The sequence below is a fragment of the Ahaetulla prasina genome, chromosome 7 (genome assembly GCF_028640845.1).
Source record: "Ahaetulla prasina isolate Xishuangbanna chromosome 7, ASM2864084v1, whole genome shotgun sequence".
NCBI lineage: Eukaryota > Metazoa > Chordata > Lepidosauria > Squamata > Colubridae > Ahaetulla > Ahaetulla prasina.
Genome location: NC_080545.1, coordinates 47,237,584 through 47,299,369, shown reverse-complemented (window position 1 = coordinate 47,299,369; position 61,786 = coordinate 47,237,584). Strand labels below are relative to the sequence as shown.

Genomic DNA, 61,786 nt, shown 5'->3' with positions numbered 1-61,786 from the left:
GAATAGAATTCTTTATTGGCCAAGTGTGATTAGACACACAAGGAATTTGTTTCCGGTGCATAAACTCTCAATGTACATACAACAATAATGATAAGCAACAAAGTTATAGTCATCAGAAAATAAGGAGATAGGGAATAGGGAAGATGAGGATAATAATGGTAATACTGCCTTTTTAGATAGTTTGACAGTGTTGTGGGAATTAGTCATTTAGCAGTGATGGGGGGGGAACTCTTCTTGTTCTGAGGTACAGTGCCCTATAGCAGGGGTCTTCAACCTTGGCAACTTTAAGCCTGGCAGACTTCAACTCCCAAAATTCCCTAGCCAGGTTTGCTTTGCTGGCTGAGGAATTCTAGGAATTGAAGTCTGCCAGGCTTAAAGTTGCCATGGTTTGAGACCCCTGCTCTATAGCATCATTTTGAGGATAGAAGTTGAAACTTTATGTCCAGGATGCGAGAGGTCTAAATATTTTCACAGCCCTCTTTCTAGCTCATGCAGTATATAGGTCCTCAAGGCAGATTGGTAGCAATTGTTTTTTCTTCAGTTCTAATTATCCGTTGAAGTCTGTGTCTGTCTTGATTGGTTGCAGTGCCAAACCAGACAGTTATGGAGGTGCAGATGACACTCAATAATTCCTCTGTAGTAGGGGTCACCAACCTTTCAGACCTCAGAGAACACTACATTCATAATTTTAAATCCCATGGACCACTAATATGATCTGCCTAATGACCGACTGGGTTGGTATGGCTAGGTGGGCATGGCCAACTCAATGTCACTCACGTCGAGGAGTGCCTTGCCAGCCTCTACTTGGCCATCCCCTCCCAGCCACTCCACCTCCCCACCCAGGCTCCTTAGGGCCCCAACAGGAAGCAGTTGCTGGAGCTAAGCAGCCATCATGAGAAAAAGTTGGCAAAACAGCTGGCTCAGTTCAAATTGGATCTGGCTGAGAAGGAGCTCAGCAGAAGCACCTCAGTGAGGAGTAGGAGCATAGGCTTTCCAAGCAGAGGGAAGACCTTGCAGGAGTGCAAGGTCAGTACCAGCGCCTGGAGGCTCAGCAGGCTGAGATGGTCAGCCAGTTCCAGGCCATGATGCAGTCTCACTGGAACAAGTTCCTCTGGCTCTTCGCCACCAGCAGCACTTCCCTCCAGCCTTCGCCAAAAGCCCCGCACCAGGAAGCCAAAGCAGACCCCAAGTTGGAATTTCTGCCCCCCTCTGATCCACACAAAAAGATCCCATAGGGAGAGACTTTCTGCAGCAACACAAACGTTCATTTCAAGTTTCTGTCCCAGGGGCCGTAGTTTAAGGACCCCTGATTTAGTGCAATATAAAAAATGCAAATAATTTTTCTGAGGACCACCAAAATTTTCTTGTGGACCACCAGTTGGTGACCACTACTCTGTAGAACTGTATCAGCAGCTCCTACTGTACACTGTTGTTCTATTTTTACATCCCACTGTTCGTGGCATCATTTTGATTTTAAAAATATGCTTGCGTTTCCACAATGAGAAACAAAGAAAAAAGCTGCACATTATAAATGGTGAAATAAGAATTAGTACAACCGCAATAATAAGAACGTAGAGGAGAAGCACGGTAGGATAAAACTATTGTAAAAATAGAAACCAGTTACCCAGCCCGAGGTCTGTAAATTTCCCCCCTCCTCCCGCCGCGCTTCCTCCACCTCCTCGGTGCTGATAGGCCGCGTTCTCCTCAAACTTCTCCAAGGGCCGCTTCTTGGCAGACCGTCGCTGCTGCCGCCTAGCGGGACTGGCTCGGCGCTTTCCCTCCCTTACTTCTCCGAAACACACGTTCCCTACTCCTAGCCCCGCTCTCACAACCGCTGCGGCTGCCAAAAGGCAAGCCCACCTCCAGCCGCCACAGAACAAGACAACAGCCGCCGCCAGCCCTCCCGCGCCGTGCAGATGTGAGACGCCGCTCTGGACGGAGGAGAAGAGCGAGCGGGAAGTAGCGGCAGGCGTGAAGGCGCTCCCTCGAGAAAGGGCGTCCTTTCTTGCGTCTCCCGTCCCCCCTGAGGAACAGATAAGTCAAGCGCGGCATGGCGCGGCGCGGAATCAGCGCCTTCTGCTCAGCGGCGCTCTGGCTTTGCGGCACCCTATGCCTCGCCAGCCTGCCGCTTTTGCGCGGCGCACAGCGCCAGGAAGACACCCTCTACATGTGGATTGACGCTCACCAAGCCCGCGTGCTGATCGGTAGGTGAGGCTGAGGCTCGGGCAAAGGAGGGCGCGCCAAAGGGGCTCGTCAGGATCTCTTTCCTCCAGTTGCCCGCCGTCTGCGCGCGCCCTCGCTCAGATTTCTCTAATCTGGGTCTGTGTCCGGACATCTATCGCAGCTCCGTTCCTAGTCATCTAGGGCCAGGCTGTTGGGTGGGAAATATGAGATTTGTTCTCAAACGTGGGAAGGGCACTGGGTTTTTACCTTTTCCCATCCTCTCTGGCGCGTGGATTCTCCACAACTTTAACCTTAAGCCTTGGTAGATACAGCGCTGGAGTAGAACTTTGGAATCGATTGCCACTAGATGTGCTTATGGCTGGCAGTTTGGACAACTCGGCAAGAATTTTCATAAAGGATAAGGCTACCAATGACTATTGGTCATGGAGAATGGCTATGCATTGCCTGAAGTATCTTTGGTGTAAGCCCGGGTGGGGATAGCTATTAAGAAAAAAATAACGGAAGGATGCAGACTTACCAAATGAAGGATTAAATCTTTGGTCTGCTGGTTCTTTCCTCCAGCCTCCACATGGAGGGAGGGAGGGAGGGAGGGAGGGAGGGAGACAGACACACACACACACAGACACACACACAGACACACACACACACACACACACACACACACACACACACACACACACACACACACACACGGCAATTATGAAAGAAAATGAAAAGTCCCTTGGGGTATTTGGCTTCCCCCAGACAAAATTCCTGAAAAAGTAGTTAAGGAGACTATTGCAAAGACTGAAAGAGAGTGCCTTCCCCCCCCCACCTTGTAATTCTAGCACTGAACAGAGAAAACTTACTTTCATGTGTTGCATACAGAATGGCAACTGTAAACATGAATAGATTAGCAGTTCTTTTCTACAAGGTTTTGTGGAAGGGTACCGATGTCTTATCAATGTGGTTGCTAAGAGTCAAAAACAACTTGATTAAACATAATCAGTCAAGTGATTTTTATACAGAATTTTTTTAATGTTTAAATTTCTACTCTATGAGTAACCTGGAGGAATGACGTGGAACAACTATTTCCAGACATTGTGGAGTTAAACCCAAAAAACATACTTAAGTAATGCATGATGATGATCCTTTTTTATATGTTATACATTCTTCACCCCCATAAGTGACTGAATAGGCATGTCTCTCAGTACATATGTATTTTTGTCGTAGTTGTGACAGAGTAACTCTCTGGCAGAGCCTGCACATTTTCCTATAAAAACCCTTCAGACTGAATGCTTGCTTTTCATCCCATGTTAGTATTTAATTTGCTGCCTGTTTCAAGTTAATTGGTTTTATTTTACAGGCTTTGAAGAGGATATTCTGATTGTTTCGGAAGAGAAGATGGCCCCATTTACTCATGATTTCAGAAAAGCTCAACAAAGAATGCCAGCTATCCCTGTCAACATTCAGTCTATGAATTTCACCTGGCAAGCAACAGGAAAGGTAGGTAGAAGGTATAGACTGGTATAACTTGGCACTGTTGGGGTGGAGGTGACAAGGAGGGGAGAAGAGAAATATTTTGAACTGAATCAATTTTTATAATAGAAAGTATTTTAGAATTACACCAAAAAGGCAATACAAAATTAAACTTTGAGTTATCTGCCAGATGAAATATGAATCAATCAAGTCTTATGATATGCAGAGGTATAAGTATACTTTCTCTGTATGTGTCTTTCTAATGAAACTCAGTTCCAGACAGAAACAGTAAAGGGCAGTCCCTCAAAATGAATATTTTGAGCCAGGGCCAATACTTAAATACATCTCTTTTAAAGCCTTAAATAAGTGTTTTGAAAGACAAAATATTGTCCAACCTAAGGTCACCATCTTGCTGTTTTAATTTTTGTGGCACAGCCCTGGGGAGTTCTGAGGGCAGCACAAGTAGGATAGGAGGCTGCATGCAACTCTTTCTTAGTCTCTACTTTGGGAGTACCAAGAGTACTCTGGGGCTACTGTTCAAAACTAAGAATAATGCTTGACCTTTAGATGGCATATTGGAGACCACATATTCCTTAGGGAATGGAACCAAAAGAAAAGCTAAATGTGATTGCATTTCATTGACATGTATATTTAATTCAAATGAAATATAGATAATATGACTACTTTAATATTTAACAATCTATCTATTCTATTCTATTCAATATTATCACTTCATTTTATCACTTCAAGAAGGCTGCATCCAAAGTTTTTAAGGACCATATAGGTCCAGCAGCCTGAGATTTTGTATCCATATACAAATATAGGTAAATTAAAATCACTTTTGGGTGAATTTGAGAACTGCCTATGCTAATGCTTTAATTAATTGATTAATTAATTAATTAATTAATTAATTAATTAATTAACATCCCACTTTTGGGATTTGATGGTGAACCTACCTAACACTCCTTCCTCTTCCTATTTTCCCCACACCAATCCTGTGAGATGAGACGGGCTAAGAGGGAGAGACCAGCCCAAAGTCACTGACCTGGTTTTCATGCCTAAAGTGGGTTTAAAACTCACAGTCTCCTGGTTTCTAGCCTGGTGCCTTAAACACTACACCAAACTGGTTCTCCTAGTTAATAGTAAGTATTTGAAGGAGATGATTGATCACTGGTAGACAAACTTTTATGAGACACAGACTTCCAAGGTAGTATCACAACTTACAAGTGTGGCTACTGTGACTCAGTTATGCTATTCCTCTCTTATCCAGTAAATAGATGCAAGCTTTGAAGTTCAAATTTGGCCAAAAACAGAATACCAATTCACTGTTTCAGTGTGCAAAAGGGATGTTTTGTTTTTGAAAAGCTTTTATAGAAAATAATAAATTCCGCAGAAAACTCTATTTACCATATGTTATGCATCTGTGGAAAGAATGGGGAAAAACATAATTTTGTAATGTAGTATATACCATGTAAATGACTGCAGTCCAGAAATGGTTTACAAGCTACCTTGTAATTCATCTTTGCTGAGCAATAAAGCCTTTTTTTCTGGCAAAAGTTTGAGAAATTTGCTGCTGTTTTCTGTCAGCAGCTATAACAGATGGCTGGCACATGACTCCCTTGCTAAATGAAGTGGGATCTCTACAGCATGATACTTTGATCTCTGGTGGCACGTCCATAACACTGAGATGCAAAATACCACAGAAGGGCAGAAGCTAAATATTAAATGTTCAGAGCTTTGCTTTTGATATGTGTATCCTTGGTTTTATTTTCTTTTTAATTTAGTCCATAAGCTTTTTTGCCTTCCATGTTTTTATCTGAAGCATGGAGCTCAAAATATATATCTGATGACAGGGAAACACAGTGAATGTGTTGTCTGGGGTGCCAGGTTATACGCAGTTGCAGTTGCTATACATTGATGACTGCATTAAGCAATCTTAATCAGCTGTTGTAAAAAATGTGGGATATAAACATAAATAGGAAGAATGACTGAATTCTAAATTGCTTTAAATATTAGGAGAAAAAGATGACAACTAGATCCGTGCAAATAAGCTTTTGTTCTACAGTGATACATTGGTATACATTCATTAGGTTTTTTTGTAATGTGGTTTTAACCAAAATCCACTGCCATGCTTTTGTTTAAATGCTACCACACTTAAATGAAGAAATGAGGAGCCTAGACTATGTACAACATAAGTCTCAGGGCTCTAAATAGTCCCTGAATTCCTTCTTGTCCCCAAACCACATCTGATTACTAAGGCTAAAAACTGATGATCCAAACATCCAGCATTGGATGCTTATATTTTTATGTTCTAAAAGGAAGTAGCAGGTGTGCTCTGCAATGGACCTAACACCATTTAAAAAGCAAATGAAATCTACAAATTTCCTCCAGGATCCAAGAAAAAAAAATCCAGGAAATCCAGAACATATCCACTTTGCATCATTATCCTAATCCTACAGACCAACTACAGCCATCAATACTCTAAAAAGGTTATACAGAGCTCAGGCAATCCGAACCTTTCAAGAAGATAATTTTTTAAATATCCATGATTTGTCTATTGTTACACTTCGTCATTTGGTTGTTTTTTATTCTATCCATAACATTGTATTTCTAGGGACACATATAACATAACATAATAACAGAGTTGGAAGGGACCTTGGAGGTCTTCTAGTCCAACCCCCTGCCCAGGCAGGAAACCCTATACCATTTCAGACAAATGGCTATCCAACATTTTCTTAAAAATTTCCAGTGTTGGAGCATTCACAACTTCTGCAGGCAAGTTGTTCCACTTATTGATTGTTCTAACTGTCAGGAAATTTCTCCTTAGTTCTAAGTTGCTTCTCTCCTTGATTAGTTTCCACCCATTGCTTCTTGTCCTGCCTTCAGGTGCTTTGGAGAATAGCTTGACTCCCTCTTCTTTGTGGCAGCCCGTGAGATATTGGAACACTGCTATCATGTCTCCCCTAGTCCTTCTTTTCATTAAACTAGTCATACCCATTTCCTGCAATCGTTCTTCCTATGTTTTAGTCTCCAGTCCCCTAATCATCTTTGTTGCTCTTCTCTGCACTCTTTCTAGAGTCTCAACATCTTTTTTACATCATGGCGACCAAAACTGAATGCAATATTCCAAGTGTGCTTGGAAAAACGCGGGCCACTTTTTCTCTCTACTCACCCTCACTCCCCCTCACAGCCAGCAGCTCCTCCCACTGGTTCTCTGAAGTGAAAATGGAACAACAAGGCAGCCTTTTTCTCTCTACTCCCCCTCACTCCCCCTCAGCACATAGTCAAAACATAGTTAACCACTTTCATATCTTGTAAAAACAAAATAAAATTAGTGTAAAACCACAGCAAAATAGAGGACTTCCCCAATCAACCTATATATTACCTATGTATTGTGATTTTTAAATAACATTTCTGAAAAATGAAAATTAAAATAACCCAGTAAGAAAACATCCAATAATTCAAAAATAATTATAATTATTAAAACAAATCAAATGTTCAATTAAAAAGTTCTATCTTGATGCACTAAATCAGAGAAAAAGAGTTAAAGTTTGTTAATTCCCAAAGCAATCTGTTTAGATTCTAAGAGAAAAGCTTTTCTGCGCTTCTGTGGATGAAGACATTAAAAGTTTCCCTTTTACAGATTTTATCAGATAGCCAGACCCCTAAACCATTTAAGGGGGTTTAAAAATTAAAATCTTGAACTGAACCTGGAAAACAACAGGCAAGCAGTGCATTCCTTAAAATAAGAGTGATGTGATCATGAGACTGTATTCCTATTGGAACATAGCAAATTATTTCATTTTACTCTAACTGGGCTTATTTATGGTTTTCAAAGAGCAAAGATTTCTGCAAAAATTGGATATGGATATAACTAAGGCTTGGGTAAGTGATGATAGGTCATTCTAAAATATTGGTTCACCTAGGAGCTGAATGGCTTTCCAGATTGAACAAAATGGTCTTCTCCAATTTGGTGCAGTCCAAGACTACAGCTACCATATCCAGTCAACATGGGTCCTGGGAGTGATAGAAATATACCACATCTGAAGGCCAGTTTAACAAAGGTTATGATAGACAGAGAGAGCATACGAGGACATGAAAACAGACTTACAAATGGTATTCAAACTATGATGCAACAATTTCCATAAAATGAATGAATGAGCCCCTGAAAAACATTTCAGCGAAAATAGGAGGAAAACAAAGCAAAATTTAAAAAATGAAAACAGCATGATGGCTTACTTTTTTTAATGCTCATGGTATGACATGTGTTTCAACTAATAATTCTTAGGTTTTGTGTTTGCGTGTGCATGCACATGCACATGCCTATGCCTTTGAGTCAGTCGTGATTCCTGGCAACTGCCTGAAGAAGGTCTCTGCAATTTTCTAGGCAAGAATTTGAAAGTGATTTGCCATTTCTTTCTTTCTGGAGCTAAGACAGAATGACTGGCCCAAATTCATCCAGCTGGCTTAGTGCTTAAAGCTTGATTTAGAGTTACCCCCAACTGTGTGTTGATGTCGCCATATAATAGGCTGTGAAGAGTTGATAGCTGCAGAGAGGCCAATGGGCACATCTCCCAAATCCCAACTGTGTATTGTGTGGAGGTGTGGGTCTTGCATAGTGATTGGTTGATGTGGCTTCCTATTCTGTGCTTTGCTGTTTGAGCATCCCCTAGCCAGAATGAACATTTGCAGATGTAAAAATGCAGCAGCTATGCAACTATCTCTGAATGACAAACACATACATTCCCTGATGTGAAATGATGAAAAAGTTTAATCTAAGTTTAAGCAAAACTAATGATTTCTTGGTGTTCTGGAACCTTAACTCTTAATTACTACTCCAGACTGGCTCTCAGGTAAAAGATTATCTACCTATTTATCTGGGAAGATATTCCATTGAAATAAAACGATCTTAAATTTTACAGAGATAGAAGAAGTATCTATCCTTGTGTTCATTGGTATTAATTTAAGATTAAACTACTCTGCATTCAAAATGCTATTAATATCATTATTACTGTTGTCTGTAAATTAAAAAAAGCTCTTTTAAAGAAAACTTGAACATGAATTTGTTTATTTTTAGACAATCTCTTAACGCCTTGCAGAGTTGCTGTAGGTTCATCACATAAGGTTCCTTTACTGAATGAAGTGCCTCATACCAGAGTGTTTATAAATGCTATTACATAAAATTTCATGGATCAATAAATGGCAGCATTCCATTTTTCTACTACAATATTGTATTTGTTATTCCATTTTACTGCCACGGCAGTCGCAAACATTTATATTCTAATAAATATTGAAGAGATTCATTTTAGTTGTGAATGGCATTTAGAACTACATGTTGAAAAGAACTGATCATTGAAATCCATGAACTAAGCGTGTATACACAATTGAAATTCTATATATCTTCCTTTGGAAGAAAGCCAGACTGAATGCAGCAGGACCTCTAAATAGGGATGCACAGCTTTGCACAGCTAGGTTGCAAAAAACCTAGAGCCTTTTTCATGTAAAGATGTTTTGCCACTGAGGTATAGTCTTATGCAGTCTTAAGAATGATTGCAGTAATTCATACAAAGTTCTTTAGAGCATACAGTCATGTACCATTCGCTATAATTTTCTTAATTTGTTCATAAAAGGATCACATAGAAGGCAACAGTGGAATAGGACTTGCATTACTTCTTTCACTCTATATGAATGTAGCTATGGAAAATATAGTATATAAGCCTTCTGAAAAATTGTAGAATTGATCTTGGGGAAGGAAGGAGCAAACTGTTAAACTGGTAGAAGAGATTACATAGTCTCAAAATAAGGGAAAATTTAAGAAAGAAATTCAGATAATTCTGCCTTGATTTTGTTTACTGTAAGATAGCACAGAGAGAAACTTGGACTTCAAGATTCTGCTATCCTACCTTACCACAATAAAAATCATTGCTGGAATCTTTGCCATGCCTATGGTGACCACATGTCCTTTATTATAAAGGACAGTCCTTTATTTTAGAAAGCTGTCTTTTAGATTTATTTAATTTAATTATTTATTTTCTTTTTTCGCTCTTGAATTTTGTTTTATGAAACAATGGTATAAATGTACACAATTAAATATTTTATTCTTAGAAAATATGCTTCTTTTTCAGGTTGTCTTTTATATTTTCTAAGAAAATATGGTTACTATAGCCATAACTGTTTCTTGACCTGGGCTATTCTGAAATGCCAACACTTTACAGCTTTTCACTGTAAACATAGATTTGTTAAAGGTAGTGAAGCAGGGTCAGGCATATCTTTCCCTTATTTTAATATACAATACATGTACTGTATAATTGCTAGGTTACACATACAAGTAGTAATAGACTTACGACTATTCATTTAGTGACCTTTCGAAGTTACAACTGCACTGAAAAAAGTGACTTATGACTGTTTTTTAGACCATTGAAGCATCCCCATGGTCACGTGATTTACATTCAGCTGCTTTGCAAATGGCATATATTTATAACAGTTGTACTTTCCAGAGGTCATGTGAACACCATTTATAACCTTCCCAGCTGGATTCCAACAAGTAAAGTCAATGGATGAAGCCAGCCATATGTAATGAATTTAAATGAGACTTGTAAAAGTTGAACTTTGTCAAATAAAAACATTTTGAAAAAGGTTAAACTGCAAGTTTTCAAAGAGCAAGACAAAGAATGTATTATTTCTATTTGGGATGAAACTAGACATGTCTACAATGAAGGACATGAAGGAGCAATTTGTTAAATAGTGCAGCTAATCCCCCAGTTACGAGCGTTCATTTAGCACATGTTCGAAGTTATGAGATAAGCGTCCCCTAGTGTTTGCCAGCAAGTCCCAAAATTATGAATGTTGTAGCACCATGGCAATTGTTCACCTTTATGAACGACTGCAGAAGTCTGCAACATTCACCATATTCCCCCCGCCCCTGCTCCCAACAATTGCTTCCCTCTCCCATCCTGCCACACCTGACTCACTTACCTTACAAGAGCTGTCTCCTCTCTGCAGTGGTTTCTTTGCTTTTAACGGAGAGGAGAGTTGATGGAAGCTCCTGAGTGCTGTAATATTGCATGAGTTCAGGCATCCATCCTCTTTTGCAGAGACTGGGTGCCTGAACTCTCACAAGATCATGGACCCCAGAAACTTTAATTCTCAGCGCGAAAAGTGTTGAGGTACCTGTCTTCTGCTCCTCCCCACAACTCCTTTCTGCCACCACTGGGGCACTTTGTGCCCAGACAGAGACCTGATGGAGACTGGAAGCTTCATCTGCATGCAAACGGGGTCTTTGAAAATGGAGGGATTTGCTCCGTTTTCAAACGCCTCATAGGCGCCTATGGGGTGTTTCATAATGAAGCAAATCCAGTGGTCACAAAAAGGAGTTGTGGGGAGGAAGAGGAGGAGACAGGTGCCGCAAACACTTTTTGTGCCCAGCAGCTTCCATTGACACTATTCTCTCTCAAAGGGAAAGAAACAGCAGCAGAGAGGAGACAGATCTTTGCATCATGAGTCTGGCACAGCAGGGAGGGGAAAGCATGAAGTATCTTACTGGGTTGGGGAGGCCTTGGAGGCCTGTTCCATCACTAGGCCCCAGGGGTGAAATCCAGCAGGTTCTGACAGGTTCTGGAGAACCCGTAGTGGGAATTTTGAGCAATTCAGAGAACCAGTAGCAGAATTTTTGAGTAGTTAGAGAACCGGCAAATACCACCACTGGCTGGATGGTATTTGGAGGGATGGGAATGGAGATTTTGCAGAATCCTTCCCCTGGAGTGGGGAGGGAATAGGATTTTACAGTATCCTTCCCTTGGAGTGGGGTGGGAATGGAAATTTTGCAGTATCCTTCCCCTGCCACGCCCACCAAGCCACACCATGCCCACCAAGCCACGCCCACAGAACCGGTAGTAAAAAAAAATGGATTTCACCACTGCTAAGTCTTCCATAGCCTTCCCCACCCTGAGATACCTCATGTGCACTTGACAAACCATGCATTCACCCATGCATTAAATTATCTAATGCATGGGCGAAAGCAAGGAGTGATATTGTTCAAGGTATGAGATACACTCCCACGAATCCTCGAGGTATGGATGGAATGGGCAGGTTCCATTACATTTGTAACTCAAGGACTACATGTATTCAAGGTTATATAATACACAGATATTTGAAGTGGAAGAGATTGAAGAGTATTTGAATATAATATACTTACGAATATACTACTACTTACAAAATATACAGATTCCAACAACAGGAAGTTTTTAATAAACTCATACCAGAAGATGAAACCATAAAAAATGGAACTGAGCAAAGCTCCAAAAACATCTCTGAAATATACTCCAAGACTTTTTAAGACATTTTGGTGAAACCACTAACTCAGGTAATAAATGAGATTCTGCACATGTCCAATATGGATGCCTGACGATGTCTCGGAGCGGGCTTGGCCGAGATGTCCCAATCACAGTAGCGGCTGCGGGTGACCTAGTCGACGTGGTTTGACTGGCCGGATGGGCGAACTGCTCAGCAACCGCGTGAGGGGTTTTTCACCCTCGTGGAGTCTGCGGTTGCTGAGTGCCGGGCCAGGAGCCGAGACGGCGGAACGGGCGACAAAATGGCGGCGGTTGGATGGGGCAGGGCGGTGAAGCTCCGGCCTATCTTCCGGCCTATTTTCCGCCCCTTTCCCAGACAGCGTTTTCTTCGGCCTATTTCCAGTGTTTTCCTGGCCCGCTTTTCGATCTTTTGTGGCGACGGTGCCGACGGTTACAGGAGCCCCGGCTTAGCTTTGATCTAAGCAACGGAAGCCCTGGCTTAGCTCTGATCCGAAGAGGAGCCCCGGCTAAGCAACAGAATGTAAGAACCCCGTTGAGGTCCCCACGGGTCCCCGCAGGGCAGAGGTCAATGTGGGGGGTGGGGGTGGCCGCAGCCGCGGCCATGGAGGCGAAGACGTCTTGTTGGGGTTGTGGATGATGCCTGAGCTATCCGTGGCAGTGATCGTAGCAGGCTCTCCCCATCTTTTTCCCTCTCTCTTTGGAACTCTATCTGGACCTGTTGGGCTATTATGGGCCGGCTATTTCTGCCTCGGTGGTCTGCGTGTGTGATTGTGTTCAATGATGGCGTTCAATGCATGGGAATCCTCCCCCCCCCCGGACTCTGGAGCTTGGATGGGGGTTTGGACTTTGGAGTTTGGACTCCCCCCTAGACTCTGGAGCTTGGATGGGGGCTTTAGGTAGTCGTGACTGCTATTCCAGGCTTGCCATAAGATCTGGCAAGAGCTTTGTGACAGCGTCTGTTTGCTGTTCGGGATTGGCCTCACTGTGCCTAATCTATGTTAAGACCTGCCAACCCTGGTTATTCCCCCCCCCCCGCACTCCCTGTTGGTGGGGAGTGGGGTGTTTCTTGAGGGGAATAGACTGGCAGCTGCATCATGTTTAACATCTTTCATGAGGATGACATGAGAGAACCTCCATCTTGTCTTCACCAGCCTGTTTTATCATCTTACCATCTGTGGACTCCACGTTATAGGCCCCTAAAAATGACTGCTATACCATCATTCTTTGGTCTGAGATGAACTCTTTTTATGCCAGATTGTCCCAACACGAGATATGAGATACTCTTCGTTGGAACTCCGTCGTCTGCGAGGTTCCCCCGCCTCGCAGAAATGGCCCTCTACGTTACTGGGGGCCTATCTCAATGATGGGTTTTGGGACCCAGAGAGATGACATGCGGCACGAAAGAACCTTTGGGGTTTTTTAGATAGATTTTTAAGGGGAGGGAGGGTGAAGTCGGGTGATGGTGGAAACCTGTCGGGGAGGGAGCCAGTCCTCGCAAATGCTCGTGGCGAGATCTTATCGGGTTCCAGAGGGATGTTCCATCAGCACAGTAAGTGGGAGGGGCAGATATGGCGGAAGTGAGGGGCCGTATCATGTTCAGGGGGCGCGCACTCGCTGTTTAAGAGCAATTGCGCGCTCCGGCCCCTCAGACTTTTCCCGTTCCCCATGAGGCCGGTATCCTCAGGGCTTGGACCTTCAGCTGATGTTGTGTAATGCATGGTCCATGGTTAATAAAGCCCCCCTAATTCGAGATCTTATATAGGGGGAGGCCGCGGACCTTATGGGCATTACGGAGACCTGGCTGGGCACGGAGGGGGGGGGTGCCCCTTGTCGAAATGTGCCCGCTGGGTTTCCGAGCATTCCATCAGCCGAGGGCCCAAGGTAGGGGTGGGTGGTGGTGGTTGTTATTAAGAAGAGTCTAGAACCGAGGGAGACCACTGTTACACAGATTGCCGGTTGTGAATCCCTTTTTGTAAAGTGGGGTCATAGGGGTCAGTTGGGCTTGTTGATCACGTACCTGGCTCATTGCTGCGTGACAACAGCCCTGCCCGAGCTGCTGGAGATGCTTGCCGGGGTGGTGGTTGAGACCCCCAGATTTATGGTCATGGGGGACTTTAACTTGCCATCGACCAGTGTGTCAGCAGCAGCAGCTCGGGAGTTCATGGCCTCCATGACGGCCTTGGACCTGACACAATGAGTCGATGGCCCTACTCACATTGGAGGAAGCACACTGGATTTGATTTTCATCTCTGGGCAGTGGTTAAATGATCTGGATTTAGGAGATTTAGTTACCGAGCCTCTGTCACGGTCAGATCATTCTCTCCTCCGTCTGGACTTTCGGACCGCCACTCAACACCGCAGGGAGACGGGACCAATACGTTGGTTCCGTCCCAGGCGCCTGATGGACCCGGAGAGATTCCTGATGAAGCTTGGGCCGTTACCTGAGGTCTGGCCCACGGCACGGCTGAAGAACTAGTTGCGGCTTGGGAACTGGCCGCGGCTGGGGCTCTAGACCGTGTCGTGCCTTTGCGGCCTCTGACCCGGCGCAGGTCTCAACCAGCTCCTTGGTTTTCCGAGGAGCTGAGGGAAATGAAACACCGGACAGTTCTTGGAGATCCAGCCGTTCGGAGGCTGACCAGACACTAGATAGGTCATATAGTAGGACCTACCTAGTGGCATTGAGGGAAGCGAGACGTCTCCACGTCTCTGCCCTCATTGCATCGGCAGATAACCACCCGGCCGCCCTGTTTCGGGTGACCCGCTCTCTCCTTCAACAGGAGGTGCGGGATGACCCATTACAGGGACGTGCCGAGGAGTTTAGTGGTTATCTATACGATAAAATCATTCAGCTTCGGGAGGGGCTGGATCAAAATTGGGTAGATCCAGGTGAGAGGTCGGAGACGCATCTTGTTGAGACTGTTTGGGATGAATTTGATCCTGTGGCTCCTGAGGGCATGGACAGGTTGTTGGGGAGGTTGAATGCCACCACATGTTTACTGGACCCGTGCCCCTCCTGGCTGGTACTGGCCACGCAGGAGGTGACACGAGGCTGGCTCCAGGGGATTACTAATGCTTCTTTGTTGGAAGGGTTTTTCCTACTGCCTTGAAAGAGGCGGTGGTGAGACCCCTCCTCAAGAAGCCTTCCCTGGACACAGCTGTTTTAGGAAATTATCGTCCAGTCTCCAACCTTCGCTTTGTGGCGAAGGTTGTAGAGAGTGTGGTGGCACGTCAATTACCCCAATACCTGGAGGAAACTGTCTATCTAGACTCGTTCCAGTCCGGCTTTCGGCCCGGATACAATATGGAGACGGCTTTGGTCGCGTTGATGGATGATCTCTGGAGGGCCAGGGATAGGGGTCACTCCTCCGCCCATGTCCTATTAGACCTCTCAGCGGCTTTTGATACCATCGACCATGGTATCCTGCTGCACCGGCTGGGGAGTTTGGGAGTGGGAGGCACCGTTTATCGGTGGTTCTCCTCCTATCTCTCTGACCGTGCAGACGGTGTTGGCAGGGGGGCAGAGATCGACCCCGAGGCGCCTCACTTGTGGGGTGCCGCAGGGGTCGATTCTCTCGCCTCTCCTGTTCATGAAGCCTACATGAAGCCGCTGGGCGAGATCATCAGTGGTTTTGGGGTGAGATACCAACTGTATGCTGATGATACGCAGCTGTACTTTTCCACCCCAGGCCACCCCAACGAAGCCGTCAAAGTACTGTCCTGGTGTCTGGAAGCCGTATGGGTCTGGATGGGGAGAAACAGGCTCAAGTTCAATCCCTCCAAGACGGAGTGGCTGTGGATGCCGGCACCCCGGTACAGTCAGCTGCGGCTGCGGCTGACTGTTGGGGGCGAGTCATTGGCCCCGGTGGAAAGGGTGCGCAACTTGGGCGTTCTCCTGGATGGGCGGTTGTCTTTGGAAGATCATGTGACGACCGTCTCCAGGAGAGCTTTTCATCAGGTTCACCTGATCCGCCAGTTGCGCCCCTTCCTCGACCGGGATGCCCTATGCACGGTCACTCATGCTCTGGTTACCTCTCGCTTGGACTACTGCAATGCTCTCTACATGGGGCTTCCTTTGAAGAGCACCCGGAGGCTCCAGCTGGTTCAGAATGCAGCTGCGCGGGTGATAGAGGGAGCCGCTCGCGGCTCCCATGTAACACCACTCCTGCGCAGGCTGCACTGGCTACCTGTGGTCTTTTGGGTGCACTTCAAGGTGCTAGTTACTACCTTTAAAGCGCTCCATGGCTTAGGGCCGGGTTATCTACGCGACCGCCTACTGCTACATCAATAATTTTCTTTGTCATATAAAAAAATCCTTTTCATCTCTCTAATCTCTAAGGAAATAAACAACCCAACTTATCCTGAGTCCAAAATTTTGTAATTTTGTAATTACAAAAAAGAAATATTGTTTAATTATATTAATTCATCCTGACTAGACTGAATTTATCCCAAAGAGATACATAAGGGACAACATCAGAAATTTATTGAATGTTGTTTAACAAGCAGATGATTATGGTCTTTTTTGGTGCAGAGAAAGCTTTTGATAGTTTGGATTGGACTTTCATACGTATGATTTGAACAATGTTAAAGAGGCTTTAACTTTTTCACATGGATACTGTAAGAGATGAGTAGGCTGAGCCCAAACATGGGATAAAACACGTCATCACTTTGGAGTTACTGCATTCCCACAAAAGACCCAAGTCCAGCTTCCATGAATTCCATTGACCCTCGTCTAACACCAATTTGACTTGACTGTTAGTAGGTCAGTTTTTTGTCCGTAGGTTGCATGTGGTAAACATTTAGTGCTTCATATTTAATTCCTGTTGTTGGTTACTTATGCCTGACAGATACAGAACATTTATAAAATTCAACCCTGAGCTAATATCTTCTATTTATAAAAAAATATGAAACAAAGGTAAATAGTACATGTCACAAAAACATACCATACTGAAGGGGACAAGAAAAGACTAGTATGCTCCCTTTATTCTTACTTATTCTTATTAGCATGTGAGTCAGTGGTAAAGAAAATATGTCAAGACAGTAAAAACTTGGGAATTAAATTAACAAATTACTCAGATAAATTACTCCTTAGAATTGATAAGGGACTACATACTGTAGCATGGTCCAGGGCCAGAATATCAGATCAATAAGGATAAAACTCCGATGTTGACAAACTAAACTGAAGAGAAAAAGCAATCTCTGTTCTAAATAACAGGATTTATTATCACTACAAAAAAAGATTAAATACCTGGGAATTTACTGGATAGAAAACAATAAAGACTAAAGATGAAATATAAAGGAAAAGAAAAATTAAAAATATTTAACTTTTAAAGATAATCATAGATTTGGAAAAATATAATGGCAGATATTTCAAGGTGGAGAAAATTACAATAGTCTTGGCTAAGAAAATTGCAGCTGTTAAAGTAACATTTGCCAAGGCTGAAATTTGTCTTCCACATTATCCCAGTGAAAATTGAAAACAAGTAACAAATTTTATATGGTCTAATTAAAGACTGAGGGTTAAATCAGTCTTTTGAATCACAGGATCAATTTGAATCACAGGATTCAAATAATGAATTTGGAAGCCTTGAACGTTCCGTTGTATGTTAGATGTATAGCTATCTAACCTGTATTATATTTGATCTATAGGTCACCTTCAAAGAGGGAGTAAGACTTAAAGATGGCTTTCACAAATATATTTGGACAGATTTTTTTTATTTGCTTGTTCATTTAATTTCTATGTCATCCATCTTCCCTACATCTTGAGTGGCTAACAAATTATCAAAATAGGTGAAAAATAATTAAAAAAATCAAAAAATCAAAACCAACCAACATAAAAATATTATTAAAAACAGTGCTAAAACTACACCTACAAGACCCAGGATGGGACAGGAATAAGATCTTCTACCCTGTCAGCCACCTCCAGCAGGAAGTGCCCCCTCAGGACCCTAGGCCAATGCCCAAAACCAGGTTTGGATACCCTTCCAGAAGGCCAAAAGGGAGGGGGGAGTTCTCACCTCTAATGGAAGAAGTTCCACAGGGATGAGGTCATAGCAGAAAAGGCTCTTCTCCTTGATCACTGCTTCAGTTTCTTAGCAGATGAGATCTATGGCAGCCTCTTCCATCGGCATGAATGGGACAGGAGAATTCCATTGAGGAGAGATGGTTCCTCAGACATGCTTTAAAGGTAAATGACCAATACCCTGAATTGGATCTGGACCCAAAATGGCAAAATGGCTCACACAGGAATAGTATTATATATGCAACCCTACGAGATTCCAAGACTGCTTGCTGCAATATTCTGCACCAGAAGCTGCAGCTTCTGAATACTCTTCAAGGGTAGCCTCATGTAGAGCCTGTTGCAGTAATCAACTCGAAAGATGACTAGGGCATGAGTGACGATATACAAAATGTGCAAAATGTGTGCATAAACATAAATGGCTTATACAGCATTAAAGTATGGAACACTTATAATCAGGAAAAAATAATTTGAAAAAGTGCTCTTGAAATTTAATAAATGTTTTAGCAAACAAATTCCAAGGAATCAATAGTAATTTGTATCAAAAGTAATATAATAATGGTATCTAGTGTAATCAGTATTAATATATATGACCACAATTGAGCTCAAAATTTCCCTTGCTAAGTAAAGTGGTTAAGTGAATTTTGCCCCATTTTACGACCTTTTTTGACCTTTTTGCCACAGTTGTTAAGTGAATCACTGGAATTGTTAAGTGAATTGTGTGGTCATTGAATGAAGCTGGCTTCATCCATTGACTTTACTTGTTGGAATCCAGCTGGGAAGGTTATAAATGGTGTTCACGTGACCTCTGGAAAGTACAACTGTTATGAATATATGCCATTTGCAAAGCAGCTGAATATAAATTACACGACCATAGGGATGCTTCAATGGTCTAAAAAACAGTCATAAATCACTTTTTTCAGTACAGTTGTAACTTCAAAAGGTCACTAAATGAACAGTCGTAAGTCTATTACTACTTGTATGTGTAACCTAGCAATTGTTCAGTACATGCATTGAAGTGTGTAGTGTGCATGCGTGCACTGGCTAGCTAGTCTTCAGGTTTTCAGCACTCTGACGCATGCAAAGACCAGTTAGCCGGAGTGCATGTCCATGCCAGAACCCCAAAGACCAGCTGGCCTTCAGGCTTCTGGTGCTCCAGTGCGTGCACACACACACACACGCACACGCACAGGTTCTGGTTTGGGCACTCGGTGCTTTAAAGAAAACGTGAAGAGTGAACTTTCTCTAGCATTGCTTCTTTTGTCTTAAAATATGTGAATGCAACAAGGATATCATGTAGCAATTTTCTTCTTTGTGTTATCTATGAATTCATTGTATAAATTTCTTGAATTTCCGAAGTTTCATCCATATCCAAATGAAAAAAGTTTTAAGTAACTTTTCCATTTCTGTTTCTGAATATTTCCCCCCCAAATCTTCAGGCATATCCCTGAATTTCAAGTTATCTTTTATGAAGTTCTGTTTTAGCTATTTTTTATTTAGCTTCCAACTTCTTTTAACTACTGTATATCTTTAGAATTCTCTGAACTGAACAATTACTAGTATCTTGTATGCAAATGCCACAATCTCCATCATTCGCTTGGCGCCTTGCTGGGTTCCTGCCTCAAAGGGGAAGGGAGGGGGAGGCATTTGGGGCAATCTACATCTGTGTATCTAATGGTGGGCAATGGGGACAGGGAAGTAACAACAGAAGAAGACCAGATCACCAAACCAGCTTGTACCAGGATCTTCAAGGCTGTCCTGAGAATGGAATATAAAACATCATTTTGAGTTTCTCAAAACATCATACTGGCATCACGTTGGCTGGCTGGGGGTCTGGTCATGTGGGGAGGGATTGGGAGTTGGAATAGTTTTGTATTTTGCATGGGAATACCAGATTCTGCCTGACTTTGCTGCAATCAGTTTCTTTCAGTAAAAGTTCCTTTGCTTTAACTAAATGGAGTCATGAGTTTTACTATCAGGGATGAAATGCTTCCGGTTCGGACCGGCTCACACGATCCGGTAGCGATGGCGGCTGCTGGTTTGGAGGACCGGTAGCAAAAATCCCTGGCCCCGCCCCCCCTGCCTCTGCTGAGCGGCACCATCAGCAGAGGGGTTTTTTTTTTACTTTTAAAAGCAGGTTTTTCTTCAGCCGAAACATGCCTTTAAAAGTAAAAAAAGCCTTTGAGGATGTCGCCCCTCAGCTGAGATCGGCAGAGCCTTTAAACTTTAAAAAAAATTTTTTTTAAAGGCTCCTCTGCCGATCTCACCTGAGTTCCTCATCAGCAGAACCTTAAAAAACATGTTTTCTGCAGAAAACATGTAGAAAACCTCCTTTTAAGAGATTTTAAGGCACTTACCTGATTACTGATCCAACGCATGGCTTTTTTCCCAGCCCTAAAGCCCCAGTTTCACTTACAGCACAAGACAGAATCAGTTGCTTAGCTAATCTATTTCATCACTGAGCAACTATTGCTGGCTGGCTTTGCTGGCTGAGGAACTCTGGGAATTGAAGTCCACAAACCTTAAAAAATAAAATAATAAAATAAAATATTTGTGCAGCTTTCTGAGATTTGGTGTGTTTCTGTAGTGTTTCACTGTAACTACACAAATACACAAAATCTCAGAAAGCTGTATGTGGTATTGTGTGTGTGTGTGTGTGTGTGTGAGTTGTGTTGTGTGAAAATTGGTTTTTGAGCTTTTTGTGGCTGTGAAGTGGGAAGTGCGGCTGCTTTTACATTGTGTGTGAGTCAGTTGTGTTGTGTTGTGTGTGTGTAAAGTGTGAAAGTTGGTTTTTGGTACCTCTTATTGTTTTTTATACTTTGTTTATTATTTTTATTATTTATTGTTATTGGCCACGCCCACCCAGTCATCTGACCACCAAGCCACGCCCACCAATTAAGCCACGCCCACATAACCGGCAGGGAAAATTTTTAGATTTCACCCCTGCTTACTATCCTGAGAGAGCAGATTGGGGCAGGTCTGACATTAGGCAAAATCTGTAATTTTGGTCAACCTGGAGAAGGTTTTACCTTTACCATGGGGACCGTGCATGGGGACCGTCAACTCAAGGGACTGAACAAGAAGGAATTGAAGTCTGGGGAGAGGCATCTACGAGATTACCTCTGGGAGGACTGGATATATACAAGTGGCTGGGATAAGATGACCTGTCAAGATCCTGATGGTCCCTAGGGGTCAGAAGAAAAGAAAAGTGGGAAAAGAAACCTGAAGGGGTGACATTCACCCATGGTGGCAGAACCAGCTGCAGAAAGCTAGCTGAGCTGGAAGGGCTGAAGGCAGAAAGTGATGAATGTGGAGAGAACGACTGGGCAGACTGGATGATGGAACAAGCTATAAAGTTCATGTGAGGGCCTTTGAGAACCTCAAAGTGCGCAAAATCCTGGCTCAGCTAGGGCAACCTGATGTGCACCTAATGCAATGGAACATTCATCCCCATTGCAGCAGCCACCACCCCAGCACCAGAGATGACTGCCCAGCAGAGAGCACTTGTGGGACCAGCCTCGGGGTGGGTGGGTGGGAGGAAAGCCCACAAGACACTTGCCTTGGGTGTAAAGTCTAATGGAGACCCCCAACATCTGGGATTCTTCCTGGTCCAGGTCTGGACCTATACGATTGAGTATGGCTTAGAAATATGCACCGAAGAGGTCAAGGTGAGGTTCGTTACCATGGTCCTGAAGAGGCCAGCTGGCCAGTGAATGGCGATTCTTCACAATGACAATTCACTGGAGCTGAAAAGTCTCAACCACTTCATGGCCATCCTCCACAAGCGGTTCAAAGATCCCCTGGCTGATTGCAAAACCATCTTGCAAGGCCACCCAGCAAAAAAACCAATCCCTGGGCCCACAAAGGAACCCACTAAGCCACCGTCATGGACCCAGGAAACAGCCCTGGATGGAGTACAAGTCATAGAGTTCTCCCCATCCCCAGGAGGGGCAGTGGAATGCCAACAAGCCAGCAGAGGGCTCTGGGGGAACCAAGACCAATTCTGATGATGACCTCCTGGTAAGTGGCCCCATCACTCCAGTGACCATCCCAATAGAACTAATGGTCCAATCCTTGGGACTCAAAGCAAGCTTGCCAGCCCTGCTGGACTCAGGTTGCACCAGATGCCTGGTCAATAGTTGAGAAGCCCTAGTTGAGAAGCTAGGTATGTGCCCTTGGGATGTAGCCTAGTTAAGAAGCTAGGGATCAGATTCAAGCAGCTTGGGGTGCCAATGGCCTTCTTCCAGCTGAATGGCTCCATAGCAGGGGGATCTCAGCAACATATATCACCGTGGAGTCGTGGATGGGGGCACATACCGAGACTCTGAGCTTTATAGTGGCCCTTGGCATGGAGAGACTGGTACTAGGGCTAGTGTGGTTGCTGAAATAGAACTACATGAACTGGAAGAGGGGGCTGTTAAAAATATGATGGGCAACCCCAGGGAAAAATCAGAGGAGGGACCAGGGGATCCAGGACCCCTGACAGGAGATGGGAGCTGCATCCTAGGAACAGAAGGAGGCAAACCCACTAATCCCCAAAGAGTGCCAAGATCTATGTGATGTATTTAGCAAAAAGGGGTTGGATGCACACCTACCTCACTGGCCCACTGACTGTTCCATAGATGTACTAACAGGGCCCAAATTACCAAAATTCAAACTATACACAATGACCCCTAAGGAACTAGATGAGTTACAGATCTTCATTGACAAAAATTTAGAACAAGGGAACTAATCCAACCCCAGGTAGCTGCCCTGGTTCTGTTCCGAGAAAAGAAAGATGGGTCCTTTCATCTATGTGTGGCCTATAGAGGGTGAAACGCTATCTGCAGAGAAAATATTTATCCCCTGCCCCTAATGAAAGACATGCTGGGCCATCTGGCAAAGGGGAAAACCTTCACAAAGCTAGACCTGCAAGAAGCATATTACTGAGTAGGATCAAAGAGGGAGATGAGTGAAAGACAGCATTCTACTGCCCCTTAGGATTTTCCAATTTAGAGTCCTCCTGTTTGGACTGCAAAGAGCCCCTTCAGCCTTCATGCAACAGATAAATGAAGCGTTGCATGAACATTTATATAAAGAGGTATTAGTATATTTAGATGACATTTTAATCTATACCGAAACTATGGTGGAGCATGTCAGGCTGGTGCGGGCAATACTAAAGAAATTCCGTGCTGCCCAACTATATCCTAAACTTTCTAAATGTGAGTTCCATTAAAGCAAAATTGACTACTTAGGTTATTACATATCCCACAAAGGGATAGAAATTGACCCAGAGAAAGTCTGTGTGGTACTGGACTAGGCTCCACCCCACACTAGGAAACAACTGCAGAACTTTTGGGGATTTACAGACTTCTATTGGCAATTCTTCCCCTTGTTCGCACAAATTGCCCTCCCCATCATGAACTTTCCATTTGGGAAAAAAGAGGTATATGCAGTGCAGTGCGCATTGCTTACATGGAGATATATCCTGGAGGGGGCCAAGGCTCTTTTCAAGGTTTGGACAGAGCACAAAAATCTAGAGACCCTAACCCCTCCCCCAAAAGCTGTGGCCCTGATGGGCGCAATACTTTAATCACTTCAATTTCACTCTGAAATACCTCCTGAAAAACCTCCTAGCTGACAAACTGTCTAGAATGACTCAGTATAATAGCTCTAAGTGAGGAATAATCAGACCAATCATCCCTTCCCACCAACTAGCGGCACCAGTAACCACCAAGGCACAAACGAAAGCAAAAGCAGAATGCATTGAAGCTATCTTAAAAGGGGCCCAGGAGGGAGATGAATTGTTTCAGAAACATAAGAATGAATGCACCATGAAAGATGGTTTGGCATGGGTGGGAGTTAAACTGTACATCCCGAAAAGTCAAAGACTGTTAATTCTAGAGAAAAGCCAAGATTCTAAAATTGTGGGACATTTCGGGTTCGTAAAAACACTCCATTTGGGCAAACAACAGTTTTGATGGCCATCGCTGAAAAAGGACATTGAAGGGTATGTAGCAAGCTGCCCAGAATGTGTCTCAGCCAAACGACAGCAAGGGAAAACACCAGGGCTCCTTCAAACAGTAGCAGAGCCTAGCACTCCATGGAAAGAAATCTCCATGGACTTTATTGTAGAACTTCCTGAGAGCTCAGGAAATATGGTGATCTGGGTTGTAACGGTCCTGTTCTCCAAACAAGTACATTTCATACCCTGCCAAAATATCCCATGCACCTGTGCATTGGCTAAACTTTTCATTCAGCATGTCTATAGATTGCATGGAGCTCCACAAGGAATAATCTCCAATCACATAGTGCAATTCACCACAAAGTTTTGGCAGGAGTTTCGGGGACCTTGGAGGACCTCCCAGGGCTAAGCTCCATTCATCACCCTTAAACTAATGAGGGGTGTGAATGGACAGTAGGTTCTAGAGCAGTACGTTAGGTGTTATATAAAGTGCCAGCAAGACACCTGGATGGAGCTCGTCCCATTTGTTGAAGTAGTGTATAATAATTCCGTCCATAGCAGCACAGGCTTCACCCCATTCAAAGTGGCCATGGGCCAAGACTTTGCCTCAATACCTGAATTACCCATGGCAACCCCCTCTTTCACCTCTCTCAGACTGGGTGACCCAATTATAGAACATCTGGACAGTGGCTAGAAAATCGCTGGAAGAGGCAAAGGATACCTATAAAAAGCAGGCAGACAAAAATGCATGAAGCCTAAGGCCTTTAATGTAGGGGATCTGATGTATTTATCTACCAAGTACTTGCAATTCAGGCAACCCTCGAAAAAACTGGGATCTTTTCCAATTAAACACCTGATTAACGCAGTCACATTAGATCTTGAACTCCCCAAATTTTTTGTTTGTTTGTTTACATTTATACCCCACCCTTCTCCGAAGACTCAGGGCGGCTTACAGTGTATAAGGCAATAGTCTCATTCTATTTGTATATTTTTTTACAAAGTCAACTTATTGCCCCCCCAACAATCTGGGTCCTCATTTTACCTACCTTATAAAGGGTGGAAGGCTGAGTCAACCTTGGGCCGGGCTCGAACCTGCAGTAATTGCAGGCTCTGTGTTTTTAATAACAGGCTTCTCTATTGCCTGAGCTATCCTGGCCCTCACCGGGATCACTCAGATGCATCCACCCAATCATTCACTGAAGTCTGCTAAAACCTGACATGCTCTCCCCCTGGGCCCGATGTGACCACCTCCTGCTGAGCCATTTATGATTGAAGGGAAGCAACATTTTGAAGTCAAAGACACTCTGGATTCCCGCAAGCACTGTGGGAAGATCCAGTACCTGTGGGATGGAAAGACTTTCACTCTTTTGAAATGGAGTGGGTGGATCTCAAACATGTTAAAGCCACCAAACTCCTTAAATGCTTCTACAATCAATACGCTGACAAACCAAAATGATCTAACCCTACTTTTCCTTGTTTTCTTTCTCTCTCTCTCTCTTCTTTTGCAGGACTAACATACTTGTCAAGGGGGGCAGCATGTCAGGATCTCCATCGTCAGCATGGCACCTTGCTAGGATCCTGCCATCAAAGGGGAAGGGAGGGGGGACATTTGGGGCAATTCACACCTCTGTAACTAATGATGGGAAATGGGAGGGGGAATTGACAACGGAAGAAGACCACATCACCAAATTAGCTTGTACCAGGCACTTCAAGGCTGTTTGCCCTGAGAATAGAATGTTATCAGTTTCACATCTCAGAGTTTCTCAAAACATCATACTGAAATCACATTGGCTGGCTGGGGGACTGGTCATGAGAGGAGGGGTTGGGAGTTGGAAAGGATAGCTTTGTATTTTGCATGGAAACACCAGATTCTGCCTGACTCTGCTGCAATAAGTTTCTTTCAGTAAAAGTTCCTTTTCTTCATCTAAATGGAGTCATGAGTCTTATTTTCCTGAAAGAGCAGACAGGGCAGATCTGGTAGCAAATCTTTAATTGCTTTTTCATGGTGTTCTAATGCAACTTAATCTGTCATATTTGTCCTTAAAGTTAGCCTTAAAAGAATCAGACTTAACTCCCAAAGCTTAAAGTTTCTGTCCAATTCATTATTGATATTATTTTCCACTGAATACAATTCACCTGTGAGAATATCTTTAACTGAAGAATTAGTTGATTACTGATTATTGGAATTCTCTCCAATTTATCACAATCAACTGCTGCTGCTGTTATTTTAGGGATGGTCTTCTCAGATTTGTCTTGTTTCTTTATAGAACAAAAATGTGTGTAATTTTCCACACATATTTATTTTTTATTTTTATTTTTGATAGATTAAAAATGATTTTACCCTCAAAATTTCCTCTTATCTGAATAGTCCAGAAAAAAGCACATAGTTAAAAGATATTAGATGAAAAAACAGCTACTGGTAACTAGATATCATAATAGAAAATGTCCAAATAATACAACATGAGAGTTAAGAAACATATAGCAATAGCATTTAGATTTATATAACGCTTCATAGTGCCTTTGCAGCTCTCTAAGCTGTTTACAGAGTCAGGATGACAATCTGGGTCCTCCTATATAGAAATGCTTTAAAGAAAAACAGACATTAAAGCTACATCCTACTCATATATATTAAACTCATAATATTCTGTTATTCTTTATACTACAATTCCAAAGTTTTCTTCAGTCTAAATGGCTTAATATTTATTTAAAAGTTGAAAAGCTTGATTAGACATTCCTTATGTTGGAGCTCCCTCCTGTGGTTACAGAAAATAAAAATTCCATAAAGATAAGAAAAGCCTAAAAATGTGACACTTAGTATTTTTGTTGCTGTTAGTTGCAAAGTCATGTCCGACCCATTGAGAATTGAGGCCTTTGAACTATGGTGCTGGAGAAGACTCCTGCGAGTCCCTTGGACTGCAAGGCGATCAAACCAGTCAGTCCTAAAGGAGATCAACTGTGACTGCTCTTTAGAAGGCCGGATCCTGAAGAGGAAACTCAAATACTTTGGCCACCTAATGAGAAGGAAGGACTCACTGGAGAATAGAATAGAATAGAATTTTTTATTGGCCAAGTGTGATTGGACACACAAGGAATTTGTCTTGGTGCATACGCTCTCAGTGTACATAAAAGAAAAGATACCTTCATCAGGGTACAACACTTACAACACTTAATGATAGTCATAGGGTACAAATTTAACACTTAATGATACAACACTTAATGATAGTCATAGGCTACAATTAAGCAATCAGGAAACAATATCAGTATAAATTATAAGGATACAAGCAACAAAGTTACAGTCATAAGTGGAAGGAGATGGGTGGTGGAACGATGAGAAGATTAATAGTAGTGCAGATTTAGTAAATTGACAGTGTTGAGGGAATTATTTGTTTAGCAGAGTGGTGGCGTTCGGGAAATAGAGGGAGATAGAGAATAGAATAGAATAGAATAGAATAGAATAGAATAGAATAGAATAGAATAGAATAGAATAGAATAGAATAGAATTTTTTATTGGCCAAGTGTGATTGGACACACAAGGAATTTGTCTTGGTGCATATGCTCTCAGTGTACATAAAAGAAAAGATACCTTCATCAAGGTACAACATTTCCAACACAAATGATGGTCAATATATCAATATAAATCATAAGGATTGCCAGCAACAAAATTACAGTCATATAGTCATAAGTGGAAAGAGATTGGTGATGGGAACGATAAGAAGATTAATAGTAGTGCAGATTTAGTAAATAGTTTGACAGTGTTGAGGGAATTATTTGTTTAGCAGAGTGATGGCCTTCGGGAAAAAACTGCTCTTGTGTCTAGTTGTTCTGTAGCATCGTTTTGAGGGTAGGAGTTGGAACAGTTTATGTCTTGGATGTGAGGGATCTGTAAATATTTTCATGGCCCTCTTCTTGATTCATGCAGTATACAGGTCCTCAATGGAAGGCAGGTTGGTAGCAATTATTTTTTCTGCAGTTCTAATTATCCTCTGAAGTCTGTGTCTTTCTTGTTGGGTTGCAGAACCGAACCAGACAGTTATAGAGGTGCAAATGACAGACTCAATAATTCCTCTGTAGAAGAGCCTAATGCTGGGAAAGATTGAGGGCAAAAGAACAAGGGAGCGGCAGAGAATAAGGTGGCTGGATGGAGTCACTGAAGCAGTCAGCGTGAGCTTAAATGATCTCCAGGGGATGGTAGAGGACAGGAAGGCCTGGAGGAAAGTTGTCCACGGGATCGCGATGGGTCGGACACAACTTCGCAACTCACAACAAGAAGAAGTATACAGATCAAAATAAATTGTCTGCAGATTGATACAATTATTATTGGTATAGTTTTATTAAGTGTGGTCATTAAAAATAGTAATAATAAAATAAAATAAAGGTATTGTCAGAAATTCTTGCTACATTAACCAAATATAATTTATAACTGCCCATATTCCTCTTAAAAGGAATATATTCTTTAGTTTGTTTTTGTATTTTTAATGTATTAACTGTTTTATCTCTGTTGAATGCCTTCCACAGTTACTGATTGTGAGATAGCTATCTATATAATTGAGTTTAATAAATAAATAAAAAGCTAGTATGTCTTTCTGAATTTGGAAAAAAATGCTATTAAGCAATCAAAAGGAAAAAACAGAGTTAGTTGAGTAGTTAATTAGGCTATCCTCCCTAATCATAAAAATATAAACTTGTAAATTCCTAAATAAAAGAAGTGGAGTTTCAAGAATTCAAAAAGATATTAGTTAGTTAATTAATTAGTTAGTTAGTCAGTCAGTCAGTTAGTTAGTTAGTTAGTTATCAAACGTATATGGCTGTCTATCTCACGTATATGGCTGTCTATCTGACTTTGGGTGGTGTAGAGCAATCCAATTTTAAAAAGTAGATTATTAAGTAAATTTTAATTAAAATCTCAGAGTTCAGCTTGGCTGATTCTCATCAGTTACTACTACTATAGAACTATAGATGGCTTTGAAAGGAAGATGTACATCTCCTTAAAAATGTTATATCTGGGACTATGTTTGGCATAGTCCCCAGAAAAAAATTGCTCTTCTTCCAGCTTCTTGATAATTTACAATAATCAAGAATTATTTCTTTCTATGGCCGCAAAAGGGGAACCTGAAACAATATTTCCCCTAATGAGATTCTACAGCTGCCCTGATGAGCCATCATTTTCTCTCTTGTTGTGGGGCATGTTGCAGAAGACCTCTTTTGGTGGTCCTCCCTCAGGCTATGGTGGGATGGGCAACTATATGGCAACTTTACGATCTGTGGATTCAACTTCAGGATTCTCAGGAATCAAATCATTGTAGAAATTGTAATTATCTGAATAATTTAAAAAAGTATCTGGTGCCCTCAATCAGTGGTGGGATTCAATTTTTTTTACTACCGGTTCTGTAGGCATGGCATGGCATGGTGGATGTGGCTTGGTGGGCATGGCAGGTGCAAGGATATTGTAAAATCTCCATTCCCACCACCCCAGGGGAAGGTTACTGCAAAATCCCCATTTCCTCCCGATCAGCTGGGACTCAGGAAGCAGAGAATAGATGGGGGCGGGGCCAGTCAGAGGTGGTATTTACCGTTTATCCGAACTACTCAAAATTTCTGCTACCAGTTCTCCAGAACTGGTCAGAAATGCTGCATACCACCTCTGCCCTCAATTGAAAACCATAGTTCTTGCTTTCCCTATGAGTGTAGTGGAAATTTTGGGACTTGTTTCAAAATTTAGAAACTTGTAGAATAAAAGTAAAGAAACCACCTTCAGATTACAAACATTCAAGTGAAATTTGGTTAGAGAACCTCCTTAAGATAGCTTTTGATAAGATTTCATTACTTTTACTATTCAATACCAGTTCCATTGTAGAGCAAGTTTACATTTGAAAGACTGCAGAATAAACATGGCTGGTAAGTTAATAAAAGCTGATAGTTTATATTTACTATAACACATGCTAAAATCAGACCCACACACTGAACATTTTATAGTTCCTATAATATCCAAACCAACTGATACATTCTAAAAATATTTACTTGGGAGTTAGGCCCTGTGTTATTTCAATTGTTGGCATAAAACCTCTGAGGGATTTACTGCCTTAGTGTTGTCAGAAGAATTCTGGAGACTTCACTTACTGGTACTAGAAGAATAATTATCTGGGAACATGTCATTAGTCTTATTATCCAATAATAAAAGTATCACTTCTCCTTAGCCACTGTTATTTGTATATTATAATTATCAGCGGTTATTATCACATTAGAATGTCACAATATATCAATTATTTGTTAAACTAAGTTTGCATCCATATAATATACTTTCTTGTTCTATGCCAATGTGTGTTTACTTTAAAACTTATAGGTAGTCATTAACTTATAGACACAATTGGGACCGGAAATCCGGTCATAGTCATTACAGTCATGAGTTGAGGCATCCACATGACTGGCAGTTGTTAAGCAAATGCAGCAATTTTAAGTGCAAATTCATTCATTTGGAAAGATTTTTTTGCCAAAAACTGACAAAAAACATAGTGAATCATGATCATGTACCCCTGGAATACTGCAACCATTCATAAAAGTAACTAGTTGCCAAGCACCTGGCATGCATCACGTGACCACAGGAGGCATGATCATTTACAATGGCTGGGGTTGCTTTACAGGCCATAGAACAAGTGTTTTATGGTCTGTAAAGCAACCTCAGCCATTGTAAATAGCCATGCCTCCTGTGGTCACGCGATGCCTGCCAGGTGCTTGGCATCGTAAATGCAAACAGTCATTAAGTGTCTATCATAAGGATTACCTGTACTTTAGCTTATTAACTTAATGATCTTAACTATTTGAATAGTCAAGCATAATATTCAGCCTACTTGTAAGTATTGTATGGCTGTGCTTTGGGGTTCTCTTCCTGATGGGTCCAAGATTTGTGTTCCTAAGTCTTATCCTGATGGAACAACTGCTTACGACTACAATATCGCATGATCTGTGACAAATAACTAGTGAGTATTAAGCTCTGACAAACGTTTTAACCAATCAAAGATTTTGTTTTATATAAAGATCTAATGGGTTGTAGAAGATAAGGCACAATTGTAAGAGTAAATTAAAAACAAGTTATAGTCTGCTGTTGACGCAGTTTTGCTCATAAACCAGCAGTAGCTTAAAGAAAGAAAGGTTTTTTTTGCACATGGAGAGATTCCTGAGTGTGGTGTTGAGTCAATGTTTATTTTCTGCTGATGGCTCTCAAGTAAGATCCTGTTGGACTGTAACTCAGAATTCTTCCCCACACATCTGAGCCCACAGGGAAACAAAGCTTTCTGGGCTAAAGTGACTTTAGCATCTCGTTACATCGAGCTTATTTTCCTTTTTGGCCTGGTGAATTTAATTAGTACACTTCTTTTATTTTTAAGCACTTGGCAAAGAAAGCAAACTGGATGAAAGGGAATCAGCCAGCGCTTTACTTTGAAATTTTCAAGGCAGTGCTTAGTGATAGAGTAAGCTTGACATAAATGGACCAAGTACTGTGCATAGATTACTAGAAACTGCATGGCATGCTAAAATTTGACTTAATGAGGGATAGTCAAAAGTTTCCATGGGATATATCTTTCCATATACTGGTACATAGTATACTAAATTATAAGGAACCAGAATTGTAGAATATCTATTTTTTCTTCTTATCTATATTTATTACTCTAATGCATCTAAATAAAGTATTAAGAATGTAAGAATATTATATAAATATCACTGACCTGAAATAACATATGTATTTATTATCATATTTAGACACTACCCATCTCCCTCAAACAGTGTCTCTGCATTAAAACTGAGAAGATAATGTAATAGATACAATAATATGCTAAAAATTGCACTGGTTAATTAATTTATTAATACTTTATGGATATATCTTTAGATTCTTCAACTGTCACTCACTTAATTACTATTTTATATATTTCTTTTGAATATATTAGCAGTAATATATTTTTGATTAGAGTTCATTGTATCTTCTAGTTGTTATACTGCACTAATAAAACACTTAAATGTTAGAGAAAAAATCCTAGAAGAAACCAATATATACATTACTATAGTGCATGAATATAGTGCATGAATTTATTACAAGCAAACAGTGTCTCTTCTTTTCTCAGTAGTTCTCAATAGTTCTCAGTAATTTGATGGAGTGGGAGAAATGTGAAATAAACTGAACAGATAGATAGAAATTGTATCCAGTGGAGCAAAAATGTATTTCTCATCAGGCAATATTGCTCAATCATTTAATAAAAATGTTTTGCTTTTTTTCTTTTTAAATATGCACAGCAGGACCATGCTAAGTTAGACAATTCAATTTCGAAATATTGAAAATTTTGTCAGATAACAACATAAAATTCACAGAATATAAATATCGAATATGTAGATTCTAATTGTGTTTTTTCTCATTGTTCTTTTTCTAAGAATTTTTAATCAGTTGTCAAAATGACAATTCTAATGACAGATTAAAGTTCAGTGTATACATTTCATTATTTAAAAAAATAGGTGGTTCGACTAGTTTGAAGTTACAACACTGAATGAATGGTGAATGAATGAATTATGGTCATCCCAGCTCCCTCATGGACAGGTGATCATGATCTGGCCACTTGGTAACCAGTTTGCACGTATAATGGTAGCAGCATCCTGCAGTCACACGATCGTGATTTGCCACAAGTTGTGCCAATATGTCTTCCCCACCCACACACCCTCTCAGAAACTTGCTGGTACTCACACCACACATCCCTGGCCAGTCACCCATTATCTCTGGCCACTCACAGACCTTTGTGCGCCCTTTCCCCAGTAGCAGCAATTACCCTAAGCCAGTGGTGAAATCTAAAATTTTTTGCTACTGGTTCTGTGGGCGTGACTTGGTGGGTGTGGCTTGGTGGTCAGGTGACTGGTTGGACGTTGCCAACTTGCCCTCACTCACTGAGCCAGGAGCTGCACATTCTGCCCTTCTGAAGGACCCAATGCTTTGAGTTTCCCTCCGCCCATCTGGCTTGACTACCCAAGTGAAACTGGAGCCTTCTTTTGCTCCGCTCTCCATCCCGGAGGGCCATGCATCCCCCCCGCCAATCCTCCATACATACCACCCACCCCATTTCTGCAAAGGCAGAGCCTCCCCATTGCAAGGTGATACAAAGAGGGGAGGGGGATGCTGCAGAAAAGGCCGCCTTCCACCTGTGCCTCCCATGCTGGCTCCATGGGGCTTGGGGCTCCAAAGCAGCCCACTGGATTTGCACCAGCCATCTGCCTGCTGGCGCCTCTCCAGGAACTTGGCCTGCGGAGTCTGGTGCTCTAGGGGAAGGAGGCTCAGTTGCGGCGGCGGTTCCCAGTGGCAAGGAAGTGTAGCAAGAGAGACAAAAGCCACCAGTGGGGCAGCAGCCCCCCGCATAGGGAAGGGGCCCAGCCCGGCCAGTCCACCGCAAAGCCTGTGGCACTTTCCCTTTGGCCTGGACGGCGGCGCTTACCCACACAGGCCAGAGCAGATATCCCTTCATCTTCCCGAAAGTAGGTCGCCACACTTGTAGTCACGCAGCCAGCCAGAGCAGAACATGGTACAGGCAGAGAGGCATATGCAGTCCCCGCTGAGGCCACCCTGGCCGAGCCATTGCCGCACCTCCATAGCAACAGGCTTGCCAGAGCTGGCTTGCCCACCTTCATCACCTCCGTGCGCTGTGTGTGGAATGGGCCGCTGCCGCCACTCTCCCCACCCTCCCTCATCACCTGACTACAGATGTCCACATGCCCAAATCAACCTCCCAAAGCAACCCTGCCGCCACGAAAGCGGGGGTGGGGGACTGCCTAGAAGGCAGCGTGGAAGGCAGGCAAGCATGGCAGGCTCCCTTCCCCATAGCCCCACAGCCCTGCCATGCTTGTCTGCCTTCCATGTGGCCTTCCACTTGCCTGCCTTCACAAGCTGGCCACGGGGATGCAGGAAAGGCTGCGTGGAAAGCACGGAAGCATGGCAGGACTGCAGGCTATGGACTGATTCAGGGACGTGACCAGCCAGCGATTGCTACTGGTTCAGCAAACCAGCTCCAATCTCCACTACTGGTTTGAACCGGTAGCATTTCAACCCTGCCCTAAGCCCTCCTATATTTGCATTTCTCATCTGGCAGTAGCCATCCCAAGCCTCATCATGCTCACACCATACCTTTATTTATTTATTTTATTTAATTTTTCTGCCATTTGTGCTGTCTCATACACCCTCTCTCACTGGCAGCTGCTATCCCAAGCCCCGCCTAGCTTGCACCTCAGCTCTGGCCCCTTGCACAGCCCTTCACTGCCTCTACCACCCAGTAGCAGCCAGTCTTCTGCCTGCCAGTCTTCTTGAAAGCCATCTGGGACTTGCAATTTTCTGCTGACTTCCCCACTGATTTGGGTTATTGGAAACCAGCAGGAAATTGCAAGGAGGTCTTTGCTTAAAGACCCACAATCCTCACTTAACATTGGCAACTGGGCTGTAGGGATTGCCATCGCTAAGCAATGAGATCACATGATGTCACATTTTATGACTGTATCAATTCTGGTTCCAAGTGTCATCATAACTCAAGGATTCCCTTTATAGAAAAAAATTCTTTATGGCTAAATGTATTTGCTATTTACAGTTGTTGCTAAAATTTCATATTTCTTTTACAGAGAGCTTACTTTTTGGTAAATGCTATATTATATATTTGTGTTGGTCCATGATTGTAATAAAGATTGAATTGAATTGAATATTATATATTCTGTGCAAACTGAAACCAACAAGTAGAAAAAGTGAAAAAAATGATCTAAAACCAAAATCTTTGTTTCTTGTCATAGTGTAAACTTTAAAAAACTATTATTTATACTTTCATAAGGTCATAATCAAAAGTTAGTTCTTGGTAATGATGTGCTAGAAGATATGTGTCCCAAACTTCAAAGCCATTTTCTAAGCTATAAGGAGAATGGCTCACTACTTTTCAAGTATGGCCAAAAGCAGCTTGTAGATTCTACGGATGTTTTCTAAAATTCAAAGAGATCAATTACTTTAACCATAGGTTGTGAACTCTTCTTTCATCACATCAGGAAAGCCTTATTATTGACACAATAAAATGTTTGACTGTAATCCTTAATTAGCAGGGATGGTATTTGAAAACATGTTTTACAAATGATTTCAAAGGTTTTTTTTCTTTCTCTCTCCAAGATTCCGCATTCTCTTTAATTATACCACAGGAAGAAAAATAATGTCATGTTTTCTTTTTCTCCTGGAGGGAGACATCATAAATAAGTAAAAGTTGATAACTTTCACAATTTTGGGGAGTTTTTTGAGACAACTAACAGGCATGTAGATGGAGGGAACCCTGTTAACATTGTATACAATGTAAAATAATAACTTATTCCATAAATGCTAAGTTTATTCATGAGTCCTCAATAAGATTTTCAAAAAGCCTATTGAGGACTCATGAATAAACTTAGCATTTATGGAATAAGTTATTATTTTACAGACAACAACCTGTTAAAAAAGAAAAGGAATCAATAATTTAGATTCCTACCGTGTTTTCCCCAAAATATAATCTACCCCAAAAGTAAGCCCTCCCCTGATTTTTTGGGGTAGGTCTAATATAACCCCCAAAATAAGCCCTAGTGAAGGGGTTGGGTGTGGCCAGCCTAGGAGGTAGCCTTTCCCTTCCCCAGTCACCTCAGCTCCTTAACCGTGGCCTGTGGATCAGCTGATCCACCGAGGGCTGGGAGTCCTGTCTTTCTGGGTGCCTGGAAATGTTTCTGGTGATGAAGCAGAAAGCCATGTGGCCCGTCGGAATCAGCTCCCCCACCACCACACCTCTACCCAGCTGCTTGAGAAAAGGACGAACAGGCAGGCAATTCTGAAAGATTGTGGGATGTGTGTGCTTATGGTAGAAGCAAAGTGCAGCCTGTCCCTTTCAAGCAATCAAATGTCTATGTGTGTGTCAGAGAGACAGAGAGAGAAAGAGAAATGACGGAGAGGAGTAACAAGAATTGCAGGCAACGCTGTTTGAAAGTGTTTCGTCTCTGCCGTTTCTCTTTCTCTTTCTCTCGCTCTCTCGCTCTCTCGCTCTCGCTCTCTCTCTCTCACACACACACACACTTGTTGAGAAACAGCAGAGGACAGGCAAGTGGATAAGGGGACTGACCCTCTCCCGTTTTTTTATAAATTATCTTAATATTGAGGTAGTCAAATTTGCAGCTAAACTATTCAGAATGATAAAAACCAGTTTAATTATAGATCTCCTTAGGGCCTTTTGAACTGGATAGTCAACCAAATAATACATGAGATTCAGTTTTAAGTACCGTATATACTCGAGTATAAGCCGAGTTTTTCAGCACGCTTTTTGTGCTGAAAAGCGGCCCCCTCGGCTTATACTCGAGTCTACGTCTTTGGGAACCCCGCACAGGAGGGGGTACCGAACGGACTCCCATGGAAAGGCTGGGACACACCAAGCGCGCCAAGAACGGCTTCCTGTCCTCTCCTCGCGGAGGCGGCACGGGTTCGCGAGCGGGAGGAGCAGCCGGCACCGCCCGCACCTGGCAACCGCAGGCAGCTGGCAGCGCTGCCCGGCGCTACGGGAGGGACGGGGAGCGGGCCCGCCGAGGTCTCGCGGGATTTGTCGCCCCCAGGCCGGCCCCCATTCCCGTGTCTGGCGGGCGGGACGCAAGGAAGAGGAAGCACGAGCAGACCACGACCAGACCGCCAGCGAGCACTGCGGACGGCGCAAACTTGGCGGGCTGCTGCTGCTGCTGCTGCTGCTGCCGCCGCCGCCGCCGCCACCGCCACCGCCACCACCACGGAGCGAGCCCGACTCCTCCTGCCCGAATCGCGCCGTGCGAGTGCTGATGGGGAGCTGCCGAGTCCGGCCTGAGCAAAAAGGTCGCTCCGTGGTGGTGGCGGTGGTGGTGGCGGCGGCGCAGCACCCCCCAAGCCCAGGCCGGACCCGCCAGCTCCCCATCAGCACTCGCACGGCGCGATTCGGGCAGGAGGAGTCGGGCTCGCTCCGTGGTGGTGGCGGTGGCGGCGGCGGCGGCGGCAGCAGCCGCCAAGCTCAGGCCAGACTCGGCAGCTCCTCATCAGCACTCGCACGGCGCAATTCGGGCAGGAGGAGTCGGGCTCGCTCCGTGGTGGTGGCGGTGGCGGCGGCGGCAGCAGCCGCCAAGCTCAGGCCGGACTCGGAGCTTGGCGGCTGCTAGAGCGTGAGGCCCGGGAGGCTGAGCTCGCACAGCATGGGTAAGGCGGGAGAGGAAGGAGCCTTCGCTCCATTACTCCGATGGAATGACCTTTTCTTCTGGCCTTTGGGGTGGCTCTCGCGGCGGCGAGCTCGCGCGGTCGGGGAAACCCTCCCTCCCTCAGCCGAGAAGGCTGGCGGCTCCCCCGCCCCGCCCTCTCACTGCACCGCCAGGGCTTCCCTGCGCCAATGCACAGCCTGGCGGGAGTTACTGCGGCTCACCCGGCTCCTGCCCCAACTGGTGGTGTCGGGGCAGCCGCCGCCGCTTTCTAGCAAAAAGGTCGCTCGCCCAAAACTCCTCGCCTTCTCCTGGGAAGGGCTGGATGGCTAGCCGGGAAGGGTTGAATAAGCCAACCTCCCTCCCTCCCTCCCTCCTCTCCCCCGCAAGCGAAAGAGCGTTTTCCCATTTCGTCGCTTGGGAGGGAGGAGGAACACGAGCACCGCCTTTCGCGCTGGCATTCCGGGATTTCCCTTTGTTTAGAGCTGGGAATCCTCCTTCCTCAGCGGCCTTTCCCTGCCCCAGTCCTCAGAGCTCTCTCTCCGGATCGCTCTTCTAGTTGACCCTATACTTTAGGCTGGAACAAGCGGTTTGAGAACTGGGTTATTGCTTTACTATCTTCTCTTGCTTTTTCATGCTCGGGCAACCCTGGGCTTTCCTCGAGTCTCATTTCCCACCCTAGGCTTATACTCGAGTCAATAGTTTTTCCCAGTTTTTTGTGGTAAAATTTGGTACCTCGGCTTATATTCGGGTCGGCTTATACTCGAGTATATACGGTAAGTATAAATGGGAAAACAGTCCCCTGCTTCACATATATGTATTGGTGCTGTCCTCGCCTATTTCTTATTGCACAATAAAAGAAATATATGTAGTGATAGAGAGAAAAAAGGCAAATTCCATCTTAGGGTACATTCAGAAAAGGATTGCTAATGAAACCGTCAACATTTTAATAGTCTTATGCAAATCTCTGGTAGATCAATTTGAGGGATACTAGATATAATTTGTTAGTCACATTTTTAAACGTATATAATAGAAGAAATGCAGAAGAGACCAAATGAAATGATTAGGAGCCTTAAACATTTCCTTCTCAAGAAACCGCTCAAATGTTTGAAGTTCTTTAGTCTAGAATAAGTCTGCACAACTTATGGGCCTGTACAACTCAAAAAATAAATCCACTGCCATCAAATGTTTCCACCGCCATGTTGCCATTCTTAAAGACACCCTGCCAATCTCCAATGGAGGTATCTCCAATGCCTCCAGGCCCCACTGACACTGGCAGTCCATCACTGCATTCTCACTACTAACCACCAAATAGGTGATTGGGACACCAATCATTTCTTTGGGACTTGTCATTATTTTTAATTTCCCTCTACAGTTGTGCAGGCCTGGTGTAGAAGAAAGGCAACTGAAGAAAGACATAATCAAAGCATATAAAATCATGCAACATATGGAGAAAATGGACCTTCTCTCTGTTTATTCAGAAGTAAATGACACAATGTTGAGTTCACAGAGTTGTACTTTTAGTTGTATTTTTCTCATCAAAATAAGACTCTCAAGTAGAAAATAGAGCAACATTATTATAAAAAATGTATTTATTATATATTTTTATATATCACTTTTCATGCAGGCTGAATATTTTTATGAATTCCTCTCTTTGCGCTCTCTGGATAAAGGAATAATGGCTGACCCAACGGTAAACATCCCTCTGCTTGGAATGATACCTCACCAAACCTCAGGTCTGTAGCATCCATCTTTATTTATGCATCCAATGTTGTTCATGTAAAGGATGAATGAAGAAAAGTGGTGAGCCAATATGTTGTTGGTTTGTGTGTGTGCCATTAAAGATCCTATGTTAACTGTGAAGACTTTAAAAAATACTGATTTGTTGATGATTTGAGCCAATCATTCTCTTGCAACCCAATCCATCTCACCAGGTTGTATTGCGGAAAATATAGGAGGCAGGAGTAATAGGTATGTATATGTGAAGCGCCAGGGAAATCAGGAGATTCAGGCAGTTCAAATGGATAGAAAGATCTATTGCAAGCTTAAGCTCTCTATAAGAATCTGAACTACTAACAGCCCAAGCAAGTTGGCAGTAGAAAAGAGTCACAAGAATTCAAGGTGGGCTGGATATAGATCTCTTGTGGGTGTCAAGGGACTCATGACTATGATGCATTTCACCCTCCCTTAGGCTCAGCCTGGTCATCTCCTACAGTTTACTGTCTTCACTTATATACAAAAAAGTGGGATAAAAAGTAGAGTAATAAGAATGGAATGGGGCAAGGTGGGGTGGAGTGGAGTGGAATAGAACAGAATAATCTGTTTGTAACAGTTATGTACTATAACTTCTTTGAATCAAATTATCTAATAATTTGGTAACAATGAAAGTCTTTGGAACTTTTATTATCTAAGCACCTTATGTTCCGCATCTGAAAAGAGGAAGAATGCCAAATGTTGGGACTGCATCACTAAAATTCTTGCACAGTGAAATGTGCTCATATTAATCAAGAAAAAGATACAGAAACATCCAGTTCTAAGACCAAAAAAAAATAGCCCTTCTATTTGGTAGAGAGAACCGTGGACTCAAGTCTATAGATGCTGAAGGTCTATAAGTGGCCTTGAGATGCTAAAAGGCAAAATGGTATCTTCACTTTCAACCTAGCCTGCTGTCCTCAGATGAAAAGGAGGATACTGACTCTTGCCTTGTCGATGTTGAAATAATATAAAGCTAGCAATCCAATTGGCTTCTAGACTAGTAATAGTTTATATCTTTCTCAAGATCATATAAAGAGCAATTACATTCAGCATGGTAGCTGGAAATCTATGTACATCAAAATGAACTTATAAAGTATAACTCTGTGGAACATTAGCTAAGTAAGAAAATGTTTATTTTGCTGTGAATAAAAGGTAAGAGTAGCAAAGGATGAAAAAGGAATCAAAATAATATAAAGAAATATTTGCTAAGAATGTTTAACTCCATAACTTTTAAGCCAAAGAAAACTCATGTACAATAGCTACCAAAAGCTTCTGATATGAAGACTACATATATTTTATATGGTGTCTCTCATGAGGAGAGTCCAGCTGAAGATATATAGAACACTCTTGTTCTTTGCCTTTCTTTTCTTTTTTTAATTAAGAGTTTGGCCAGGCAGAAATGAGAATAGTGAAGACCTCTCTCTTCCTTTCATTCTGGACACAAAGGCAAAGTTTGCAATTACATTAAAACAATCCTTTAAGGCACTAGCATAAAAATAATGGTCTTGGTCACATACTGGATACTGGAGGCACCCTTTATACTTATACTTATAGCTGCACTGGTGATGGTTTAAAAGAGGGAGCAAAGATGGATACAGGACATTGCTGTTGTCCCAGAGGTTGAAGTAAAGAACATGAAATAGGAGTGCTTTTTCAGACGATGATCAATTTTCTGATTGGAGGGTGACTTCATGGAACAGGTTGGATTGAAAGATGATTTGCAATGGTGCTATTGCAGTGCTGAAGAGCAAATACATGAATATATTCACTTTAAGGAACTGAAATGGAGGCATGCAGCCCCTGCTATCAAGAGTTATTGTGCCAGTGTCTAGACTGTACATTTGCCTTGGATTTGGGATGACAGCAGAGATTATTCATACCAAACTAAAGGAACCTTTCCCATCCTAATGTCTCCTAGATTTATGAGAAGAACTGCAATTCCCAAAATATTGACCTATCTTGTGTATTAGGTGAGAATTAGGAAAGCTGAGAAGCCCAACTCTAATTAGTTATGACCCTTTCTACAAGAATAAATGTAGCATTTTCTCCTTTAACTTATTTGTATTGTATATTTCAATCTAATATTGAATTCCCAATAGATGATCAGCTACATATTTTAACATATATTACAATATTTATGACAGGGACACGGTGGCTCAGGGGCTAGGACGTTGAGCTTGTCGATCGAAAGGTCGGCAGCTCAGCGGTTCGAATCTGTAGTGCTGCCGTGTAACAGGGTGAGCTCCCGTTACTTGTCCCAGCTTCTGCCAACCTAGCAGTTTTGAAAGCACGTAAAAATGCAAATAGAAAAAATAGGGACCACCTCTGGTGGGAAGGTAACAGCGTTCCGTGCACCTTTGGTGTTGAGTCATGCCGGCCACATGACCATGGAGACGTCTTCGGACAGCGCTGGCTCTTCGGCTTTGAAACGGAGATGAGCACCACCCCCTAGAGTCGGCAACGACTAGCATGTATGTGCGAGGGGAACCTTTACCTTTACAATATTTATATACTGCTGATTCTGCAATGCCCTACAGTATGTAATACTAGTATTTGGACTTATATACCACTTCACAGTACTTTACAGCCCTCTCTAAGTGGTTTAGAGTCAGCATATTGCTCCCAACAATCTGGGTTCTCATTTTACCACCCTCGGAAGGATGGAAGGTTGAGTCAATCTTTTCCTTTTGTTTGTAGTTGTTCAAGTTGGATTTCCTTGTCTTGGAAAACAAGACGGAGTGGCAGCATTTGAAGTTACAGTAATTGTAATGAATTCAGAAGGCACTGTCATACTGCAAACACCACAGAATGCCATCTTCTTCAAAACATGTCAGCAAGGTACCTGGAAGTGAGCTGAATAAATATTTGTCTGTTTTCAGAGTTTTCAGTATGTTGGGAATATCAACATTTGATCCTATTTCCCAATTCTGAAGCAAAAGAATGGAAAATATCTGGCGTAGTAATAACAGATCCTAATAAGCCAAATCTTATTAGTAGTGTCATATGCAGAATTCCTAAGTCAGCATAATTGTCTATTCCTGGTCCATTAAGGCACAAGACTAGGAAGCAGGAGACCATGAGTTCAAGTCCCACCTTAGCTGTGAAAGCTAACTAGGTGACTTTGGGCCAGTCAAACTTTCAGCCCACCTCACCTGACAGGTTGTTTTTGTGGGCAAAATAGGAGGAGTAAGCTGTGTTGGCTATGTTTGCCACGTTGAGTTATTTGTAAAAATAATAAAGACAGAATACAAATGAATAAAATAAAATCTAAAAAAAAATAAACAGGCAAATTTTAGAAAAAGCTCACAAAATCAGATAGTTAACATAAGATAAATAATCAAGAAAATAGGTTGCTTATGATAGCCTATATTCAGCTACATCTTCCTGCTGGCTATTTGCATACCCATGCAAAAGCCCAAATAACACCTGGCACTAGTTTGGCTGATAATACTTAATTATAGTATAGTTTTGTTTCTCATAAAACATTTTGCATAAGAGGAGAAAGGGGATTATGAGGCAGTAGAAACTGTCTTAAATGACTGAAATGGAGGTAATAACTGGCAATTAAGATGAACCTAGATTGCTCTAGTTATTGAAGATCTGTGCAGTCTGGCAAATCTCAGTTGGACTGGACCATTTTACACTGCTGAAGGCTTTGTAGCTCAGAGCAAATCTGGAGAACATTGCTAAAGAAATCCAAAGAAAAACCTGAAGAGGAAGAAATGCCATGGGAACTGTTTACTAAATACAGATGGGCCTGTTGGAGGTCAAAGATGAAGGAAGATCAAAGGTTTACCAGTGAGAGAAGAGCCAGTTGCCAGTTTGTCCTCCATTAAATTGAGATTTCACAGTTAAGTCTTTCGGTTTTAAATTGGGTTATTCTTTCCAAAAAAATGTTTATAGAACTTTGCCTGACTTTGCAAGTGGGAGAATAATTTTCTTTCATTACATCGTTCTCTTAGTATTCCTTTAAATTATATTTTGACATGCATGCCTTTGATTATAGTTTTCTTACACATGTTATGCGCTACCAAAATATCAGAGATTTTGACATAGAGATGTTCTTTTTGGAATCCCTAACCATCACATCATCAATAGATGCTGGTGTACTTAAGCAACAAATAAGTAAAGTAATTTAATCTATGTCATTTTCTTTGAAGCTGAATGTCCTGGAGGATGCAGAAATGGGGGATTTTGTAATGAAAGGCACGTCTGTGAATGTCCAGATGGATTTTATGGTCCTCACTGTGAAAAAGGTAATCAAAAAGAGTTCTTCAGTTCTCTTCTGTACTTTATTTATATAACAAAAAGAAGCTAAGCAGTCACTTCTTTCCAAAATATTGTTTTGGAGGAATTTTTGGATATGGCTAGGAGGCTTCCTAAAATTAAAGCTAAACACATAAGAAAAGTATTTAATGAACTGCAGCTCTTAAGAAAGCACTGTTTGTTTATACAAAAGATAAAGAAGTTTCCATTAAAAGATCTGAAAGACGAAAAAAGAACAGGCCAGCAACTTAATGAGAACATTGGCAAAACATTAAGTACAATGCACATTAACTTGAAAATATGAAGTACCACAGTTGTTTTATTCTACCATCATTTCTCAAGAGAATGAATGTCCAATTTTCATTATGAATTAAGCGTATATCTGTCCAAAAGGACAGACTGAGTAAGACCTATTTCATTACTCCAGTAATACTTTTAGTTCAGCCCTATTTGCCAGGACTAATCGTAACCCTCTTTACCTTAGAAGAGAGAAGAATGTATTATGGAATCTCTTTCTAAAATGTTCCTAACTTGTGGACATGCACAGCCTTTTGGAACCTGGTTTCTTCTAGATACATTGACTTCAGTTGCATCATTTTCCTGGCCTTCATTTGGATGGCAGTTAATTACAGGAACTGAAAGATTAAATTGTTCTTTCCTGGCTACTTGGGATCAGTAACACCGACTAGTACTGATTGTGGCCTATGGCAGGTCCAATAAGCATAATCTATTTGTGTTTCATGCACTTAAGAAATATATGTATGTACAGCCCATCAAAAATATTGTTAAGTAAAATTTCAATTTACTTCCACTAGCTGCAGTTTGGTATTCATACAAGCTAGTTATAGAAAAATCTTACTTGAAAATCAAGCTCAAGTCTTACTTGTATCATTAGAATATTTACCAGTGAATCGACACTTTTCTTTGCAGGAGAAAATGTTCTTTCTGTTGTGGAATGAAAAGTGCTGTATATTTTAAGGTCTATCCTCTCAATACACTAATGATCATTGTTCGGTGTAATATTGGTTCTTCTCTCTCTTTAAATCAGCTCTGTGTACACCACGTTGCATGAATGGTGGACTCTGCATCATGCCGGGATTATGTATCTGCCCACATGGTTTCTATGGCATCAACTGTAACAAAGGTATAGTGGAAAGAAGTAGAAACGGATACCTGGAAAGAAACATGTACTGCCATCTCTTAGCATGTAGTTGGCTGAAAATTTGCACTATATCCCTGCATTCTTGGATGCACTTTCCTTTTGATCACAAACATCAAATGAAAAAAGCATGACCTAGCTGACTCTCAGTAAAATTAAGTGTAGAATGAGCCTGGAGGATTCTTGAACAATTTCATTTTCATTGAATTAGGATTTTTTTAGGATGGTAGAAGCTTAATATCATTCACCATGCAAACAGATAAATCCGCCCCAAGCATCATACTTCCTTACTGTTGCAGGTCTGATGAACACAAGCTGCATTACTCCAGATGTTTTTAATTTCAGTTTCAATCAGCATCAGCCACCATGGTCAATATTAAAACCATACAGAAGTTGTAGTCCACAACATCTAGGGGACACTAAGATGTCTACTTCAGAGAAAATATGCTAGTTATCTGCATATATAAACATGGTACTATGGATCAGGATGTTACATTTTGTTGAGCTCTTTAGCTTTTAAAAAGACTTAAAATTTTACTTAATTTCACTAAAGCTTTAGGTAAATCGTCTGTTATACTATAAGTAATATTTTAATACTATATCCCACAGCAAACTGTACAAACATCTGTTTCAATGGAGGAATATGTTTTTATCCAGAAAAATGCATTTGTCCTGCAGGACTGGAGGGGGATCAGTGTGAAATTAGTGAGTCTTGTTTTAATTTCTTTTAATTCAATTTGAAATATTTTACTTGAAATTTCTAAAATATCAAAAGATGATATGTACAATAGAGTCCAAGTATATCATAGTACAGTCCTTCTATTGGGCATATTTTTATTGTTGTTTACATACTAATATAAAAGATGAAAATTAGATACTATATTTATGTTATAACTTGATATGAGAAATCCCAGATATATAAGCATTCCTGTTTATAATAAGTTATTAACAATCTAGGTTGGGATCTCCGAACTTGGCGACTTTAATACTTGGACTTCAACTGCCAGAATTCCCCAACCAGCCTATAATGGATATACATGTAGTCCTCAACTTAAGCAGTTCATTGAATGAGTGTTCAATGTTATAACGGCACTGAAAAAAAATTACTTATGATCGTTTTTCACATGACCATTGCAGCATCCCCACTGTCATGTGAACAAATTCAGATGCTTGGCAACTGACTCATATTTATAACAATCGCAGTGTCCCAGGGTCAAGTGACCATCTTTTGTAACTTTCTGACAAGTAAAGTCAATGGGAAACCCAAATTAACGAAACAACCGTGTTACTAATTTAACAACTACACTGATTTGTTTAACAACGATGCAAAGAAAGGTCCTAAAATAAGGAAAAACCTCACTTAACTGTCTCACTTAGCAAATTTTGGGCTCAGTTGTGGTTGTAAGTCGATGACTACCTGTAGATTATTAGAACACGGATATCGACTAGAAAATATGCAGTCACTAGCTTAAAGAAAATTTAATGTGGTATAGCATTCTATACAATTCTGTATAAGTTTCCTCTTAAGCCCATGTGAATAGATATGATGACATTCAGAGATTAACCACACAATCCTGTGACCCTTTGGGTCATTGTTTCAGAGACATTTCCTTATCTAAACTGATGTACAGAATTTCAGCAGGTGGGCATAAAAACAGTGGGACAGGGAGCAAGTTTTGATTTTCTCTGACTTCTCCATTAACTTGACTTGTGGAAGCTGGCAGGAAGCACCAGAAATCATGAACACAAGATCACAGCTGAACACAGGGGAGCAGCAGCATCTATTGCAATGTCACCCTTGTGGCAAAAGGATCACAATCATGTAGCATGACTGACAAGTGCCCCACAGTCATGTGATCACCATTTTCAATCTTCTCTGCCAGCCTCCCTAGAGCCGAAGGGAAGCTGACAGTGAATCTTGTAACTGCTGCCATCTGCCAAAAGGACTCTACCTCATTTCTAGAGGCTGGTTGAAAGAGCTTTTCTGGTGGGAGGAATCTCGGAGCTGAAAGGGGAGTGAAAGGGTGGCCTGCAAGGAAGGAATCTCAGTGTCCTGTTCCAGTCCACATGCACAACATGCACAGAGATTTTACAGACTTTATTGATAGTTCAAGTCTTTAATGTTAATCCCCAGATCCCCACTTGCATGCAATTCAAAGTCCTATTGAGTCCAACACTGCTCAGTCAGGGCACAAGATTACCAAATCCAAAAGCAAAAGTCTATAAAGTCCACAGCCCAAGTTCACTCCAAAATCCAAAGTAGGAATGCAAAATCTACCAACTAGATCAAGGTCCAACACATAGGCAAGAGCAGCACAATCCAGTGTCAAGGAAACTGAAGTCACAAAGGTAAAGCATGCACATGGCAGGAGAACCAACGATTGTTTCCAACAATCTCCTGCTCCACCCGTCCAATTAAATAGGCGCTCACTGGTATAGCTCAGGTCTGTCAAACTGGTGGCCTGCAGGCCAGATGCGTCACAAGCAGGCCACACCTATCCTGGCGCCACAAAGGCAAAAAACATCATGATACGTCACGATACGTCAGGAGTTTGGCACCTGTGGTATAGCTCATTAGGAGGAGTGCACCTGCCTCCTCGCAAATAACTTGGCCAACTTCTATTGAGCCTGCCTCTGTTCTGCCCTGCATGTCTGTGGATCAGGTAGAGGGGACAATTCCTCCTCATCCCCACTGGCTGTCTGCTGCTATGCACCTTGTCCACTCTGCACTTCCAGTACAGCCCCTGAGCTCTGTATCTTTCCTTTTTCTTCTCCAGCTGGATGTTTGAGTGCTCCAATGTGCCTAGCCTCTCAGTGCCCTCAGCAACTTCCTGGTATTCCTCCAAACCCCTCTTTGAAGTCTCCGGAGCCACTCTTCCTCATTGTTTGAGCTGGCATCTGGAGAAGCCATCACATATTAGAGGTCAAAGGGGAGCAAAAGGGCTACTTTCCAGAAGGGAATCTCAGTCCCACAGATTCCTTCCTGGCAGGTAGCTTTGTTGCTCAGGGGTGGGTTCTACTTACTTTTACTACCGGTTTGCAACGGGAACACACAAGCATGCTTCTGCGCACGTGCAGAAGCTCCATGAAGCAGAAGCACCCATGTTTGAGTGGGTGGGTGGAGCCTCTCACCGCTTTTACTACCAGTTCGCAAGAACCGGAACAAACCGGGAGCAACCCACCACTGTTGTTGCTCCATCTGCTTAATGATCTGGGAGATTGCTTAATGATCACAACAGGATTGCGGACATTGAGTGAAGTGATCATGTGGGCATCTTGCTTAATGACTGCTTCATTCTACCACTGATATTCCAATCCCATATGTGACCATAAGTCCAGGACTACCTGAAGCAGCAATCTATGAATTCCTATTTTCATATGTATCCATAGCAACTTAGATTACATTACAAGCATTATGTGAAAGTCTCAATTGACCAAATACATGACAACAACTGGTGGTGTTGGATTAGATTTAATTTAAATAAAGCAAGGCACTAGTATCACATTTTCTATTCCTAGGCAAATGTCATCAGCCATGTCGAAATGGAGGTAAATGTACTGGTAAAAATAAATGCAAGTGCTCCAAAGGTTACCAGGGAGACCTTTGTTCAAAACGTAAGTAGGAGAAGTTTTTAAGAAGTATTAATAGAAGATTTAGTTACTCAGTCAATCAATAATCTTTATTACAATCATTGATCAAATAAAAACACAAGACAACAAATTCTGAGATAGCAAATAAAAATAAAAATAAACAATTATAAAATTGATGTGATCGTAGTACAATATATCTTACAGTTAGTAAAGCAAAAAGTAGTTACATTCATAGAAATCAAATTATATTAATTGGACTATTATAACTATAAACAGAATGAATCCAGTTGATCTGGAAATGTGATCAACTGGAAAGACATTATCTGTAATAGGGCATATTTATAACCAGGGCAATATACTAAAACATAGATTAGAATTTCATTAACTCTTTCAACACAAAGGCAAAGTCTTTGAATGGAATAGAGGCAGTCCTTGTTTAGCAACTACAATTGGAATCAGCAACTTGGTCATTAAGTGAAGAAGTCAGAAAGCGAAACCATGTATGTACTTATGTACTTACTTCCGTTTTCTTTACTGACCTGCAAAGGTCATAAATGAAAGGTTTAGTCATAAAGGTATTTTTTCATGACCCTCAGAACTACAAACAATTGTTAAATGAGGCAGTTGCTAAACAAGGACTGCCTACTTTATACTTCAAAATTTTCTTTCAAGAGCAACACAGCGGAAGGTCAGTAAATCTTGCCACAGTTTAGGTTTTCTGAATTTGGGTACTGTTGCTTGGTTTAGATATCTTAATGGCTGAAAGAAAAGGGAAGGGTGGCAGATTCGGAGGGTCATTGTCTTCACATCATACTAATAAGAATTGTACAATACAGTATAAGGTTCTTGTGGAGAAAGACATTTGATGTTCATATAACCCATTATAGCTGTCTGTGAACCTAACTGTGGATTGTATGGAATCTGTATTGAGCCAAATGTCTGTCAATGTCAAGATGGATGGCATGGAAGGAACTGCAATAAAAGTAAGTCCTGATAAATCTAAGTTTTTAGATATCTCTGTATGTAAGAGTGTTACAGTAGAACCTCTGGTCACAAATGCTTCTGACCAGGACCAAATCAGGTTCTGGCCAAAAAATTCACAATTTTTTTTTTTGCAGCCAATTTCCCCTTCTGCACCATTATTATTTTTTTGTAAATGCCAAATTTCCAAAATTAGGTTCAGGTCATAGTGACAATGTAATCTTATCCGAAGGATGTAATCTTCAGCTGAAATCCTAGCATGCAACTATTGACCATTAAATATGTAAGTCTAGAATGACTCATGGTGATAAGTTATCAGTTATTGTTTCTAAACAACTGGGTTCCAAGCAACAGTTTTCAGTAATGCCACAGTGCCACATTTTAAAATAATGCCTGTTGCTTTGACAGTGTAAGTATGTTTTTCTTCCATTCCATCATAGCTGATTCTCAGAGACTGTCTGGACAAGTCCCTTTAGTTTTTGTGGCATGTTCCCCCCCCCCCCCGAATAGTTTACAATTGCCTCCTTCTTAAGGCTGAGAAAAAGTGACCTGACCAAAGTGGCTTTGTGCCCAAGACTTCACATTCTCTTGGGTTCCTGCTATCTTTTTTAATATTATTTTTATTATACAATTTTCTTTGTTATATATAAAATTTCCTTATCCACAATGGCAGTGTACTGACTGGGTATAATCTTTTTTAAATACAAATAATAACTCATACATACAATAGCTATCACCATTATTCTCAAAATCTATTCATCATATTCTTCACATATTGTTATTAAAAAATTTCCATTATTTAATTAAACACTCTATTCAGTTTTATCTATAATTACCCTGCTTCCCCCAAAACAAGACATCCCCTGACAATAAGCCCAATGGGGCTTTTGAGCACATGGCAATAAGGCCAAGTGCTTATTTCAGGGTTCAAAAAAATATAAGACATGGTCTTATTTGGGGGGAAACACGGTAGTTAATAATATGAAGCATTATAAACATCATATAACCATCACATTTGTAACCATTATCATCCAAGTCTATTAATCATGTTTACTTATCCTCGTTATTCAATATTCATTATTTAATTGCAGATTTACTTCATTTTTATTTACATATCCTCCTCGATTCTAAATTTCTAACTTCTGCTTCTATTTTCTAACCATTGATAAAATAAGTCCCAGGTTAAAAAATATTCTGTTTCCTCTTTATCCTTAATTTTCAATGTTGATCTATCCACTTCAGCACATTCTAGTATTTTCTTTATTACATTTTCCTCTATAGGTATATTTTCATTTTTCCAGTTTTAGAATAGAATAGAATAACAGAGTTGGAAGGGACTTGGAAGTCTTCTAATCCAACCCATTGCTTAGGCAGGAAACCCTACACCACTTCAGACAAATGGTTATCCAACATCTTCTTAAAAACTTCCAGTGTTGGAGAATTCACAATTTCTGGAGGCAAGTTTTTCCACTGATTAATTGTTCTAACTGTCAGAAAATTCCTCCTTAGTTCTAAGATGCTTCTTTCCTTGATTAGTTTCCACCCATTGCTTCTTCTCCTACACTCAGGTGTTTTGGAGAATAGCTTGACTCCTTCTTCTTTGTGGCAGCCTCTGAGATATTGGAACACTGCTATCATGTCTCCCCTAATCCTTCTTTTCATTAAACTAGACATACCCAGTTCCTGCAACCGTTCTTTATATATTTTAGCCTCCAGTCCCCTAATCATATTTGTTGCTCTTCTCTGCACTCTTTCTATAGTCTCAACATCTTTTTACATCGTGGTGATCAAGTTTGAATGCAGTATTCCAAGTGTGCCCTTACCAAGGCATTATACAGTAGTATTTACACTTCACATGATCTTGATTCTAATCCTCTGTTTATGCAGCCCAGAACTGTGTTGGCTTTTTTGGCAGCTGCTGCACTCTTGTTGTGTCTTCGCCCCCACCCACCCCGAACCTGCCCCCCTGAACCTGGTCTCCTGGCAGAAAGTGACTCAGAGAGCGAGGGGGAAGAGCCGACAGGGCTTCCCTTTGCGGAGCCTCCTTCTCTGGCTCCACTCCAAGTCCCAGAGGCAGGCCAGGTGGAGGAGATGACGAGGGCTCTGTCTCCTGCATCTCCTCCTTCTCAGGTCATGCCTCAAGACCCAGCTGCTGACAATCAGTCGTGGCTGGACCCCCGGTATCGCAGACAGGAGAGATGGCAACATCAAAAAAAAGGGTGGGGCAGGCCTAAAGAGTTCTGAGTCACAGAGCCACACCCCACAGGATATAAAAGCAGGAGGGGCTGCCCTATAGTTCTTGTGACGAACAAACAATTGACTGTTGAAAACGTTGGCTGTACTTTGGCTCCTGGATTCTGTTTCGTTTCCTTCTGAACTTGGGATTGTTCCAGCTTGGACTGCATTTGCTCTGATAGATAAGAGGACTTGGCAAGCACTCACAGGTTCGTTGCCAGAATTGTTATCTGCAGCAAGAATAAATTACTGGCACATCTAGTCAGTTTGCGTTTCTAATTGATTGTGGTTGGGTAGGGGGACAGAACAACACTGTTGGCTCATATTTAAATGGTTGTCCACTAGGACTCCCAAGTTCCCTCTCACGGTTATTACTATTGAGCAAGGTACCACATATACAAGGTACCTGTGCATTTTTTTCTTGCCGAAATGTAGAACCTTACTTTTTTCATCATTGAATTTCATTTTGTTTGGTAGCACCCAAAGTTCAAGTCTGTCAAGATCCTTCTGTATCTTTAGTCTATCTTCTGGAGTGTTGGCTATTCCTACCAGCTTGGTGTCATCTGCAAATCTGATGAGTTCCCCATTTATCCCCTTGTCCAAGTTATTGAAGAAAATGTTGAAGAGTACTGGGCCTAAAACAGAGCCTTGGGGTATTCCACTGTGTATTTTTTTTGCCATAGGGCAAGTTCACCACATATGATAGTAAGAACCCAATATCTGTTTGCATTGCCAGGATCTGGGAGATATATTTTGGAACATCTTTGCCATTCTTGCTGGTGGCAGTTGCCACCTATAAAACTTTGTAGATATTTTCTTTGTAGGCTGATGACATCATCAATTTATAGTTTCTTTCCCATATTTTTTTGCCATTTATCTAATTCTATAGTGTATCCAAAATTTTTGGACCATACTATCATAGCTTCTTTTACTTGTTCTTCCATTTTAAAATTCAATAGGTAGCTATATTTTTTTTAATAGTTTATCATCCGTCCCTAAAAATATCTGGTCTAATTCTGAAGGTTCTTTGTAAAATCTGTACATTTCTGCATCTTTCTTGTATCTTGATTGTATTTACATAAGTGGCCACCAAGACATATCAATCCCTTAATTTTTCAGTTCCTGTTTTGATTTTAATTCCCCTTGTTCATTTAGGATATCTCTATATCTTGTAATTTTTTTCAGTTCAAGAACATTTGGATGTATTAGTGCTTCTATCATGGATAGCCAGACCGGTATTTTCATGTAATGTTTTTCTTTCATTCTTTCCCATACTAAAAGCAAGCATTTCTAATATAATGTCTTTGACATTTTTTATTTTATTTTTCCCATACCACATAAATGCATGCCACCCCAATTGTAAACCATGTCCGTCTAAAGTCAAAATTGTTTTGTTCCGAAAATTAACCCATTCTTTCACCCATGTAATCACTGAGGCCTGGTAGTACAACTACCAATCTGGTAATCCAAATCCCCCCTTATTTTTAGCTGCTTGTAGCATTTTCAGTTTTATTTTTGCTTTTTCCCTTGCCAAATAAACTTTAAAATCAATTTATTTAAATCCTCAAAAAACTTTTTTTCTAGTTTTATCGGAATTGTTTGAAACAAATAGTAACTTCAGCAAAATGTTCATTTTTATTGTAGTTATTCTTCCAACCATCGCCAGCTGTAAGTTTTTCCATTTTTCCAGGTCTATCTTTATTTGTTGTATTAATTTAAATAATTATCTTCTTTAATGGTTGTACATTTTGCCATTAACCAAATTCCTAAATATTTTACTTTTTTAGTTATATGAATGCCCATCTTTTCCATCAATTCATTTTTCTGTTTATTTGTAAGATTCTTTACCAACATCTTAGTCTTTTCTTTGTTTATTTTTAATCCTGCTACTTCACCAAAATCTTCTAATTTTTTTTTATTAATTTAGGTCCCATTTCTAATGGTTTTTCTAGGATAAATACTAGATCGTCTGCAAACGCCTATAATTTGTAATTTTTTTAAATTTCCATACCTTTTATTTCTGGGTCTTGTCTGATCTTTCTAATCAAGACCTCCAAAATTAGTATAAATAATAGGGGAGACAGAGGACATCCTTGTCTTGCACCCTTCATTATGTTGAAATTCTCTGTCATATCCCCATTTATTATCACTTTTGCCATTTGTTTAGAATATATTTCCTTAATCATATTTATAAATTTTTCACCAAAGTCCATACGTTTTAATTGTTGTATCATGAATTGCCAATTCAGGTTATCAAAGGCTTTTTGTGCATCTAAGAAGATCAGTGCTAGCTGTTTTTTAGAGTGTACTTCATAGTATTCCAATGTATTCAAAATGATTCTCATATTATTTTTAATTTGTCTTTTGGGTAAGAAACCATTCTGGTCCAAGTGTATACATTCATTCAGGAATCTTTTTAGTCTCTCTGCTACTATTGAGGCATATATTTTGTAGTCTACATTTAATAATGACATTGGTCTATAGTTTTTTATCTGCTGTAAATCTGAGTCTTCTTTTGGTATTAAGGTAATATTTGCATCTACCCATATTTATATTTCAATACATTAGAGAGGGTCCAAAAATATTTTACTAGAAGAATACTCAAATCCTCTGCTCGAAATAAAATTCCCTAAACCACCAGGCTTGAAATTTTAGGCCTTGATAGCCTCAAACTACGCCATCTACATTCCGACCTAAGCTTAGTTCATAAGATTATTTACCAAAACGTCCTACCTATAAACAAGTACTTTAATTTCAACCTCAATAACACAAGGGCTATCAATAGATTCAAACTGAATGTAATTCGCTTTAATGTTGATTGTAGGAAATATGACTTCTGCAATAGAGTAGTAAATGTCTGGAACACTCTACCTGATCCTGTTGTTAATCTGTCTAATCCCCATACCTTTTACATTAAACTGTCTACCATGGACCTTTCATGTTTCTTAAGAGGTCCCTAAGGGGGGCGTGCATAAGTGCACCAGCGTGCCTACCGTCCCTGTCCTACTATTCTCATTTATATTTTATTTATTTATTAAATTTATTAAATGTACTCATTTTATGTGTTTATGGCTATGTTTTGCTTATTTATTTCCTTTTTTTTGTGCCAATTTTTTTCATGTGTCCATGTCTACGTCTATACTGTTACTTGTTTCCTTGTGCTTATTGATAAATAAATAAATAAATAAATAGATAAATAAATAAATAAATAAATAAATAAAATCTTCAACATTGACATGCCTAAGACATCTTGTAGATGTTTATAAAGTTCTGCTGGAAGCCCATCTGGTCCAAGTGCTTTATTGTTTTTTTGCCTTTTAATTGCTTCTGTTAATTCCATCATTGTTATTCTTTCGTTTAACATCACTTTCACTGTTATTTTGGGTAATGTAGCCTTTTCCAAGTATTGTTTTATTGTATCTTCTGACACTTTTTCTTGACTGTAAAGTTTTCCATAGAATTCCTGGATTATTTTCTTTGATGGTGTATTGACTGGATCAATGTCATTTTTAAACAATGCTAACAATAATAATACCATACAAATAAGTATGCATATTCCAACTTCAACAATACCATTCTCTCTTTATAATTCTTTATAATTTTTTCCATTAATTCATTTAAACATAAATAACATTTTGTTGCATCATGTTTTTATTATCCCCTACTAAGTCACTAATATCTAATATTTTTTTTTTATTTATTTACATTTATATCCCGCCCTTCTCCGAAGACTCAGGGGGCTTACAGTGTATAAGGCAATAGTCTCATTCTATTTGTATATTTACAAAGTCAACTTATTGCCCCCCCAACAATCTGGGTCCTCATTAATTTTAAAAATTACTCATTATTCCACCATAATTTCAATATCCCAAATATTTAGGACTACTAATAAGGCCAAATGTTAACAAAATTTAATCAATCCCAGGATTATATCTCAAGTCCCCACAATTTCTTAAGAGTTTAAATTCACAATATATTTTAACACACTGTTAATATTAATAATACAATTAGATTACCTAATCTTAAACTTCCACCTTCTAATCTTAGTTTATTTTTAATTATAATAAATTTATTATATGTTAGTATATATGCTACTATTTTCCGATTTGTATTTTCTACTTTTCCATGTTATTAATAAATTTTATCACTATCTTTTTGGAGTTCCATCATTTGTTGACTTTTTAATCACCCTTTTATTTCTCTCTCTTAGAATCATAACTTTTTTTGATATTTTTATACCCGCTGTGTATGCCCTTTGGTTTGCCCTTTGTCTTTTTTTGCTGTACCATTTCAGCACCCATCCATAAGTCTTTCTTTTTTTTTTTGAAGAGATTTTTCTTTTTCTCTCTCTAAACCTTTCTCTTTTTTTGAAGACTTTTTCTTTTTTTCTCTCTGTTCTAGTATTAACTTTTAAGGAATTATCTATTTAATTCCTACTTATCAATCCTTTCTCTTCATTATCTTTATCTTCTTGCATCTCATTTTGATTTTTCTCTTCCACTGCTTCTTCTAATTTCTCATCTATTTTCTGAATATCATGTTCATCTTTTTCCCCCAGTTGTTGAGAGACTTCTACACTCATTTCTTTATCTTTAGACAATCCCCTTGTCTCCTTATTGTTCTTTATAGTTTCATTCATGCTTTTGAGCATCAAAATTATTTCTTCATATACAGTAGTGGCCAAAATTGTGGAAACCTTTTGAGAAAAGTGTATTTTTTTTAAATTTGAATTTATATCCCGCCCTTCTCCGAAGACTCAGGGCGGCTTACACTGTATTAAGCAATAGTCTTCATCCATTTGTATATTATATACAAAGTCAACTTATTGCCCCCAACAATCTGGGTCCTCATTTTACCTACCTTATAAAGGATGGAAGGCTGAATCAACCTTGGGCCTGGTGGGACTTGAACTTGCAGTAATTGCAAGCAGCTGTGTTAATAACAGACAGACTTAGTCTGCTGAGCCACCAGAGGCCCTTGTTTTTGAGGTTTGATGGCTAATAACACCATTTTTTTGGAGTAGAACCATAAAATTATATATCAATGGAAAGATAATTTAATCAAGAATGTAATGCTTTTCAAATTAAGAGATAAAAGTGGCTTTTTTTGTGGAATTCTAGATTTTTAGGCCAAATTTCTGCAGTCTGGCCTGAACAGTCCTTGCACTCAACTTCACACTGCATTGCATCTTTTCATTTTGTATATACACAGATTATTTTCTTCTTTCACGTAAGCACAGTCTCTTAATTCTAACATCACTTGCTGTGATGCACCTTTTTCTGCCTTTACCAATGTGGTTTTATAGTGACCGAGTCTCCTTATACCTCTTCAAAAACTTAGAAATGCCACCTTTGGTTAAGTTTCCACCAATTTTTCTTCTAATTTCTTTATAACTGTAGCCTTGTTCACTTAATAATACTATTTTACATTGCTTTCTGGGCAACCAGGCAACTCTTTGCACCATTCCTTTAATTTTATTACGTTTTACAAGCTCACTAAATAAAAGAACAAAAAAAATCCAACCAACTTGATAGCAATCACATAACACACTGACAAATGTCCTCCTTTCAGCTTCAATACATGACATCAATAACTGAATCCTACTGTGATCTGATTGGCTCATTGCCAAAACAAGATGACACCTGATTGGATGTCTAAACACTCATGCTCATTGGCTACAATCAGATGAAGAAAAGCTACCTGATATCAACCTAAATTGTGCTTCCTTTTTCTGATTATTTGGCTATAACTTTTCATAGAATACAGATAATTGAACAAACTTTCTTGCATTACATTCTTGATTAAATTTTCTTTCCATTGATATATAACTTTATGGTACTACTCCAATAAAAGTGGTGTTATTAGCCATCAAACCTCAAAAATACACTTTTACCGAAAGGTTTCCACAATTTTGGCCACTACTGTACCTCTATTATCCCGATAATCCATTTTGTAACAATTTGATAAAAATTACTCAATATACCTCTGTGGTTCCAATGTTGCAATATTTAAAAACTCCAACAGAGCCAATTATTAATAGGATTTAGTTAACCCTATAGTTATACCTCCAAATACCCTAAATTTATAATTTTTAAAGTTCTTTAGTATTTTACAGCCTGTTGGTTTTCCAGTCATTTGTATTTTCAATTGTCCAAATTTTAAAATCTTATTTAACTTTTCTTCTTTTCTCTTTTCTTCTATCACCTTTCTTCTTTTTGCCTCGTAGAACGTTCTGTCAAATAGCATTAATAACCCAAATCCAAATTAATCCACTAGGTTTCCTCCAATCTTTGAAGTCCACAATTCAATAATCAGTTTCAATAAAGTTTAGTTATTTGCAATTTAGTTCATCTTAAAAATCTTCAAAAAAGAAAAGAAATTCACTAAGTATTTTAAAATATCCAAATAGTCTTCTAAAATAGAATCAAGGTCAGGCCGCCTTCCAGGTGTTGTTTACTTTCTTCTGTTATGTGTATTAGACATTCCTCACTTTCATTAAAAGTTATCATGCTGTAGTTCTCCTCTTCTTCCAGTAGATGCTCTCCTGCTCTAAACTCCAACATTAAACAGTATGTCAAAAATAGCTGATTATCTGATAAATTCAGGGCGTTTAAAAATCACCTTTCAGATTGTTTAAGCTTTTTTCCAGGCTTTCTGTATTTTAAAGCTTCCTTTAGGCATTTCTTTCACTTCTTAATTTTCAGTCTTTAATCTTCTCCGTGTGTCTAATTGCCACTTCCTTAACACTTGGAGATTATTTTTTGAAATTCTTGTACTTAGGTTAAGTCTTTAGAGCAAGAGTTGGAAGTTATCTCACCCAGTTTCAATGCTCTGTCCACAGACCGCTCCAGCACAAATTTTATGGTCCTGGTTTTCCCAGCTTGTGAGTTTCCAAAATGGCTGTCATCCCTGCTACTGCTCAGGAGAGCTTACTTCGGACCTAACAAGGAAATTGCGAGTTCTTCATGGTCCACGAAGCGCCTCTCCTTTCTTCACCGCCCCAAAAGGCGGCTTTGACCCCCGTAGGGTCTCCCGACAGCAGTTGCTGGCTGGATTCAATGGTGCTTGGCGGAGATCACTATTTTCCAAGCCATTCTCACCGCAACACCAACTGGAAGTCTTTTTTTATCTTCATTTTGATGGTGAAGGATCCCCTTCTCATCTATCAGTTTATGTATTATTTTCTTCTTTTTCTCTTTTTTTCAGTTTGTTTGGTAACCATCTACCTGACTTATTTGCATTTTCAAAAAAGTTTTGTTTTGCCATTTTAATTTTTTGTGCCATTTCTTTTTTTTCTATGAGGTTTAATTTATGTTTTATTAATTCCATTTTCTCTTTTACATTACTTTTTTGCGAATCTTTCTACAATTCTATCTCCAGCTTTTTGAGTTCTTGTAGTATTCTTTGCTGGGTTTTTTTCTTGTTTCTTCTTGCTATATATGTTACAGCTAATCCTTGCATGTATGCTTTAGCCATGTCCCAAACATTTTGTAATGTTTCTTCTTTTCTATTTTCCTTAAAAAAGAAGTCCGTTTCTTTTTCCATTATTTGTATAAACTCCTTGTCCTTTAGTATGGTTTGGTTCAGTGTCCATCTCAATTTCTTCCTTTGTCCCTTCCACCTAATTTTTATTGGGTTATGATCTGCCCATATGTTCATTTCTGTATCAACCTCTTTGACATCTCTTCTCACTTCTGGTGACATCCATATCATATCTATTCTAGGCCACAATTGGTGTCTGTTCAAATAGAATGTATATTGGTTTTTCTTTGGGTTTAACTCTCTCCATATATCCTGTATGGCTATTTCTTGTGTCAGTTCAAAAAAAGTTTTGGTGAGTGTCCTTATTTTTTTACTTTTTTTACTGCATCTATAGTCTAGTTTGACATCTACAATTGCATTGAAGTTTCCTATCATACATATGTTTTCATAGTCCATTTCAAATATCTTCTTATGGGGTTTTTGTAAAATTCTTCTTGTTTGTTATTTGGTGCATATATTGCAATCAAAAGAATCTGTTTCTGATTTATTACAACCTCAACCATCAATATTCTCTCTTCTTCATCTGAATATACTTGCTTGGCTTTTAATGTTTCTTTAACATATAATGTCACCCCTCTTTTCTTTTGTTGTGCTAATGCAGAATATAGTTTCCCCATTTTGGGGTATTCCAATAGGTTGTCATATTGTTTTTTTAATATGCACTTCTTGAAGACAAATTGGGTCCAATTTTAATTTTTGTAGATTCTTAAACGTTTTTTTCCTTTTCATAGGGGAGTTCAATCCATTTATGTTAATCGATAACTTCTTTATTTCTTCTTCCAGCACTTCATTTATATATAGGTTTTACAGTCCAAGTTGTTCTTATCTCTCTCTGTTCCTTTGCTCTTGTACCTTCTTGTTCTGCTCTTTTTTCATTTTCACTCTCTTCTTGTTGCGAAGTCTTTTCTTCTATTTGTATTTCTTCTTGTCTTTTACTTCCTATCTCTTCTCTGCTTTCCTGTTCTTCACTTGCAGTAAAATGATCTTCAAAAAATTCATATGATTTATCTAGTGAATCCAATCTAAATCTTTTATCTTGCCAAATAACCAGGATTCCCTCTGGTATTCATGCCTTATCCATTACCTCACAGCTACCTAAATTTGCTCTCCAAATGCAAGCTATTGAACTATCGGTAGTATATTTCCTCAATTGTGAATCAGCCTGGGCCAATAGCCATACCTCATTCTAAGTTTTTACTTTGAAGAACAAGGACATGGTTATGAATACCCTCACTATAAAACATTCTTTCAAATTTGTTTCACAGTTTAGGCTTATTACAGTCTACACCCATTTCCATTCTCTCTCTCCCTCCCTCCCTCCCTCCCTCCCCCCCCCTCTCTCTCTCCCCCCTCTCCCCCTTACTCTGCATGCACACGCACAAAAACACTCACATACGCACACCAATATTAATGGTGACCTCATTATCTAGAAGTATGGTTTTGTAAAGGCATAGAAAAAGTATTAGCATGTTCAAGCACAAAAAATAAAACAGAAAAATATTTTTTATTCTACCAGAACCACTGAATTAGTAAGATATGGAAATGAGATATCATGGAAGGTTGAATGGCTGGATTCTATTGTACAATATTGTTGCAGAAACAATGAAATATTGTGCCACTTTAGACTGTTAAACTTACAGATTTATGATGGAATAGTATGTTAAGTGCTATGAAATTGATGACATGAATTGGTTTTCTGAACTGTAGAGGAGAAAGATGTAACATTATAATCATTAAAATCATAGAAAAATAATATTATTCACAGTGAAATAGAAGTGATACAGTTCTACAGTTCTACAATGATAGAGACATTGTTACACCCTGGAACTTCGTTTCAAATGTAGAATATTTTTGCATGTGAAATATTAACAGTGACTATAACAGGTCTCCTTTGGTAGTTCTTTAGTTTTGAACTGGCTTATGTTTTTTAGGGTATGGAGCCAATCTTCTTAATGCCCTGAGGCCAACAGGCACCAAGCACAGGCAGCAGACGCCTTCACCTAAACAGGCTGAAGAGAGCCAAGCAGTTCCTGAATCCAATTATATCTGGTGAACTGCAACATCTGAAATGTTTTACATTACACAACGTTCTAGCCTTCATTAACCTCTCATGTGTTCAATATTAAAAATGCTGTTCATTACGTTTTAAGATTACTGGCCTGAATTTTATTAGCTTCATTATAAATCCCAGAGCTAATACTTATTATTCTTTGAAACTTTTGTTTCTCTAACACATTTATATAGGCTTGTTTTCAGTGCTTTGACTGGCTTCTTTTTGTATTATATTTCAGTTCTTTACTGAAATGGGGGGAGGGGTGTTACACACACATGCTCAGAAATTCCTCAGAATTCATAAGGGTGAATTTTAAAATGACAGTCTAGAACATGTAGTTTTTCTTTAATCAACCTAGTTTAAGCAAGTAGAAGAAATGGAAATGTAAATTTGATTTCTATTTCAGATTGAAGGGCTTCTTGTAGTGTTTAATATTTTTTTAACTTAAAATCAATTTTTGTTTCTACAGTGTGCTCTATATGAAATGCAACAAGGCTGTGGTATTGAAACAATATAATATATTGGAAATAAAATGGAATTATGAACTCATTCTTTGTATTGGCTTATAGCAATATAATATAAACAAAACAGGTCTTATGTAATAAACATTTTTGTACTTATGGTTATATATTAAATAAAGATGCTGCTTTATTTTGTTTGTGTTGAGATGTAACAATTCATGAAACTGGGGCTGGGCAGACATTTCCTAAAGTATATTTTGAAAAGGAACAGAGCTTTATAATAAACATTTTAAAAAGTCACATAAAAATAAGAAAACTATTTACCCATCCTACTATAGAGACATTATGTATAATCAGAACCCACACATAAACTGTTACGACTTCATAAGTCATCCTGAACATTAATTAAATCATTAAAACTTGATGGAATGATGCAAGGTTTTCAATGGACTACAGATTGCCCACCCTGGAATTCCAAGACCCCCCTCTGTTTTCCTAAAGCTTTACTTACTGTGCTATGACTGAGACAGCTGCAAGGAGACTACACCAAGGCAATCATCCAATGTCTTTTATGTTGTCACATTATTGTTATTCTTTCCTCCTATTGTTGTAGA

At 40.5% G+C, this 61,786-nt stretch overlaps 1 protein-coding gene across 1 annotated transcript; it reads left to right on the top strand.

The window, feature by feature from the left end:
- The first annotated feature begins 1,740 nt into the window (after nt 1-1,740).
- On the top strand, nt 1,741-61,260 carry WIF1 (WNT inhibitory factor 1). The gene is made up of 10 exons (XM_058189960.1): nt 1,741-2,204; nt 3,530-3,669; nt 38,757-38,865; nt 41,582-41,722; nt 43,045-43,140; nt 44,199-44,294; nt 44,919-45,014; nt 47,829-47,924; nt 48,788-48,883; nt 60,590-61,260. Exons 1-10 carry the CDS (start codon nt 2,051-2,053, stop codon nt 60,709-60,711), a joined length of 1,146 nt encoding a protein of 381 aa, XP_058045943.1. The 5' UTR covers nt 1,741-2,050; the 3' UTR covers nt 60,712-61,260.
- Nucleotides 61,261-61,786: the final 526 nt, after the last annotated feature.

Excerpts from the sequence above, each read along its gene's own strand:
- WIF1 (XM_058189960.1), top strand. The coding sequence starts at position 2,051 with ATGGCGCGGCGCGGAATCAGCGCCTTCTGCTCAGCGGCGCTCTGGCTT. Across the intron at positions 43,141-44,198 it reads TGGTCCTCACTGTGAAAAAG|CTCTGTGTACACCACGTTGC; the intron begins GTAATCAAAAAG and ends TCTTTAAATCAG. Across the intron at positions 48,884-60,589 it reads TGGAAGGAACTGCAATAAAA|GGTATGGAGCCAATCTTCTT; the intron begins GTAAGTCCTGAT and ends TATGTTTTTTAG.